Source organism: Bidens hawaiensis, unplaced genomic scaffold (assembly GCF_021521415.1).
Source record: "Bidens hawaiensis isolate Kalapana, Puna unplaced genomic scaffold, B.hawaiensis_p1.1 tig00003760_1, whole genome shotgun sequence".
Lineage (NCBI taxonomy): Eukaryota > Viridiplantae > Streptophyta > Magnoliopsida > Asterales > Asteraceae > Bidens > Bidens hawaiensis.
The window spans coordinates 1,898,282-1,970,370 of NW_027491216.1; the positions used below are offsets into that span (position 1 = coordinate 1,898,282).

At 41.0% G+C, this 72,089-nt stretch overlaps 1 protein-coding gene and 1 non-coding gene across 2 annotated transcripts; one reads left to right on the forward strand and one right to left on the reverse strand.

Moving 5' to 3' along the window:
- Window positions 1-21,552: 21,552 nt before the first annotated feature.
- On the reverse strand, window positions 21,553-21,659 carry LOC143624349 (small nucleolar RNA R71). The gene has a single exon (XR_013152091.1). It is a non-coding gene; the product is annotated as a small nucleolar RNA R71 (small nucleolar RNA).
- Window positions 21,660-22,223: 564 nt separating this feature from the next.
- Window positions 22,224-23,246, forward strand: LOC143624312 (uncharacterized). The gene is made up of 2 exons (XM_077095008.1): window positions 22,224-22,514; window positions 22,677-23,246. Exons 1-2 carry the CDS (start codon window positions 22,224-22,226, stop codon window positions 23,244-23,246), a joined length of 861 nt encoding a protein of 286 aa, XP_076951123.1.
- Window positions 23,247-72,089: the final 48,843 nt, after the last annotated feature.

A 72,089-nucleotide genomic window follows, 5' to 3' on the forward strand; every position in this document is an offset into this window, starting at 1 on the left:
TCATCAGTCTGTATCAGCAACCTTGACATTTTGACCCCTTTCTTGTGAAGAGCACTCATCATTTCAGCTTTTACCTCCTCTTCTGCTCTCTTCATATCTTCTTGTCATTTTCTCTGGGTTTCCATATATAACCTTTGCTCTCTGTTGTATATTTCTATTAGTTGGTCATGAGACATGTTTTCAAACTGTTCTTGTAACGCCCGTAAAATTTCGTTGAAAAAAGAAACTGATGCTTATGTCTTGTATGATTCTATTACCGGGACTCGTTTTGAATCTTCGGGGGCCTCCTAGATGAGCCCATAAGTTGAATTACTTAAGTTTCATTCAAGTGTCGCAACTTTCAACTTGGAAGGGCCAGAATGTAACATTTTATATTATAATCAAAATCAAAACCCAAGCCCCCTCTATGATGTCCGATCGGCACAAGGAGCAGCAACTACAGCTTCGATTTTATTTTTTTGCAGCCATTTCCAAGCGTGAAACTTCAATTAAAGGTCGGTCCTACACCCATGCTAGTCTTTTAAACCTTAAACCACCTTTATGTCGCGCGTATTGATCGATAAATGGCTTGTTTTAGGCTAACCGGGTGCTTGTCCAATTGGGCAATTTCGGGGCTGTTTCGGCTAAGGTTTTTGCACCACAAACTTCCTAGGTATGTCACTTACAACATACTAAAATTTCATGGCCAATGGAGGTTTTTAGGTCGGTCAATCGATTTTAGTTCGAAAACTAGGGTTTATCGGGTGTAGGATTGGCAATTGTTGAGTTTGATGCGTTAATCGATCGGATGACCGACCAAATCAGTTTGTAAAGCCCTAGGGGGGTTTAAGGGCTCTGGGAAAATTAAAATTTTGATACTCGGGGCTGTTTTGGTTGGTGATTGGTCAATCGAGTCGGCGGTGCACGAATTTTCGTTTAAATGTTAAATTGAAAGTTGTAAAAAGGAACCGTCAATCCTATCAACTCGGGTGACATAATTATGATGTAAGAAAAGGTTAAGATGGGAATTTGGTCCATTTGTGGCTGATTCGTTTGACAATTGGTTTTAAGATTTATTACGCGCGTATTCGACTCGATTTGATTACCGGCGGGTGAGTTGTGCATCATGGTTAGCCTCCGCTATAATCGTAGGGTGAATTTGGTTAGTTGAAAGGTTTTAGGGACTGAGGTAAAGTAATTGGGTTTGGGTTGGGCCTCGGCCCAAGTTGTTGGGCCTTGGGCCAAAGTGTTGGGCTTGAACGGCCCATTAGGCAAGAGTGTTCTTACGGTCTAGTTTAGTAACGCGTTGTGTATAATTTACAAGCCCTTGCTTATGATTGAGTACTTAGGGAGTCCTTAGCTCGTTGCTGGTGTTTGGTTGACCTCAGGTGAGTTCATGATGCTCTTTTTACTCTTTTACGTTTTGGGCCAGCATACACATCGAAATCCAATTTTTACGATTTTACCCGTTACAACTATTTGAATGGTACTACATGGTCTTACTCGTGATTGTGCATTTGGAAAGTTATATTTGAATTATTTTATATGCTTTAGGATATTTTAGACTCGTTTATGGTCTTGTATCCTTTGAAGTTACATACATTATTAATGGTCTAGACTCGAGGATGTTAATAGACTTGGTAGTAAGTGAATATGAGTAGACCTATTTACTTAGTTCCTGTATGGGATGATATATATATGTATATATATATATGTATATATATATGTATATATATGTATATATATATAGATATGTATGTATGTATGGGCATGTGTCACCTTATAGCCTACGGTTGTGTGATGATATTTAGTTCCTCGTGACTAAGAATGATGTGAGTAGACTTATTGATTTGTGTGTCATGGTGATTCACGGCCGGGTCAAATATATTACTCGGGTTGCGCCCGTGGTGGAGAGGCCCGTGTGACGTGATCATCATTTTGGCGGGTCAAATATATTACTCGGGTTTTATGAAAACTTGAACTCACTCAGCTCAAGCTGACTTTGTGTGTATGTTAGATTAACTTTCAGGTTAAGAAGTGGATGCTACCGCTTGGACGTGCTGGATGCTACTCAGGAGGTCAAAGGCATTTCTGGTCAAGGATTTCAAATAAAACGAATACTTTATTTACAATAGATTTTGGACACCTGTACCCGTGTTTTGGGATTTTTAATACTTAAATTTTTCCGCTGTTATTTACTCTGAACTGGTTTTAAATACAAAGAATTGTTGGGTTTTAAATTTTTGTGAAATTATGGATGTGATTACCAACTGTAGGATTCCCGGGATTCGGGGTCTTATAGTTCTTCAATCATTCCTTTTTCCATTACAATTTTCTTCAAGGTTTGTACCCTTTTGGGGTCTTCGAACCATTTCTTCACTTCTTCTTCTTTCCATTTAGCCTCATCTCGTTCCTTCTGTAACTCATCTTTAACTCCTGTTCTCTCTCAAATTTTTCTCGACTTGCCTGATCTTTGTGAGAGACCTATATGTGTTGAATTCTTCTTTTCAACTCTTCAGGAGAAAGGTTTATCAAATAATTATAACTGTATCCATACAGTTGAAGAAACTTGATATCTTTGTGTTTAGCCTTTAAAATTTCATAATCTGCTTCATCACTGGCTTTCTTTTCTATTCTCGTTTTACTGCTAGCAGACTCCTTTAACTCTTTTTCTTCCCTCTTCCTCTTCTTTGACTCCTTTTCCACGTATTCAGATATGTCATCCAGAAGAGCCCTTTTATAGAGTCTGTCTATTTCGTCAAATGTTTGCAAATTAAGAAATGCATGCTTGTGACCGGCTTTGAGCAGAGTTTCTCTTTTAGATTTCCTTGTCTTCCACCCTTCAGCTTCTTTTGTCATTTGTTCTTTTGACAGTCTTTGAAGGTGCCTTAAGTCATATACCAAACTGATCAGATAATCTTTGTCTTCATTTTCCATTTCAACCTCCTTTGACTTCTCATCATCTTCATTCTCAACTTCTAAATCAACTGTTTCTTCAAGATTCTGAAGAGCCTCAATCATTGGTTCTTCATGTCTTTCAAATTGAGTTCTCTTTCTTTCTTCTAGTTTGTCTTTCCTTATATGTATATCATTTTCTTTACTGATTTTTGTCTCTTGGACTTTGGTGTTTCAACTTCAGATGTAACTTTTCTTTTCAATTCAGTTTGAACATTGGTGGGAGGGCTAGACTAATGCATTTCAACTTCTGGTCCTTCCAGTATAACTTCCTCATCAACCGACTCTGTGGTTATAGACCCTTCTGATTCATGGTTATCTTTATCACCAACTTCTTCTATGATTGGTTCAGATGTGTCTGCAAGCAAGAATAGGCTTTTCTCCCTATGTTCTTGTCTTTGCTCCTCTTGAGCCCTCCTGGCTGCAGCCACAATTGCTGAACTGTATTTTCAGGATGTAGAAGAATATCATAATACGTTCTGAGCAATGCCAATTGTGCAATGAATTTGACATATACGTTCCATGGCATCTTTGGTCCCTCATCCTTCTTAGGTTCTTCCCTTAATCCCAGACCAGTCTCTTGTTCATTATGTATTTCCATTTCAATGTTGATGGGTTCAGTTTCAGACATTTCACGTTCAATTATTTCAGGCTCTTCCTGTTCAACTGTCACAGGTTCTTCAGTTTCGTCATGTTCTTGTTCATCAATATTCATATTTTCTCTTAAGGCATCAAGTGTAGCCTTTATTGCATCATCTGCCTCTTTCAGCCTTCTCTCATCTGCCTCTTCTGTCTCTTTCAAGTTTATAAGTGCTTCAAGCACATCCTGAGGTATTTCCTCCTCTTCCTTTTGATCCAAATACTCTAACTCTTCATTTATCAATCTCATAGCAGTCTTCACATATTCAACTTCTGCTATGTCTGGATCAATTACATTTTCTCTGTGCAATATGTCATCAGATTGAACATTGTTTTGGGGAAGGGGATGTAGATCATCATCAGTAAATGCAATCCCCTTTCCCTTTTCTTTTCTTTTCAAATTTTCTTCTTCAGTTTCTTCTTCTTCTTTATCCTCCCCCTCAACATCCGAATCTCCATCATCATATGCTTGATTTAGCATGTTTTAGGCATTTAATGGTCCAACCTCCACCACTTCCTCTTCAGAACTCTGATATATCTCTCCAATCACATTTAAGCTCTCTACACCTTCAGTTTTCTCCCCTTGTTTTGGTGCATCTGAGGTCTTCTCAACCTCATACTGCCCCTCTAGGGTTCGAATCTTCAATAGAGCCTCATTCAGTGCAGCTTCCAATGCCGAGTTTCTTGTAGTCAATATGGAATTTTGTTCTTTCATTGTGATATTCTCCAATTCAAGCCTTGCATTCTCACAGACAATATCATATAGATTTGGGCTTGATGGTGGGTTTTCTTGATTTGGCTTTGAGGCGGGTTCAAAGTCAGCAGTTTCAGAAGACAGGACCTTATATGGTTCAGAGGATGGGGTTGGTTGAGTTGGTGGGGTAGTTTCAGTAATAGTTTGATCTTGAATGGGTTGGGATGGTTGAGGTGGTGAGGAATGAAGTGGATCTTGTAGTGGAGATGTAGGTGATGTGGGGACAGGAATGTTATCAGTTGGTTCAGTGTTAGATAAAGTAGGTTCAGTGGTGGCTGGGGAAGAAGCAATATCATTAGTAGCATCATCTAGCTCCACAGAATCTGTGTTATCATGGTAAACTTCAGGTGGTGGTGATCTGGTGGAGTTATCTTCTGGATGGTTGCAGCAACATCCGAAACAACACCTGCTATAAATGTATCATCATCCATTTGTTCTGTAGCTGGAGTGATCGGACTCACAACTGGTTCATTTATCTCCTCATGGACCTCCACCTCTGCATTATCTGCCTCATATGCAACTTGTTCAATTAAAGGCACATTTTCCTCAGTTACCTCCTGTGCATCATCATTATTATCAATCATCACGCCATTTCCACCTTCCGGACCATTGTTCCCATCATCACTATGAGAATCATCATCTGCACCATCATTATCTTCATCGTCACTATTCCCCGGGGTACCAGGCACATAATAGCACCTAGAGCTGGGACGAGCAACCATGGGAGCACAGCCCATTCATCATTATCAACAAATTTACTTTGAGCATCTTTCATGCGTTTGCAAATATTCGGATCTTGCAACCTCAAAATCTGTCCTGTCCTTTGAATTTCTAGTAGAGCTCTGTTTATTAAGATCTGTAGAAAGCGTGGACACATAAGAAATCTTTGATTGACTTGCTACTCTGCATTTGATGCCAACCCTTGAAAGATAAGCCTGGAAATGTTGAAGGGGTGCTGATACAGTATGGCTACTGTGAGAGTCCCAAGCTCTCTACTCAACAAAGTCCATATCCCTCTCCTAGGAGATAGGGACTAAATCACATGATGAATCAGGAACATGTAGATCAATGGAAAACTCCCTTTCTGAAATTGCCCCTCTTTTACACCTCCTTGATAACCCATAGTCTCTTGAAAGACTCGCAGCAATCTTGGGACCGAATACAATTGCTGAGCTTCAAAGTTATCATTGAGGTCCAATGCAGCTCGAATGGAAGCTTCTGTAATTTCAATGTCATTGTTTAAAACAAATGCCTCGATCCTCTTCCCTTTCACATCACTAACATAGGTTGCTGACTGCCAAAATTCTGTAAGATGGTTCCTGTAGATTGTGGGGTTCTCTGTCAGTGCCATTCGTAAGTTGGAGTTTCTTAGAAAATTTATCATGACTTCCAACTCCATGTTTTCATCGTAGAGCTCTAACTGAGCGCACATATTGTGCCGCTTTTCAAATTTTAGGGCCATCAGTTCTGTTCCGTAGTAATATGCGTATTGAAGTCGAAACAGAGCTAATGGCTGTAATCAGAGTAAAATCAAGCAAGTATTAGAGCAATCGAGCAAGAGGAAGATAGCATGAGCAAGAGGGTTTAGGTTTAAAAGAGGAAGAAATATGTGAAAAAGTTTCTAAGTCCCCCTTTTATACCTAACGTTTGGGTGGTACAATACCTTGGTTTGTCGTCTAGTGCACGACAGTTGTCATTTAATCCAAATTTAATGTACCTCCCTTGCTCGAGCATACAGCCAAGGTAACAGTTGGCCCCTCTGTTCATGAGTACATAGTACCACCTTCGCTCGATGTACTTGGAATATTTTGTCCTTGATCACTAGTGTACTCGAGACAGGTTGCTCGACTAGACTTGTGCCCAATGCCTTAGCCAAATTTCTAATGATCATCATAGAACCTGCTCGAGTATTAAGTCATACACGAGGTGTAGTGTGCTCGACTATACTTATCAAAATTTAGTCAATACAAATTTCTGAGACACACCAGTAATCGAACCTTACTCAACTATACATCATGCTCGAAATACTTTTAAGTGTTAGAGCCTTTGCTCGACTAACTTAGACTACAAAAGCTTGATTGTGCTCGATGTACCCTAATGCTCGAAAGCCTTAGCATATTAAATCATTCCTATGCATGTACTCGAACTCAAAACCTAAGTTTCTAGTCCACAAATTTGCTCGAACTACTTAACAAAGTGATCTAGTGGCTTAAACTCGAACTCTCATGTCGACACACCTAGCGCCCTTCTATGCTCAAATCCCCTGCACCCGAATACGTATTTGATAAACAAGAATGTAATCATGCTCGAAACACATACATTACCATTCACTTCATATCAGGTTCTCGTAAGTAAGATATATGCTCGAAAAACTTAACAGCAAGTTTTAATCAGTATTCTTGAAGGTAAGATGCATGCTCGAAACACTTAACAGCAAATTTTAATCAGTATACTTGAAGGTAAGATGCATGCTCGAAACACTTAATGATTCGTACAAATCACATAAGATACTTGACACAACGTTATCATGCTTAGTAAGCAAAGTTCTTCTGCTCGAATTAAAATTAATCATTTCAATTTGATGAGCGGACCTAAACAGTCAGTTTAAGGTGAAATAGGAGATCAAAATCCAGTCCAAAAGAAAATTCAATTTAGAATATTTGGAAAGATCTCAACATGGGATCAGACTATTTAAAACACGATCACACCACTTCATGGTCAGTGTTATTATGACTTAAGTCAGGTTGACAGCAGGAGTACTTAGCATAATTGTCATTGCTTTCTGTGATACATTTAGGATTCAATTAGAGCATAAGTTAGGAATGGTTATTATTGTATTTTCAGATTTCTCCTAATCTCTTCTCAAAGCGTATTTAGCTTTCTCCAAATCACCCCAAATTGACTTCGACCCCCTGATGCCCTGGTCAAAATTGATTTTTGTATAATAGAGCAATTACTTATTTATATTTTGTCTTTGATAACAGACTGTAAGGTTGAACGTTGGACTTACATGCCATCTGGACTTACATGTCTTACATTCAGGGTGTTTAGGACTTATTTGAATGCCCCACCTCTGTAGTTCCCTTAGTGCCCCTTAAGTCATGAAATCAGATAACTTATTTATTTATATTATACTTTTGATCATTTTATACTTTTCAATCACTTTCTTTTTCTTTTCTTTTGAGAAGTTTGCCATATAGCAATAATTTATTTCTGCTCAAATACTTAATAAATATTTTGATAGACCAGAAACACCAACAGGCTCGTGTATGATTGGATAATAACCTTTCTGCCTATCATTCGGAGAGATATGCTAGAGAGCATACCTTGTTTTCCAATGTTTCACCACATCATACTTAGCAAAGTTAAGTGTATATCACATATGACAACTACAGACTATGGAAAGCTACCATACTTTGCCAATGACTGTACTCAAAGCCCTTTGAAATTATAATTCATGGGTTAGTTGTCGTAAAACAGTTTTCTATCATTTCCCAATTTAGATTGGATTCGATTTCCACCAAACCAGTTTCTAGCTTCTTCGGAGCTGGGAACTTGGATAATATTATCTTGTCTCTTATGAAATATCACCGAAAACGGTGTTGCTTAGTCAAAAACTTTTACCATTTTTAAAACCATTTCCTTTTGAATGTTCAATTTAGAAATATTGATTTTCAAAAACAGTGTTGTCATTTAAGCATGTTTACCAAGCACACATTATCACAGTATCACAATATATTCATTCAGACAGTGAAATCACTCAGAGAATCACATGAGTCTGTCGAGCATGCTTAGAAGATCATCGAGCATACTCGAAAGTCACTCGAGAAAACTTAAGATTTATCATTTCAAGTATTGTGCTCAAAAGATTTAGCTGAGTGCTCGAGCAGTAAATTTGTGCTTGAATTACTTAGAAAGTTTTCCAAAACACATGTCCATGCTCGACCATAAGTAACACATCATTTGTGCCCGAGTTACTTGAGAAACCTCAAGTATGATTTGTTTGTGCTCAAAGAGCATTAAACACACCATGCAACACAGAGTTATGCTCGAAATACTTGGATGAGTTTTCAAGGCCAAAGTCTGTGCTCGAGCAGCTGAGCTATGACATCTGTGCTCGAATGACTTAGAATAGTCTTTCAAGAGCCTTTACTTGTGCTCGAGGAGCAACAAGCACACTATCAAGCACAGATTCATGCTCGAGGTACTTAGAATCACAGAAATACATCATGCAAGCACAGATCAAAGTACCAAAAACTGTAAACAACAACAGCAACATATTTCAACAAGATTTTCACATAATTCAGTCACATACATGATTCATGCAATTAGAATAATCATTCAAGAATAGCAATTTATCATGCATAACATTCAAGGTGAGTAACACAGATAATCAATAAGCACCTCACTTAAGAACACATCCTAAATCAGACTTTATCAGCATTTATCATTCCTAGGCACTTTAACAGAAAATGAAACCTGGTTTTATCTAAAGGTTTGGTGAATAAATCAGCCAAATTGTCAGATGTATCTACCCTTTTCATTTCTATTAAACCTTTTTCCTAACAGTCCCTAATGAAATGATGTCTAATTTCAATGTGCTTAGTCTTAGAATGTTGGACTAGATTCTTAACAATAAACATAGCAGCAGTATTATCAATTAAAATAGGTGTAAGTAAGAAATTCAGACCATAATCCAGTAGTTGATTTTTAATCTACAGAACCTATACATAGTAGGCAGAAGCAGCAATGTATTCAGCTTCAGCAGTAGAGATTGACACTGTAGTCTGCTTCTTGCATTGCCTCGACACCAGCTTGTTCCCTAGAAACTGGCATCCTCCAGAGGTTGATTTTCTACTCATGTTGCAACCATCATAGTCACTATCTGTGTAGGCCATCAAATCAAAGGAAGGGTTCTTTGGATACCAAATCCCCAAATCTGGTTTTCCCTTTAGATATCTGAAGATCCTCTTAACTGCTAGCATATGTGAAACTTTGGGGTTAGCTTGAAATCTTGCACAGACACACACATCAAACATAATATCTGGCCTAGATGCTGTGAGATACGTCAATGATCCTATCTTGGCCCTATATTCATGCTGGTCCGTTGGCTCCCCCTTTTCATCAGGTACCATTTTCTCATGTGTGTCCATTGGTGTGGACACTTTCTTGAAGTCTTGGCACTAGAATTTGTTAAGAATCTCTTGTACATATCTTGATTGATATATGGAAATTCCGTCTGCTTTCTGTTGCACCTGAAGTCCAAGAAAGAAATTCATTTCCCCCATTGAAATCATTTTGTACTTGGACTTCATCACTTGCTCAAACTCTTTGCACATTTGTTCATTTGTAGAGCCAAAGATAATGTCATCCACATACACTTGCAGCAGCAGCAGATCTTTGTTTCTCCTTTCATAGAATAGAGTCTTGTCAATTGCTCCTCTGCAGAAACCATTTTTCAACAAATGATTAGAAAGCTCATCATACCAAGCTCTTGGTGCTTGATGTAGTCCATACAATGCTTTGCTAAGCTTGTAAACTTTGTTGGGATGCATTGGATCTTTAAATCCAGGAGGCTGAGTGACATAGACTTCTTAATCAATTTTTCCATTTAAAAATGCAGATTTTACATCAAGTTGATAGACTTTAATGTTCATTGATGCTGCATATGCAAGAAAGATTCTGATAGCCTCTAGCCGTGCAACTGGAACAAAAACTTCTTCAAAGTCTACTCCTTCTTCCTATAAGCATCCTAGGGCCACCAATCTTGCTTTGTTCTTGATTACAATTCCTCTTTCATCCTTCTTGTTTCTGAAAACCCATTTTGTACCTATAGCATACTTGCCTCTGGGCTTGTCAACCAAGTCTCATACATGTAAGTCTCTGAATTGGGCTAATTCTTCCTTCATAGCTTCTACCCAACTGTTGTCTTTCAAAGCTTGGTTAATATTCTTCGGTTCAACTTGGGATAAGAAGCAGGCATACAAGCAGATGTTTGCCTTTTCAGAAGAACTTCTTGTCACTCTTTCATAAAAGTCTCCTATTATGTTTTCTGCAGGGTGATTTCTTTCAACAGAGGTGGCTTGCACAACTTGTTGTATAGACACTTCTGTCTCTAGATTGGTCATGTTCAACTCAGCAGATTCATCTTCAATTCTCACTTGAGATTCTTCATTAGCTTGAACTTGATTGATATCTGATGATGATGCTTCAGTTGACCCAAATTGTAGAGAGTCAAACAAAGACTAGAACCTATCTTCAAATAGATTTATTCCTTCAGTCTGCACAGGTTGTTGTCCTTGATTGGGTTCACTCTCTACTTCAATTGGTCCTTCATTGGACACTTCCACTGCATCATCTTGTCCATTCATATCAACTTCAGCAGAATGATTGTTGTTTCTTTCAAAGTTAAATCCATGAGATTCAAGAGCAACAGATGACCATAGCTTGTCCAGATCAACTTGTCCTTGTTTTCCTTTGTCTTCAAAGCTGGTTCTGTACATGCTATCATCCATATCTTCATTGTAGATTTTAAAAGATTTGATCATCTTTTTGATGTGGTCCAAATTATATATAAATACTATAGATATTTCCTACACTTTGAGTACTTTTGAGCTAAGTTGGTATTGAATATTACTCCTATTTAGCTTATATTTGGGTTTCAAGATTTCATGACACAATGAGCTAAACTGGAGTATATATACACCGGATTCGAGTGGATTTATTATTATTATTTTCCATATTGATCTTTTTCAAATAAAATGAATAATTTAATAATATCACATATTTTAAATAGTGATTGAAAGAACATACATAATCTTTGCATTATCTCATGAAGCAAAAGAATCAAATATCACAGATGCTCGTTTATTTGCCAGCAATGACATCATCTACTATAGAAAATAATAGACTATTAATTATGTCATCCACTAATCTTAATATTGCATAAGCACGAGCCCAAAAGGAAATGAAAGAAACCCATGATACAAAATAAAAAGAAGGCTTTGCATGTGGGATTTTTATCATTGGGCCGCTAGCATTGAAATCAAAAACGAAGTCAGAAAGGAAGCTGTAAGGCCCCGAACCCCGGGAACCCCACAGTTGGTATTCATTCAAAGCACTCCTAAAAATAATTAAACTTAAAAACAATTCTTTTCATTAAAATAAGCATCACAGAGTATAATTTGGCGGAAAACGTAAATAAGTAAATGAATTCCCAAAACCCGGGAATTTTGCCAAAAATTAACATAATTATCTTTAAAAAAAACTTTTAAAAATAAATGTTTAATAATAAAATCTTCAATTCCCGTATACCCTTCACCGTCCAAGTAGCTTCGTGCACGTCCAAGCGATAAGGCATCCTCTTCCTAACCTGAAACTCACGCTAACATGCACACAAAGTCAGCTTAAGCTGAGTGAGTTCAAGTTTTAAATAAGTAACAAAAGTCTTAATAATCATTTCAATGGTTTTAAAACGGTAAACAGAAATACATCGGTTAGGTCACCACATTCAATAAATAGTCATCCTTATGTATGAGCATCTCTATACATGCATTCCTATATATATCAATATATATATATATAACATTCAATAATAACATTCAAGGCCGAGAAAACGTACAACCCAAACACGTAACATTTGGCGCATGCAAACACAAAGTAGGCATACGCAACATTCAGTAGTCGAGACGACTACAACATTCGCCAAATATTGGCCATTCTAATATATATATATATACATACATACATTCTTTAACATTCCAAGGCCTACCAATACTAGCCAGCCTATGTAAAATCGTTTAAAACATTTCATCAAGCAAAATCGCTTAGGTGTGCATGCTAGCCCAAAACTTAAAAAGATTTCAACGGGGCATCAAGAACTCACATGAAATCGATCAAACACCTGCAACGAGCTAGGAAACCCCTAAGTGCACACTCACAAGTAAGGGCCTGTAAATAGTACACAACGCGTTACTAAACTAGACCGTAAGAACAGTCTTGCCTAATGGGCCGTTCAAGCCCAACACTTTGGCCCAAGGCCCAACACCTTGGCCCAAGGCCCAACAACTTGGCCCAAGGCCCAACCCATACCCAATTACTTTACCTCAGCCCCAAAAATCTTTCAACTAACCAAATCCACCGGTTAAGCCTAAAACGAACTTATTGATTAATAACGAGTAAAACGTGTAGATTTTAGCAAGCGAAGATGCATTTAATTACATAGGATAACCTTTGAAATAAATTATTAAATTTTTACCAGACTTTAATAAATGTCTTAGGTTTATAAAAATATTTTTATTATATTTTTCTATTAGACACAAAAATTGTAAAAATTCCTCTAACACAGCAAGGTACGTTCAGCTATTTCAGTGCGCAACAAAATGGTTTTATTTTTATAAAATTCATTACGAAACCAAATTAAACGATTCCAATTGGGTTTGGTTCCTAACTCAAAATAATAACTTCCTGAAGTGGAACCAACCAATTTGGACCTGTCGAAAAAAGGTTATGACGTCGGTAAAATAGACCAGAATCCGTCATCCTGCATTAGCTTTGACACTCGATTTTATAAATTCATAAAAACCATTCAAATCTCGTCCAAAAATTACGTATTATACCTTTCTGGAAACTAGACTCAAAGTAGAACATCATGGAATCAAAATTCAAACAAAAACAATGGATTAACATCGCGTTACAGACCCTACAATAAACGTATACGAATCTGTCAGCAAACTGTTATCATCAAAACTCAACCTTAATGACCAATAAGCGCGTTAATATGATCAATTAAGGTTTAAAAGACATGGGGAATCATAAAACCGACCTGGAATTGCAGTTTTCACGGCTGAAACTTGGCTGGGCAGAAGAAAAACGAGAAGGGGGGTCTTAGCTGCGATCGGCTGCTGTGGTTAGGGTTAGGGTTAACCTTTTGTTTAGTGATATAAAAGAAAAGTTACATCCAAGTCCCTCCAATTTGAAACATAAGGCATAATGGATGGAAAAGTTAAGTCTTTTAATGTACCGGGATGAAGTAAAGGCTTCCGAGAAACGTCGGTTAAATCCCGAAAATAGAACATACTTTACAAGCTTTAACTCTTCGAACTGGAAATAACGGGCGTTACAAGTCCACACCCCCTACAATGGGATTCGTCCCCCGAATCCCGACGCGACAGGAACAACTACGGGTAGAGTTTCATCATCTCGTCCTCGGACTCCCAAGTTGCGTCGGAACCCCCACGGTGCCTCCACGGTACCTTCACCTGTCTAACCACCTTATTCTTCAAACACCTTTCCTGACGGTCGAGAATAGCAATCGGTTGTTCAACGTAGTTCAGCTTACTATCGAGTTCAATATCATCGAGAGGCACATGGGCTTCTTCATCTGCTAAGCATTTCCTCAGATGGGACACGTGAAAAGTAGGATGATTCCCCGCGAGCTCCTCGGGCGATTCCAGCCTATATGCTACCTCACAAACTCGGCCAAAATACAGACGGGCCAATAAACCTCGGATTGAGCTTCCCCCTCTTACGAAAACGAATAATGCCCTTCCAGGGAGAAACTTTTAACATAACCCGATCCCCAGCCTCAAACACAATAGGCCTTCGCCTTTTATCTGTATAAGACTTCTGACGATCCTGCGCGGCCTTCATAAAAGCCTTAATCTTATCGAGCTTCTCAGTCGTAGCCTCAACCACCTCCAAACTACCCAACTGTTTCTGACCAATGGAACCCGGCAGACTGGAGTCCTACACCTCCTACCATACAGCATCTCAAATGGTGGCATCCCAATCGAGGCGTGATAACTGTTGTTATACGAGAACTATACCAACGGTAAGTGACGATCCCAACTACCACCAAAATCGATTACACAGGCCCACAACATATCCTCAAGAGTCTGAATGGTCCTCTCGGATTGACCATCCGTCTGCGGGTGATAGGCCGTACTGATAAGGAGTTTGGTACCCATCTCCTCATGAAATATTTTTTTTTTCAAAACCTGGAGGTAAAACGTGTATCCCTATCCAAAGCAATAGATACTGGCACCCCGTGCCTAGAAGCGATCTCACGAATAAATACATCGGCCAGCTGCTCAAAATTAAAAGTCTCTCGAATAGGCAAAAAGTGAGCGCTCTTGGTCAGTCTATCCACGATTACCCAAATGTCATAATTACCCCTAGGAGTACGAGGCAGTTTAGTCACGAAATCCATAGTAAAATGCTCCCATTTCCACTCAGGTATTTCCAACGGCTGATGTTTACCAAACGGCTTCTGATGCTCGGCCTTAACTTGTAGACACTCAAACACTTACTCACGTACTGAGCCACCTCAAATTTCATCGCAGGCCACCAGTAATTTTTCTTCAAGTCTTGGTACATCTTGGTCGCGCCCGGGTGAATAAAATAGCGCGACTTGTGTGCCTCATCCAAATTTTATCTCTGAATCCCCCACACTTCGGTACCCATAAACGACCATCCTTATACTTCACCCCGTCACCGACGTCCTCCAACAATTTCTCCTGACCCCAAACACGCTCTGACATAATCCATTCCACCTGCAAAGTCTCATTCTGAACGCTGGCTATTTGCTTTAAAATATCGGGTTTAAGGATAAGTTGGTAAGATTTTACACGAATCGGCTTCGGTCTCTCCTTCCGGCTCAACGCGTTAGCCACCACGTTAGCCTTACCTGGATGGTATATAATCTCCAAATCAACTCCAACCATCGACGCTGGCGCATATTCAGTTCCTTTTGTTCGAAGAAATACCTTAAACTCTTATGATCGGTATAGATAACGCAAGGAGCACCGTACAAATAATGCCGCCACAAGTTAAGCGCAAACACAACGGCCGCAAGCTCCAAAACGTGAGTAGGATAATTCGCCTCGTGAGGTTTCAACTGCCGTGAGGCATAAGCGATGACTCGACCTCGCTACATCAAAACACACCCAAGCCCCTGATAAGAGGCATCAGAATACACTACCAAATCATCGGTGCCATCAGGTAAAGCTAAAATCGGGGCGTGCGTCAACCGGTTCTTTAACTCGAGAAAAGCCTCCTCCTGCTCAGTACCCCAAACGAACTTAACACTCTTCGTAGTCAACCTGGTCAGCGAAGAAGCAATTTTTGAAAAGTCGGGAATAAAGCGGCGGTAATACCCCACCAAACCCAGGAAGCTACGGATTTCAGATGGAGACTTTGGAAACTCCCATTCATTCACGGCTTCCACCTTTGCAGGGTCAACCAGAATACCACTCGGGTTAATAACATGACCCAAGAATTGAACCTCACGCAACCAGAAGGAACACTTAGAAAATTTCACATACAGTTTGTTCTTCCGCAGAGCCTCCAACAGTTCCACGAGATGACCGGCGTGATCAGATTCACTTTTAGAGTACACAAGAATGTCGTCGATGAACACAATAACCAAACGATCGAGCATCGGCCTACACACCCGGTTCATAAGATCCATGAACGCAGCCGGTGCGTTGGTCAAACCGAAAGACATCACAAGAAATTCATAATGCCCATAACGAGTGCGGAAGGCAATCTTAGGAATATCTTCCTCCCGAATCTTCAACTGATGATACCCAGACCTAAGGTCGATCTTCGAGAACCAACTAGCACCTTGGAGCTGATCAAATAAGTCGTCGATCCTTGGGAGAGGGTACCGATTTTTAACAGTGAGCTTGTTCAATTCACGATAGTCAATACACATCCGCATGCTACCGTCCTTCTTTTAATGAACAGGACCGGGGTACCCCAAGGTGAGATGCTTGGTCGAATAAAGCCCTTATCGAGCAAGTCTTCCAACTGAGCCATAAGTTCCTTCATTTCATTAGGCGCTAGGCAGTAGGGAGCTCGGGCAATGGGTTTGGCGCCTGGTACAAGGTCTATCTGGAACTCGACCTCGCGATCCGGCGACACATCTGACAAATCATCTGGAAATACATCCGGGAAATCCCGAACAATAGGAACATCACTGACGGTAGCCCCCTCGGTATTCACATTCATAGCATACGCCGGATACGCCCCGCACCCCCGTTGCATCAACTTTCCCGCCTTAAGCATGGATATAATATGTGGCGTCGCAACATTCCGATCACCAAAGACCGTAATTTGAGTCCCATCCGGGGCCCTAAGACGAACGAGTTTCTGACCACAAATGATCTGAGCATCAATATTCGCGAGCCAGTCCATCCCGAGCACCACATCGAAACAACCAAGCGGCATCAAATACAATCGCACCGGAAATCTATACCCAGACAACTCGATGGAACAACCCTGAATAGCCCTAGACACGGACACGGATTTTCCTACGGCGACCTCAACCTCAACACATAGACTACGCGCTCGGATGATTTATTCAACGAGGAACAGAAAGCAGAAGACACAAAACTTCTACTAGCGCCTGAATCAAATAAGATTGACGCCGGTAATTCATCAAGTAGAAAGGTATCTAAGATAACATCACGCTCCTACTTAGCTAAACAGTTGCACATACATTCTTGAAGGAGCGAGGAATTTAAGTGGTTAAGTACCAAGGAACCCCGAGTGACAGTATGCTACGCCTCAGCTAAACAATTACGTGCAAAGCGTTCGAGAGGATGGGAAACGAACAGGAGAATTTAGAGAATAAGATAAACTTTAACGCTAACGACTCGAGAGTTGGCCAAATCCTATCCCTACAAAGACGGAACCCTAACATAGTCAGACACAAGTAGTATTTAAAACATGGAAGGTAAGGGTAAACTGCTAATAACGTTGATCAAGTGTTATTAGTCATTTACTTCACCGGCCCGTTCTAAGCACCCCTGCTCCTAACCACATCAGCATTCTATCTAACACTTTACAATTAATCACATACTGGAAACTTTCAAATTCAAAGGAATGACTAAATAATTTAAAGTTACCTCATGGCGTGCAGCTACTCGCGGTGGTCATACTAATCTCTTTTCTTACAATTCGAGTCCAAGTATTCGGGGATGCACGGATCACTCGAACCATGGCTCTGATACCAACTTGTAAGGCCCCGAACCCCGGGAACCCCACAGTTGGTATTCATTCAAAGCACTCGTAAAAATAATTAAACTTAAAAACAATTCTTTTCATTAAAATAAGCATCACAGAGTATAATTTGGCAGAAAGCGTAAATAAGTAAATGAGTTCCCAAAACCCGGGAATTTTGCCCAAAATCAACATAATTATCTTTAAAAAAAAACTTTTAAAAATAAATGTTTAATAATAAAATCTTCAATTCCCGTATGCCCTTCACCGTCTAAGTAACTTCGTGCACGTCCAAGCGATAAGGCATCCTCTTCCTAATCTGAAACTCACGCTAACATGCATACAAAGTCAACTTAAGTTGAGTGAGTTAGTGTTTTAAATAAGTAACAAAAGTCTTAATAATCATCCCAACGGTTTTTAAACGGTAAACGGAAATACATCTGTTAGGTCACCACATTCAATAAATAGTCATCCTTACGTATGAGCATCTCTATACGTGCATTCCTATATATATATCAATATATATATATATATAACATTCAATAATAACATTCAGGGCCGAGAAAACGTACAACCCAAACACGTAACATTCAGCGCATGCAAACACAAAGTAGGAATACGCAACATTTAGTAGTCGAGACGACTACAACATTCGCCAAATATTGGCCATTCTAATATATATATATATATATATATACATACATACATTCTTTAACATTCCAAGGCCTACCAATACTAGCCAGCCTATGTAAATTGTTTAAAACATTTCATCAAGCAAAATCGCTTAGGTGTGCATGCTAGCCCAAAACTTAAAAAGATTTCAACGGGGCATCAAGAACTCACATGAAATCGATCGAACACCTGCAACGAGATAGGAAACCCCTAAGTGCACACTCACAAGTAAGGGCCTTTAAATAGTACACAACGCGTTACTAAACTAGACCGTAAGAACAGTCTTGCCTAATGGGCCGTTCAAGCCCAACACTTTGGCCCAAGGCCCAACACTTTGGCCCAAGGCCCAACAACTTGGCCCAAGGCCCAACCCATACCCAATTACTTTACCTCAGCCCCAAAAATCTTTCAACTAACCAAATCCACCGGTTAAGCCTAAAACGAACTTATCGATTAATAACGAGTAAAACGTGTAGATTTTAGCATGCAAAGATGCATTTAATTACATAGGATAACCTTTGAAATAAATTATTAAATTATTACCAGACTTTAATAAATGTCTTAGGTTTATAAAAATAATTTTATTATATTTTTCTATTAGACACAAAAATTGTAAAAATTCCTCCAACACAGCAAGGTACGTTCAGCTATTTCAGTGCGCAACAAAATGGTTTTATTTTTATAAAATTCATTACGAAATCAAATTAAACGATTCCAATTGGGTTTCGTTCCTAACTCAAAATACTAACTTCCATAAGTGGAACCAACCAATTTGGACCTGTAGAAAAAAGGTTATGACGTCGGTAAGACAGACCAGAATCCGTCATCCTGCATCAGCTTTGACACTCGATTTTATAAATTCATAAAAACCATTCAAATCTCTTCCAAAAATTACGTATTATACCTTTCTGGAAACTAGACTCAAACTAGAACATCATGGAATCAAAATTAAAACAAAAACAATGGATTAACATCGCGTTACAGACCCTACAATAAACGTATACGAATCTGTCAGCAAACTGTTATCATCAAAACTCAACCTTAATGACCAATAAGCGCGTTAATATGATCAATTAAGGTGTAAAAGACAAGGGGAATCATAAAACCGACCTGGAATTGGAGTTTTCACGGCTGAAACTTGGCTGGGCAGAAGAAAAACGAGAAGGGGGGGGGTCTTAGCTGCGATTGGCTGTTGTGGTTAGGGTTAGGGTTAACCTTTTGTTTTATGATATAAAAGTTACATCCAAGTCCCTCCAATTTGAAACATAAGACATAATGGACGGAAAAGTTAAGTCTTTTATCGTACCGGGATGACGTAAAGGCTTCCGAGAAACGTCGGTTAAATCCCTAAAATAGAACATACTTTACAAGCTTTAAATCTTGGTACCGGAATTAACGGGCGTTACAAAGGTGGTGGAAAAAAAAGTTTTCTTGCATAAAAAGGATTGTCGTTTAGAAAGAACCCTACGTTTGGAGAGGGGGCACCGCAAGAAGCAAAGGAAGCAGACAACTTATTTGTGGTAGCTGCAGATAGCATTGCACGAACATTATTTTGTAGAAGGCTTTGGTGCACAAGGAACAGAAGGAGGACCCAGGTTGGAAGCGACAGCCGCAAAGGGAGGCTGAAAAGTGAGACGCAAGAAGGTTTATTAGATATCGAAATCATTTATTTTTCATTCTTCCAATTTCTTGACATGAACTCAAATAATTTTAACTTTGTTTATTATTATTAATGAGTAGCTAAATCATCAGAACTACCTAGGTTTGGTTGATTGACGATGTGTTGGCGATTGTTTCGGGTTGACTAACGAACATAAAGTTTATTTTCTATTGTCAAGTTCATATTATTATGATTTTATTCTATGATTATTATTGAGTTTGTCAATATTATATTAATTAAACCCCGTGTGATTTAATCTTTACATGAATCAGTTTCGTATTTTGTTTAGGATTGCATGCTAGACTGATTACTTGGTGTTTTTGGTTGTTTGTGGTAGACGTCACCATAGGGTTTGATTGGTTAGAGTTGTTCATCTTAGTAGTTCAACTCCTTTTAGTCAGACCAAGACATTAGGAGTCGGTTTATCTCTTTTTCTAGTCGATTTACTTAGCCGTTGCGAGACCACGTTCGGTTTTCTAGCCGTTGATTGGGTTAATTTGTAAGCTGAATTATTTAATTTTTTAATATAGAATTACCCCTTATTCCCTAGGTTTGTTAGGATTATGAGCCTTAGAGGAATTGGTGATTTTGATACGGACCAAGTAATAAATCATTAGGGTACTTAGAAAGTCAACCGTGCTTTATTCTTTTTTTTTCTAGACGTTTTTAGGGGTCTTTAGTAAAACTGACCATGGAGACCTATTTTTCCTTATTATTTTCTAGTTGGATCGTCCTTAGAACCCGGTTTCATGCGTTCGTTGTCACCCGAGCGTCGTCGATAGTCGTTAAGATTCCTTACCTAGGTGGTTCCCCTTCATCATATTTGAGAGCTCCGTTAGTGTCGTTAGTTTCGTTAAGTTTTCCCGTTAGCTTCGTTAAGTTAAGTAAGTTAGTTAATTAAATTAGTTTAAATTAATTAAAATAAAATAAAAAAATAATAATAATTAATTAATTAAATATTGTTTTTAGGGCCGGACTTATTTAGGGTTTAGTATCCGAACCACCTCTACTGTCCTTGAGTTCGATACCCGGACTTCCTTTCTCTTTGCTACACTCAACCGGTGCACTTGCCGACTCTGTGAACTAGGTTAGGTTGTTTGGTTTTTAAAGCTTAGTTGCTAATCGTTTTTATTATTTATATATATTTTTTCGCACATCAAGTTTTTGGCGCCGTTGCCGAGGACACGGTTAGAGGCGATTAGAGAACGACCCGAGTTGGGGACTTGCCTATTTGCTACTTTGTTTATTTGTTTTTAATTTTTTGTTAAAACTAGTTTAGTTAGTTTAGTGCCTTATTGCTTATTTTTCACTTAGTATAAATTTAATTTTCTTTTATTTGTAGTTAGTTAATGCGACGTATTGGCTCTCTAGGACCACCAGAGTTTCCAGGATTTAAAGAACCTGAAAGAGAGTTTTGTGAGAGGCGCCACGCTAAATCATCAGTAAGTGCTCCTTCATCTCCTACTTCACTTTCTGCACCTATTGCCGTTAGAGATATGGCAGACCAGCCTGTTAGGAGAGTAGTTGCCGACTACGGTAAACCATCCACCGCCATCCATAATAGCATCACTATAACGCCTGTCGACGGAATGCAAATGGGAACTGGGCAATACCCACCCACGTCGTCCAGCTGATCCGAAGCTCAAACCAGTTTCACGGGCTATCACACGAGGACCCGTCCAATCACATTGAGATGTTTGTTCAGACTTGCAATACTTTCAACATCGGAAATCTTAGCCTTGAGTCCATTTATCTCCATTTGTTCCCATTCTCTCTCACTGATAAAGCCTTCAAATGGCTTAAATCTCTGCCGACCGTCTCCATCACTACTTGGGCTTGTTTGCAAGAGAAATTCATGAATAAATTCTTTCTCCCTTCAAAATCTGCTCGTATCCGCGACGAAATATGTTCTTTCCGTATGAGGGGTGATGAATCTTTTTACGAGGCTTGGGAGAGATTTAAGGACCTGATTCTTAGTTGTCCTCATCATGGTCTGGAGACATGGATGCTCGTGGAGAAGTTCTATAATGGGGCGACGCGGCACACTCGAGAGATGCTCAATCAGACGGCCAATGGAAATCTGCTGAAGAACAAACTCCTTGCCGAGTGCTTTGATCTGTTCGAGGACCTTTCCGCGAGCTATGAGGAGCGAGAGACTAGGGCCCCAGCCACTACTACCAAGGGATTGTACGAAGTAGATTTGAACACTTCACTCCAAGCTCAAGTTGACTCGTTGAAGAAAATGGTGAATGATCTTACGGTGAAAGTGTTGCAAAGTGTGATATGTGTAGAGGTGGCCACGATACCATCGATTGTCAAGTGCACATTAATGAGAATCAATAGGCGGTTGACTTCGTCAACAACGCCTTTCGATTTCAAAACCCCGCCTTCGGCGGGAGCACTGGCTAGAGAAATCAGAATAATTTTCGTGGAGGCCAACCCGGTGGTTATTAGTAGCAGCAGCAGCGTCGAGAGAACCTTCTTGCACCGAGAGGTTCAAGCCAGGGGAATGCCGAGCATGATGTTAATGGTGAGAAAAAATCCTCGTTGGAAGAGATGATGGCGAAGATCCTGAGGCGAGATGAACGTAGCCGATCGACAAACGAGGCGAAATTCGCAGAACATGATGCTATGTTGAAGAACCAAGCCGCGACTTTAGCTAATCTTGAGAGGCACGTTGGAGAGATTGTGAGTCAGTTGTCTGAAAGAGCACCAGGAAAACTACCGAGCAACACAGAGACAAATCCACGAGGATTCGCCAAAGCAGTGACGATTAGGAGTGGTGTAAGGGCACGTGACGAGCCCGTTATTCAGGAGGTGACTACTGGAGGAGTTGTCGAGGAGCCTGTGGTTGATGGAGAGGAGCAGGTGGATGAGGAGATTCAGATGGAGTCTCCACCAGCCAAGGTGCATCAGAGGCGCAGCCCAGCAAGTACAGCACTGGCCGAGAAGCAATCCAAACCACCACTAAGAGTTTTTAAGCCCAAATTGCCATATCCCGGGAGACTTCAGATGGACAGAGACGAGGAGCAGAACGCCAAATTTTTAGAACTCCTTAAGCAACTTTATCTAAACTTTCCATTCCTTGAGGCATTGACTCAGATGCCTAAATATGCCAAGTTCCTCAAGGAAATTTTCACTAATAAGCAAAAGTTAGCTGAAGTTTCTTTCGTTCCTCTTAGTGTTGGATGCTCTGCTATTCTGCAGAGCAAGTTGCCTAAAAAGATGGCCTATCCTGGGAGTTTCATGATTCCTTGCATCTTAGGCGATGATACGGTTAGTCATGCATTGGCCGACCTTGGGGCCAGCATTAACCTTATGCCATATTTTGTTTTCAGTAGATTAGGTTTGACTGAGCAGAGGCCCACGAGGATAAGCATTCAACTAGCGGATCGATCCGTAAAATATCCTCGTGGGATTGTTGAGAATATGCTCGTTCGTATAGGCAAGTTCATCTTCCCGGTGGACTTCTTCATTCTTGATATGAACGAAGGCGATACCGTTGCGCTCATTCTAGGCAGACCTTTTCTTGCTACCGCGCAAGCGTTGATCGATGTTCGCGATGGTAAATTGATTCTTTGAGTTGGGGATGAGAACGTCACCTTTGACGTACGACAGTCACTCAAACACCCCAAATCGTCTAATGACTCCCTATACTTCATTGATAGGATCATGACTCATGTGGGGGAGTTCTTTATTGACATTTGTGGTGGCTCCGCTTTGGACACACAGATTCTTGATAGGGATATTCCAAGGGTTGAGATGGTCGCCATGACCGAACAACTATCTGATGCTGAGGCCGAGTCGTCCTCCCTTGATTCTGACATATCGACTGAGATCGTGCGAGATGATCCGAAGGATCGACCTTCCGTGAAGAGTCCTCCTTCTTCCTTGGAACATAAAGATCTACCCACTCACTTGGAGTATGCGTTTTTGGATAATGAGAGGAAGTTGCCAGTGATTATTGCTTCAGCACTGACGGAGGACGAGAAAATGAAGCTATTGAAGGTGCTCAGGACGCACAAGGAGGCCATTGCTTGGAAGATTATCGACATCAAAGGTATAAACCCCTCATTCTGCACTCATAAAATCCTCATGGAGGATGATTTCAAAACCGTCGTTCAGCCTTAGAGAAGGCTAAATCCGAAGATGCAAGAGGTTGTGAAGAAAGAGATTATCAAACTCCTTGAAGCAAGGATCATCTTTCCCATTTCTGATAGGCCCTGGGTTAGTCCAGTTCAAGTGGTTCCAAAGAAAGGTGGCATGACTGTCGTCAACAATGAGAGGAACGAGCTCATTCCCACTCGAACTGTGACTGGTTGGAGAGTCTGTATCGACTATCGCAGACTGAATGATGCCACCAGGAAAGATCACTTTCCTTTACCCTTCATTGACCAGATGTTGGAGCGTTTAGAAGGTCAGCAGTACTACTGCTTCCTTGATGGTTTCTCCGGGTATTTTCAGATCCCGATAGCTCCAGATGACCAGGAGAAAACCACATTCACTTGTCCTTATGGCAAGTTTGCCTATAAACGTATGCCCTTCAGACTTTGCAACGCTCCAGCCACATTTCAGAGATGCATGGTGGCTATCTTTCACGACATGATTGAGGACTCCATGGAGATTTTCATGGACGACTTTTCGGTGTTTAGGAGTTCCTTTGATCATTGTCTTTCTAATCTTGAAAAGATGATGTCTCGTTGCGTTGATACCAACCTAGTCCTTAACTGGGAGAAGTGTCATTTCATGGTGCGCGAGGGTATTGTCTTGGGGCATCGAATCTCGAGTTCGTGGATTGAGGTAGATCGATCCAAAATTGAAACAATCTCTAAACTCCCCCCCCCCCCCCCCCGCCTACTTCCGTGAAATCTATTCGAAGCTTTTTGGGTCACGCTGGATTCTACCGTCGTTTCATCAAAGATTTTTCAAAAATCGCGAGACCCATGACTAAGTTTCTTGAGAAGGATGCTCCATTTTTCTTTTCTGAGCAGTGTATCGAAGCGTTTGATCTTTTAAAAGACAAATTTTTTAACGCCCCGATCATGGTTGCTCCCGACTGGTCGTTACCATTCGAGTTGATGTGTGACGCGAGCGATTATGCAGTCGGTTTCGTTCTTGGACAGAGGAAGGAGAGACACTTCCATCCGATCTACTATGCGAGCCGGACCTTAAACGACGCTCAGGAGAACTACACCACCACCGAGAAAGAACTTCTAGTTGTGGTGTTTGCGTTCGATAAGTTTAGGTCCTATCCTGTTCTATCCAACACTGTTGTTAACACGGATAATGCCGCTATTCGATATCTCTTCAGCAAGTAGGATGCTAAGCCTCGTCTTATCCATTGGATTCTGCTACTGCAAGAGTTTGATATAGAGATCCGTGATAAAAAGGGGGTCGAGAATGTGGCGGCCGATCATTTGTCACGCCTGGAGAGAGCCGAAGTTGAAGATGAAGGTATTGAGCTCGATGATCGTTTTCCTACTGAGTGTTTGATGTTTGTTAAGGCACAAGATGCCAGTTACCCTTGGTTCGCCAATATCGCGAACTTTCTTGTTGACGGGTCTATCCCGAAAAAGATATCTCACTAGCAAAAGAAGAAATTCTTTGCTGACGTTAAGTTCTACATCTGGGATGATCCAAATTTGTTTCGTATCTGTGCCGATCAGCTTGTTAGGAGATGGGTGGATGCTAAGGAGTGATGGCAGATTTTGAGCCATTGTCACGAGGGACCGAGAAGAGGGCATCATGGTGTGAGCCTCACCGCGAAGAAGGTATTTGATGCTGGATTTTATTGGCCGTCAATGTTTAAAGACGCGCATACATTCGTTAGAGGTTGTGATCGTTGTCAGCGTATCAGTAATATCTCATCTAGTAATGAGATGCCCCAGAATTTTATTCAGGTTTGCGAGGTCTTCGACATCTGGGGTATTGATTTAATGGGCCCGTTCCCGTCATATCGCGAGAACAAATACATACTCATGGCTGTTGATTATGTCTCAAAGTGGGTCGAGGCCAAAGCCTTACCCACGAATGACGCCAGGGTTGTAGTGAGATTTCTTAAGGCTCTTTTCTCTCGGTTTGGTGTTCCGAAAGCCTTGATCAGTTATCGAGGTACTCACTTCTGCAACGCGCAGATGGAGAAGGAGTTGCAACGCTATCGGGTCACCCATCGGCTTGCGACAGCCTACCACCCACAAACTAGTGGGCAGGTGGAAGTGAGTTACCGGGGCATTAAACGCATTCTTAAGAAGACGGTTGGGCTAAACCGAAAGGATTGGTCCGATAAGCTAGATGACGCTCTTTGGGCCTTCTGTACAGCGTATAAAACTCCTACCGGTTCTACACCATTTCGGATGATTTATGGGAAGGTCTGTCATCTACCCGTCGAGTTAAAGCATCGTGCCTCACGGGCACTTCAGACAGTTAACCTCGATATTTCGACTGCCGAAGATCATCGTTTTCATTAGCTGCATGAGTTAGAGGAGCTTCGTGATCATGCATATGCGCATTCATATAATTATAAGCAGAGGACTAAGGAGTTGCATGATCGAAAGCTGTGAGGTAATAAACAGTTCACCGTACTTTTTTTTAATTCTCGGTTGAAGTTATTCCCGGGAAAGCTTAAATCCCGATGGTATGGACCGTACACGGTCAAGGAAATCTTCCCGTATGGAGCAGTTGAGATTGAAGATAAAAAAAGGACCTTCAAGGTTAATGGTCATCGTCTCAAACATTAAATCGGCTAGAAGGCGGAAGAAAGGGAAGGCATGGTCTTGCGCCTCACAGCATTTGACGCATAAGCGTGATGGAGGGGTCAGGCTGAGGACCCGCTAAACTAAGCGCTCTCGGGAGGCAGCCTGAGTTGTAGAGTTTTCTAGTTATTTTTGTTTATTTTATTTCCTGTTCAAGATATCTCTCTATTAACGACCACTCGTACTCAATCTCCATTCGAGTCGGTCGATTTTAGAAGTATTCTATATAAAAAAAATTCAAAAAAAAAAAGAAAAAAAAACTTACATAAAAAAAATCATAAAATACAAAAATACAAAAAAAATGTTTATTTCTTATATTTTCTTTTTGTTTTGTACGCTGCTATATGCGAGCGAGTGTGGTTTAGTACAGATGGTATGTATTCGCATGATAGCTCTGATGGCGTTATGGAACCTGCTCCTGAGGATCACAAGATTAGAAGACACAGCTATTGTAGGTTCCCTGGACGGATCACACGAGATATCTCGGTCTACTCAGGTGCGGAATCCCTGCGTAGATCGTTACGAGTGTAGAAAGCAAATCAAACAAACACGATACGATAAACGAACACGTTATATTGATAACCAAACACGTGATACGATATCACTATTACAGACTCACGTTACCGAACAAACTCGTTAACCAAAACTACTAACAACTATCAACTGAACCACCACTAACCAAGCCGTAAGCTTGTATATAAATACACGACAACTTCGCCTGATATGTTCAGGCGAAGTTGTCCATAACTTCGCTTGTTCAACAAGTTCGCCTAGGCGAACTTGTTAACAACTTCGCTTAAACAAAAACATTAATAACATTACAGACTCGATTACAGACACTAGACTATGAACTACTAACATTCATGCACCAACAGACTCCCCCTTGGCAGTAGCTTCATATCTTGATCTTTAAGCTCTTGTCTTGTAATCTTGTATCTTCACGCATGCACTCCTTCTCTCACACAAACTGACATGACTCTTTGATACTTCCTCGCTTCATCCTTCCAAGCAGGAATATAAAAGATTTTTTTCTCATTAAGCACCTTCAGATCAGCTTGCGATAAGTTTACCAAATGCATCGGATCGTAAACTCTAAGGAGCTCTTGTTCATCCTCGTCTTCCATCACCGCCTCTGCTGTCTCACAATCCACGTACCACCACTTTAGGTCTTTAAGCACATCCTTGGGCATTAGCTTCATCGGTACTTCTTTCAGGCACCGGATCGGTTTATACTTCATTACCATCCAAGGTTTTCCATCAGTTCTTAGACCTCTATCCTTGTCCTCAACAAGTTTTCCCTTTTGTGGCTTCAACAGCTCAAACTTCTTCTCTTTTATACTCTCTCTCCAAACAATTTTCTCAATGACTCTAGCCATATTATCGTCACTTCGATTGATTAACCCCAATCTGGCTAAGTCTTTCACTTCACATTCCGGCAGTGTATTCAACGACCTTAACATTCTTTTAAAATACTGAACGCCGTCATACCGTTTGAGCACAAAGAGCTTCAACTGCTCATCATAGATCCAGCAAATAATCCCTTTCTTCGCTTCAGCATAGCCTTTCATATTATAATTCTTCTTGAACATGGTTGGAACAGCAGGCTTTTTAGTCTTAATAAACCAATGAGCATATCCTTCTTTCCACCTAGGTTGCTCCTCCCACTCTGTCTCATCATTCTCCATCTCAGTACCAATATCGGCTTTCTCAACATCTGGGATCTCGTGTTCAACATTTTCTTCTACTATCTCACCCTCTTCAATCTCATCTTCAATCACAATTTGTGCGCCAATCTTCTCAATCTCCTCAATCGGCAGCACATCATCATCAAACATATCTTCATCTTCTAGCATATCATCATTCAATTCTTTCAACGCATCTATCACATCATCATCATCATCAACCATCACCACCTCATCACCACCAACTGCACCCGCAGACTCCCCCTGAGCTGTGGAAGTCCCAAGAGCTTGAGTAGTTCTTGGCAACTCACCACCTGCACCTTTCGGTGCATTGGGATCATCGTCTCTGTCATTTCTCTTCTTCGTCCTTAACTCGTCGCCTCTACAGCCTGTCTCCCCCTGAGATGCCAAGAACTCCTTCATAGCATCTATAATTCGCCCATGTTCAACCAGGAGGGACGACTGTAGTTGATTCTCTGCTACAAGGCGTTGAATAGCCTGGGTCTGGATAAAGTTTATCCTCGATTGCTCTGCCACGACCCGCTCAAGTGCAGCTATTCTCTCCGAGTCTGAGAGGGTTGCATCGAAATCAAACCTCATGTTAGATGTGTCTTGAGTATACTGAGGAGGGATCTCGAATGTAACCGGGACATCAGAAGCAGTTGTGGACGTAACCGCAGGTGGTATCGTGACCGACAACCCTGCAGTTGCGACGATCGTCGACTCTACAAACCGTGCCACCACCTCTGAAGGAGTAAGCGTTGGAGGTGGTAACGACACAATCTCCGGAGTCGTCGTCTGTAGTGTGATGGATGGGATGCCGACAGCTGATGTAGCCACCACAGGAACATCTACGGCGCTTGTAACCTGTACAGAAGTAGGAACAATCGAGATAGCCGACAGTGCGGATGGAGCGAACCGTACAACTCTTGAAGTCTCTCTAGCTCCCATACCTGCACCTGTCCTCTCCCGTCTTGAACGTCTAATCAACTTGTGAATGTCCTCTTCCTCTTCTTCTGACTCACAATCATCAACTGTCCTCTTCCTCTTCCCTAACGTCCTCTCTCGTCTCACCATCATCCTTCTCGCCTCATCCATAACCTCGTCAAGATCTGAGTCAGCCACCGTCGTAGCTGCTCTAGTAACAATCACTTCCCGAACCTGTGCAGCAGAAACCTGCACCTCTTCTTGTGGATCAAAACGATCCATGTCGAATAATCCTTGGCCGCCAAATGCAGCATCAAGGTCTACATCCTCCTCAGCCGACACCACAGGCACAGTAGGTACATCTCGAGTTGCTCCTGCCTGTTGTGGTTGAGGGTCTCTGAACTCATCCCCCCAAGCTGGCACATACCCCGGGTTTATTAAGAACCCAAAGAGTGGAGTATGCCTTGGACGACGTTCAGGCTTGCTCCTCGCACTCGAAGTACGGCATTGAGCAAAGATACGTTTGCTCACACTCTCCACGTATCTTATTGGGCGTCGTTGAGGCAAATTCGGAGCCACATGGTTCAAGATCATCTGTATGAATCTTGGATACATTATGAACCGCTCACGAGCCATCGCCCTCCTCTGTCTGTCGATCTCGTAAAAGACAATCTGACTGAAGCTATAACGTTTGTTATAGGTCAGAGCAGTCATTGCGGACTGCATGGTCGCACCCATACCGTCAGTGCCCGCCTTCCTCCCAGACATGCATACTATCATAACGTGCATGAGGAAGCGCCACTGATCGAGCAGGAACCCCTTCCGTCTCTGGGTATCGCCCAATGGACCAGAATAGCCCATTCTTAGAAATGCTCCATCACGAAACGGAGCCACAAACTCCGTCATGTCGTTCCAAGTCTCCTCTCCAAAACGTAACGCCACCCGAATTTGTTCAGATGAGAACTGAACTTCTTGATTATTGATTGTTGCTCTCATAACCGGGGGCTCAACACGACAATCGTACTCCACCGTCTGCCAGAAGTCCTCGATATTGGGTAAGGATATCGGCAGTGTCGTCGTGATTGCGTCGAATATCCTCGAGCGTAGGAGGAATGTGATTATCTCGCGATAATCCTCCACACCACTCGCTTCCGGGTCTAAGGTGATGAACATGTTGTGACCCGGGAAGAATTGCCTCTGATTATCTCCTCGGTCATCTACTCCAGCACCTCCAGCACCGGCAACAGAAGCCATCTCTGCAACAAACGAACCAAGTTAGATAAACATTAAGACATAACACAAGTTCGCTTGTTACCATGAGTGAAGTTGTGATAAAGACTGTATAGGCGAAGTTAAAGTTGGGGCGAAGTTGGGAACAACTTCGCTTCATCTTTAAGTTCGTCTAATAATTGTTAAGTTAAAAGGATCCAGGCGAAGTTAATGATAACTTCGCCTCACCACAACATCGCCTCTGGCGAATTTAAGCTTCATGGCGAAGTTGAACATCAGGCGAAGTTATCCGAAGTTCGCCTGAATATGAATCGGCGACAGTGAGTTTGATTCAAACTCGAAAATCTGGTGTTTCGGCCAATTTTGACGATTTAGGAGACTAAAACACATGGTATTAAGGCAGTTCGGACGATCAGTTTGTTCATGAACACGTAAAACAAGTTTTGAAATCGGGTATAGGTTTCGAACGTCCGAGGTCGTTAACCGGGTGTCGAAACAACCTAGGATTAACAACATCGAACATCGAGTATAAGATATAGAATCCAAACACACCTTGAATACTAACTGAAATCGAAAAAAAGATAAGTGGATGTAAATCGGATAAGTTCGCTGTGAAGTTCGAGGATAAGTTCGCTGTGATAATTCAAATAAAGAACTGTGACCTTTGAAAATCCTTATATAGGGGCGAAGTTATACAGGCGAAGTTACGGTTAACTTCGCCTAGGCGAAGTTATTCACAAGTTCGCCTGTTTAACAACATCGCATATATTTACAAAATCAACCCATATAATTTGAACATTTTGCAATTAACTTTTAAAACTTCCCTTTAAGAATTAAATAACACGATCAAGTCCAAGTAACCAGTTATAAAATCATAAAACTAACTAAGTACAAGAAACTTTTAAAATTAAAGTATAAGGGATCAAATTTCAGTCTCGATAGGGATCACTACGTTTTAGAAAAGATCCGAACAGGAATCATACTAACTACGTGACTGTCACTTAGATCCGTGTTTAGCTGTATTATGACATATAGAGACAGGTTGTAAGCAGGTAAATAACTTAAGATGGTTTTCATCGTTTCTGTGATACGAGTTAGGTTCAATTAAGCCTCAAAATTTAAGTGGGCAACAACTCAGAGATTATGATGCCTCCTATCTATTCTCAAAGCGTATTTGGCTTTCCCCAAGTCACCCCGAATTGACTTCGACCCTTAGTGTCTGATTAAGTTTGTAATTACTCTTCATCTCCTTCCCGTTCTCTTTCTTACTCCATGATTAAGAAGTCTTGATATGTTGAACTCTAAAATGTTTCAAAAACTCATAAGTTTTTTTTTTTTTTTTTTTTTATGATAAACATTTACATAGACTTCAGAGTAGTGAATAATTGCAAGTCCCGAATCTGGATTACTGCAGTTTCTTGAAACGCTATCTTCACGGGAATCAGAACACTTACGGGCTCGTGTATGACTGGGTAATCGCTTTTCTGCCTAACATTTGGAAAGATATATATGAAGACATGCAAAACTCGTAAGGAGTTTCCACGTAAAATCAAGTAGTTTAAGTTTGTATCACATCTACTTTTACGCACCATAAAAAGTTACCATGACATACAATGACTGTCCTAAAGCCTTTTAAGCCTAATAACTTCACTAGTTAAGCACACAGAATCAGTATATCTATCATTTTCCAAGGTTGGATCAATTTTCTATTAAACATAGCAAACGAACTTCTTACGAAGTAACAGACTTGAAAAATAATTTCATTTCCCTTAAAAAAACTTTTGACTTCAATCGCCCCGATCAAGTCAAGTCGTCAGGTTAACGGCTATCCCGAAGATCCAATGGATCAGCTGGACCGACCACATACTAGTATGTGTCCTTCTAACTAATTAATATGATCGACTAATTTTAAGCGAAAGAATGAAAACTCATCATAAACCGCCCCGGTCACTTTCAGTCATCTGGTGAATGGCTATCCTCATATTCTACAAGTAGAATTGAGGACCAAACATATCCTAATACATGTCCTTCAAACTGTGGTAACCGACATACTTTTAAGCGATAGTGACGTTTTTTAATTTTTTTTTTTTTTTAAATAATATAACTTGAAAAGCATGGTTACTCGGGATTGATCATCCCATTCAACTCAATAAGGTTTTGAAATCTTGTTTTGTCAAACGCTTTAGTATAAAGATCAGCGAAATTATCAAGCGTATCCACCTTTTCAAGCAAAATCAGTTTCTTCTCAGCACAATCCCGTATAAAATGATGACGTATGTCAATATGTTTAGTTTTACTATGTTTCACGGGATTGTTAGTTACTGAGATAGCAGCTGTGTTATCAATGCAAATAGGAGTAAGCGAGAAACTCAGACCATAGTCGCGCAATTGTTGTTGAATCCATAGAACCTGGGAGCAGCAGTTGGATGCTGCCATGTATTCTGCTTCACAGGTTGAAATTGCGACTGAAGTCTGCTTCTTGCATTGCCACGACACCAATCTGCCACCAAGAAACTGACATCCTCCAGTTGTTGACTTCCGACTCTGATTGCACCCTCCATAATCAGAATCTGTGTAAGCGACTAGCTCCAAGTCTCCTCCTCTCGGGTACCACAACCCCAGCTTCGGTTTGCCCTTGAGATACCGCAAGATCCTCTTCACACCCTTCATGTGAGATTCCTTTGGGTTTGCCTGAAAACGAGCACAAAGACAAACAGCAAACATTATATCAGGCCTAGAAGCAGTTAAGTACATTAAAGAACCTATAATAGCCCGATACTGAGTTGGGTCCACATCTGCATCACCGTCTGACTCAGCACCCAATTTGTGATTGACGCAGATTGGAGTGTCGAATGGAGTGTTGTCCTCCATCTTGAAGCGTTTGAGCACATCTTGGACATACTTGGTCTGATGAATGAACATCCCATCCTTCTTCTGATCAACCTGCAATCCTAAAAAGAAAGTTAGTTCACCAATAGCACTCATTTCAAACCTTTTCTTCATGACGGCCTCAAACTACTGACACATGGAGACTTTAGATGGAGCAAAGATAATGTCATCCACGTAGACTTGCACCAGCAGGAAGTCGCTTCCTTCTCTCTTAACGAACAACGTGCTATCAATCTTCCCTCTTTCAAAACCATTTTCAAGCAAGTAATCTGATAAAGTTGAATACCAGGCACGAGGTGCCTGATGTAGTCCATACAATGCCTTGCTCAACTTGTACACGTGATCAGGAAAGTCTGGGTCAGGAAAACCCGGAGGTTGCTCAACATACACTACCTCATCAACTTTCCCATTCAGAAACGCACTCTTCACATCCAACTGAAATACCTTCATCTTCTTATAAGCAGCTAACGCCAAAAACAATCTAATGGCTTCCAACCTTGCGACAGGAGCGAACACTTCATTATAATCAATCCCCTCTTGTTGATTAAAACCTTTAACGACTAGCCTCGCCTTGTTTCTTATGATAATCCCTTTCTCATCTCTCTTGCACTTAAACACCCATTTTGTGCCTATCGCATGCACATTTTTCAGTTTTTCAACCAAATCCCATACTTCCATTTTCTTGAACTGAGCCAACTCTTCTTGCATGGCTTCGACCCACGAGCTGTCCTTTAAAGCCATTTGATAATTCTTCGGCTCAATCTGGCTGATAAAGCAGGTGTACAAGCATTCGTTGATTATCCCTGTCTCCTTGATGCTTGTGTAAACACAGGTGTGCTCATTCAAGCTACGTCTTGTTTGTACACCGGAGGACACATCACCAATCACATTCTCCAAAGGGTGATCTTTATGAATTCTCGTGGTCGGAACAGAACCGACATGCAAATTGTCTTCCAAGTTAGAAGAGAGCTCGTCAATGATTGTTTCATGCTGAGAGTGAAATGGATTGAAATATTCTTCTTCAGTCGAGGCAGTAGGGGTATCGACAGCATTTGATGAGGAAGGTTGACATTTATCGATCAGCTGTCTTTGCAATAGGTTTTCTTCCTCATCAAGGATCATCTTCGTAGCAACTCTCTCTTCTTCTTCAGCAATATCCAAATACGGTATGTTAAAAGACTTAAAAAGTTTAACATAGTCGAAAAACTCAGCAGGTCCGTTGCTTGGTTTTGGCGGTTGGTAACTTGTGATATCGGTGTTACACACCGCCTCAACCTTGCTGGTCGATGTATTGAAGACACGTCTGTTGGGAGTCCCAACAACATAACCGACTAAGATTCCTTCATCGGCTACTTCACCAAATTTAGAATTTATCTTCTAAATCGAACAAGGGGACCCGAATGGTTCAAGACCACTCAAGTTGGGCTTTCTCCCATGCATAAGCTCATAACACGTTTTACCAAGTCTTTTAACAGTTAAGACTCTATTCAGAACATAACAAGCTGTAGCAACAGCTTCAGCCCAAAACACCACAGGAAGCTTCGAATCAGCCAGCATAGTTCTGGCTCCTTCAATTAATGTTCTATTCTTCCTTTCAGCCACTCCATTCTGTTGCGGTGTATACGGAGCACTGTATTGGTGTTCAATCCCTCTCTGAAGGCAGAAGATCTCCATCTCAAAATTCTTGAACTCCGTGCCATTGTCACTCCTGATGAACTTAACCCTTTTATCCATAACGTTCTCAACTATGGTAATCAAATTCTTCACCATCTGAGCCGTTTCGTCTTTTGATTTCAGGAAATACACCCACGAATATCGTGAGTAGTCATCAGTGATCACCAAGCAATAAGAAGTTCCTCCTAGACTTTTTGCATTCACGGGACCGAAGAGATCCATGTGAAGCAACTCCAGAGTACTGGCAATTGAATTGACTTTCTTGGTGAGATGGGATTTCTTGTGCTGCTTTCCCTTCTTGCACGCTATACATTTATCTTCAAAATTGAAATTCTTCAAGGGAACGCCCAGCACAAGCCCATTCCTGACAATGTGGTTCATCTTCCGAAGATGAATGTGCCCCATTCTCCTATGCCACAATTCGGACTCTGATTCACTCGCTTTCGTCATAAGGCATGATTCTGCCGTGGCCATTTCAGTTGATCTCATATCCATAATGTATGTATTTCTTTCACGTGGAGCCTTCATCAAAATCCACTCCTCTGGTATCTGAAATCCAGGTTTCAATACAATCGCCTCATTCTTCGTAAAGTGAACGGTGTACTCCTTATCACAAATCTGCGACACACTCAGCAGATTGTGCTTCAACTCTTCTACAAAGTTAACCTTCTCCAAAGTCATCTTTCCGTTTGACACCGTTCCCATTCCAGTAATCTTGCCTCCACTTTCACCGGCAAAGCTCACTCTCCCTCCTTGAACAGGTTTCAAATCGTGTAACAAGTATTTGTTACCCGTCATGTGCCGGGAACAGCCGCTATCTACAACCCAAAGATTGTTGGCAGCCCTGTTCAACTGTTCCTGCACAATAAAGCAAAAGATTAGAATTTAGGGACCCAAGACCAATTGGTCTTGGATCTATACATCCCAAACTTTGGCTTTCCAAAGTTAGTATCTCTGTAATTCCTGTAAGTCCCATTAGGATATCTCATTGAAGATCGATTGTGAGGCCTTCCAAACCTTTGAGAATTGAAAGAATTATAGCTTGTGGTTTGGTTATTAGCAGCGTAAAACTGAGATTTGTTTCTATGAAAACCTGAATTATTCACATTTTTGAATTTTAAGTGGTTTTCATTTTTAGCAGCATGATAATAACTATTAGGCTTATTCTCAGTTTTAGTAGGCCTTACACCTCTGAATCGCTGCTTCAGATGGCAATTTGCAACAAGATGTCCTAATTGATTATATCTAAAACAACACCTATGCTCAACTTTTTTATCAACCGGTGTTTTAGATGTCGAGGCTATATTACCGCCCGTTCGTCTCACATATGGTGGGACGTACGGGTTTAGTGGAGTACTCCTTTTATTTGTTTTATCTTTTTCTCCACTCTTGGGTAACACAACCTCCTCTTTTGCCTTACCAGACTCGGATGACTTATCCGAATCTGACGAGACTGGACTTTGATCAGAAATTTCAACACTTGAAACAGGCGAACTTGTTTCGCCTCTACTAACATTTGGTTCTTTAACAGTTACTTTAATTGGCACTGTCTGAGCAACCTCAAAATCAACAGATTTTTGAACACTAGGGTTAAAAGTGTAATTGTGATTGTACGGTGGTGGAACCTCATGATAACCAATTCCTCCTCTCTTAGCAGAGGAACCTTGATCACTAACAAGGTGATCAAGAATAGCAGAAGAATTTCTGAACTTCTCCAGTTTTCGATTCAGTTCCACCACTTTCACCTGGTGGTCAGCAATCTGTTTTTCTCTCTCAGCAATTAGTTTGGTCTTTTCTTCCAAAACTTCATAACTTAAATCAATCACTTCAATTTTTTCAGCAAGTTTTGTTTTTAAACTTTTAACATCTTTTTCACAAGCTTTTATTTTAATTTTATAATTATTTTCTCTTGATTTAATAAAGTGATGATCTTCTTTTAAGGTTTTAAATTCAGCATCCAACCTAACATACTGATCAGTTATGGTTGCTAGTTGCTCAGACAAGTTCTCACATTTTGAACAAGTTGGTTTAGTACATACCTCGGAGAGCTGATCTTTAACATCTGCCATGAAAGCTTTCTCTTCTCCGGTAACCTTCTCACTTTCTTCAGTTTCTACCTTTGCCAAATTTGTCTGCTCAAAAGTTTCTTTAGAAAGCAGGTTCCAGTTGTATTCTCCATCTGCTCTAGACATCATGGCACTATAACCTTTTCTACTCTCACTTTGCTGTGGAGACCTACCCTGACTTCGTTCCACACGCTCATTCCTGCATTCTTTTGCAAAGTGACCGTTTTGTTGACAATTGTAGCATCTCACCTTTGCCTTGTCAAACCCCGGCTTTCCACCGACAAACTTCCTACCGGTCTTATTCATAAACCTTTTCACCCTCCTCACAATCATGGCCATCTGCCATTGTAGATCCATTTCTTCCATATCGTCAGCATCAATCTGATCGTAATCTTCATCCAACATAGCTGGATCAACAATCTTCCCTTGAATATAGTTCTCATAGGAAGCAATAAAAGAAGCATAGAGACCAAACTGCTCTTCAGCAGACTTGACACTCATAGGCATCTTGGAGTAGTTGTTGCTGGGAACACTTGAAGAGCAACTACTCTTGCTTACCTGGGATTGAGAACCACTCGATCCAGCTGCTACATAGCAAACATCACCATTTGTGTTGACTGACACATGACCCTCATGTGATGAGTTTGCGCCCGACTCTCCCTTCGAGTAGTAGGCAGCCGATTCAGTCTTCGATCCTGAGCTAGTGTTGACTTTAGCTCCATACATACCTGGATCTTGAACCTGATCCATAGGTGTCTCTTTTCTGACCATGTTAAGCTCAAAGGTTCTGAGCTTGTTGACTGCCGTTTCAAGATCATATGTGGGAAAGTCCTTGTCTTCCCTCATCAGCACAGTGTACATCTCCCATTTTGGTGGGAGAGCATCTAGAAGCTTCTCAACTATTTCTTCTTCTCGGTAGGAAATGGAATAGTTGCTCAATTCAGTCATCAGATGGTAGTATCGAGTGATAATATCATCTAAAGATTCATTCTTCAAATACTTGAAGACTGAAAACTGGGTTTTGAACAATTTTATTTTTGAAACCCGGATTCCTACATTCCTTTCAAATCTGCTCTCAAGAGCTTCCCAAAGCTCTCTTGCTGATGTGTACTTTCTAAACGTATGAAGGATCTCTTGTGGAAGAGCCATAGTAATAGCAGCATGAGCCTTGCTCTCAGCCTCATACATCTTTTTCTCTTCTTCTTCCATTTTACTATACTTCTTGATTTGGTCACGACCTTCATACACCATAATTGGTGGAATATAACCATCCTGGATGCATACCCACATCTTCGCATCCTGGTATTTTACGTACTGTATGAACCGATCCTTCCATGCAATGAAATCGGTTCCCTTCAGCAATCTTGGGGCCTTAGTAGCTGACCCTGCTTCAACTTCCATCTTTACTAACTCAGAGATGTTGATCGACGACATCTTTCCCGAAAAGTAAGAAACCTGAAAAGTTAAAATTTTTTTTTTTTTAAGTACTGTAGGCGAAGTTACGGATAACTTCGCTTGAAGTAGGCGAAGTTGTAGAGAACTTCGCTGAAGAACTTCGCTGACAACACTGCTGTATAACTTCGCAGATTAACTTCGCTGATTCTGAACTTCGCTTGAGGTAAGCGAACTTAAGAGGTAGGCGAAGTTGTAGAGAACTTCGCTTGAGTTAGGCGAACTTGAGAAGGTAGGCGAAGTTGTGGATAACTTCGCTTAACCTTATATCTTCTCCGAAACCCTACGCACAGTGACGGCAACTTCGCCTGATGAACACGAAGTTTCTGCAGATCTGTAAATCGGATTTTAACGAGGTTTTTGACGGTGTAAAGGCTTGAACACGATGGTAGGAGGTAAGAATGATCAATAACACAGAAAACACGTCCCGCGAATAGTCGAAACGGGACGATTTCTACACCCGCGTGAATATCCCGAACCACACAATCGAGCAAATGCTCTGATACCAATTGTAGGTTCCCTGGACAGATCACACGAGATATCTCGGTCTACTCAGGTGCGGAATCCCTGCGTAGATCGTTACGAGTGTAGAAAGCAAATCAAACAAACACGATACGATAAACGAACACGTTATATTGATAACCGAACACGTGATACGATATCACTATTACAGACTCACGTTACCGAACAAACTCGTTAACCAAAACTACTAACAACTATCAACTAAACCACCACTAACCAAGCCGTAAGCTTGTATATAAATACACGACAACTTCGCCTGATATGTTCAGGCGAAGTTGTCCATAACTTCGCTTGTTCAACAAGTTCGCCTAGGCGAACTTGTTAACAACTTCGCTTAAACAAAAACATTAATAACATTACAGACTCGATTACAGACACTAGACTATGAACTACTGACATTCATGCACCAACAGCTATTTACCAGGGAAGTATTAGTTCTTTTCTTTCGTATTTTTAATTTCTAGAATAGTTTTATTTTTATTTCTTTTTCTTGTTCTCATCAAGGACGATGTTTTCGTTTAAGTGCGGGGATGGGAGTTTATTTTACTTAGTTGTAGGACCAAAAAAAAGGTTTTGGAATGTCCCGTGTTTTTGAAATTCTGCGTTAAACAGGAAATGATATTATTACCGAATGTTTTGACAATCTCTTGGTATTTTCTAAAAAAAACAAAATATATATATATATAATAAATAAGAACAGTGTCCATAGGCCCGCACGTAAGGTACTGTAGCTGAATGGTTTAGACTCAGTGTTCGATGTGTTGGTAGGCTCAGCCTTTAAGAATGAAAGGGTGGTTTGGTTATTGACTTAATTGAACCCTTTAAAATGCTTGATTTTTAGTGGGAAACATGTTAGACTATAGAAAATGGGATGAAAGGTCGGGTCATACTCAAGCCTTATGTTTAGTTTGATCGTAAAAATTAAAAATTATATAGAAATCTGAATAGAATAATCATACGATGCTTGGGTAAGTTTAACATTAAGGTATGCCAAATTAGACTATGATATAAACATAAATTTCATACTTATATTTTAGTGGTTAACGCTTCATAGGTATATGGTTTTATGACCTTAAATCCTGTATTGATGGGATGCTCCGGGGGACGGACACCATGGGTCTTTATGAGATATATCATCTGGGTATTCACATCTCCTAAGTGGATTTATGAATATTAAAAGAGCTCAAAGAGCAAACCCGCAGTTTATCTGCCAAACATAAGTCAATAAACATAATCACCTCGTACTTCAAAGTACAAATACACTACTGACTTGATCATCCACACTGTTAGTCATATGGGGTTCCCTTGCTCGCGCCCTATTACCATTAAGAAACGGGCCACAAGGGACACGTCATATGTAAGCCCTACAGATGAATTTGTGCATACTCACCCTTGGAGATGGACTTTGGGGTATTGCTTGATAACGGGGGTTTGTTATGTAGTGGGGAACACTTACTAGTTAGTTACTTAATACATACCTTAATCATATCTAATGACTGCTAGGCAGACCTTAATGCTTAAGCTTAGGTGGATAAACAATATCCTTGATCGTCTTTAGCTATTCTTATAAATGGTGCAACATGTTTTGATCAACTAGATATAAGGTTTAAGTCAAATTGGGGTGGCTCGGGTTCGGTAAAACCGTATGAAATTGTTCTTAATTGTGGGTCCCACCTAGTCATACAAACTAATATATTAGTCACACCTTATCTATCTCGGTAATTAATAGGGGCATAGGTTTAAATGGATCGCAATTCCGACAATCGGCCTGATCTGGCTTATTAGGTGAAATCTGATAAGTGGACAAAAATGTCTGGCTTCAAGATTATTTGTTTTGCTGCTGCTGCTACTACTACTACTATTACTAATAATAATAATAATAATAATAATAATAATAATAATAATAATAATAATAATAATAATAATAATAAATAAATAAATAAATAAATAATCCAAGAGTTGTCGTTTTAGCTTGGTTATGATTCTATGTAGATTTCATTTTCAATGACGAAAAATGTTTAAGTGTGGGAATATTTGATGTGGTCCAAATTATATATAAATACTATAGATATTTCCTACACTTGTGAGTACTTTTGAGCTAAGTTGGTATTGAATATTTTCCTATTTAGCTTATATTTGGGTTTTAAGATTTCATGACACAACGAGATAAACCAGAGTATATATACACCAGATTCGGGTGGATTTATTATTATTATTTTCCATATTGATCTTTTTCAATTAAAATGAATAATTTAATAATATCACATATATTAAATAGTGACTGAAAGAACATACATAATCTTTGCATTATCTCATGAAGCAAAAGAATCATATATCATAGACGCTCGTTTATTTGCCAGCAATGACATCATCTACTATAGAAAATAATGGACTATTAATTATGTCATCCACTAATCTTAATATTACATAGGCACGAGCCGAAAAGGAAAAGAAAGAAACCCATGATACAAAATAAAAAGAAGGCTTTGCATGTGGGATTTTTATCATTGGGCCGCTAGCATTGAAATCAAAAACCAAGTCAGAAAGGAAGGCGGTGAAAAAAAAAGTTTTCTTGCATAAAAAGGATTGTCGTTTAGAAAGAACCCTACGTTTGGAGAGGGGGTGCCGCAAGAAGGAAAGGAAGCAGACAACTTATTTGTGGTAGCCGCAGAGAGCATTGCACGAACATTATTTTTTAGAAGGCTTTGGTGCACAAGGAACAGAAGGAGAACCCAGGTTGGAAGAGACAGCCGCAAAGGGAGGCTAAAAAGTGAGACGCAATGTCACACCCGGCCCTGAGCGGCGGAAACAGCCGGGCGCGCACGAGTGGGGATTGATAATTAAGCACGGGCCATTGCAAAACATTCAAAGATTTTTATTGCGCATGAGAAGTTTAGTACAAACACATTACATTGTTCAAAGATTACAAAAAGAAACATCCAAGTATAAAACTGAAGATTTCCTCGCCATATCCCCTTGCGCGGCGGGTAACCGTGCGCATCGAGGGGATAAAACCAAAATCTTCCAAAAAGCTTGTTTTAGATGTTCAGCGTGTGGTGCTCTAAGTGTGACTCCATGCGCTACCTAGTTATCTCCTGAAAGACACGTAAAAACATTTGAATCAGTATAAACTGAGTGAGTTCACAAGTTTTAGTAACTTGATAAAATCATTCTAAAACATTTCTGGCAACATCATTAACATCTGCTTGGTAAAATCGTATTAACACATAATTCTGACAATATTCTGATAAAAATCGTTCCGCGGGTTACGCGTGAACAAATTCTGGATACGGTGCTCTTCTATGTAAGCGGCGCAGCCACTACGAGCTAAAATAACGTAAAACCGTCCCGCGAGTTACGCGCAGACGTTTCTGGAAAACTATGCTCGTCTATGCAAAGAGGCATTGCCCCTACGAGCTAAGGATACTGTCCCGCGGGTTACGCGCGAACAATTCTGAGAAACTGTGCTCGTCCATGCAAAGAGGCATTGCCCCTACGAGCTAAGGATACCGTCCCGCGGGTTACGCGCAGACGTTGTGCCGGAAAACAAGGCGCTCGTCCATGCAAAGAGGCGCGACCCCTACGAGCGGGCTCAACCCCATAGTACTGCCCCATGCCAGGCACTCGTCCATGCAAAGAGGTGCGACCCCTACGAGTGGGCGGATCAAACCAGCAGTCCCTACCCTTAGAGTTCCAATGGTAAAGTGATCACTTACTCGAGTTCTAGCGCACATACATTGAAAACCTTAGATAACCGTTTGCATTGCTCATCATGAAACATAACTTAAACACATAATCGCTTGCATAGCTTGTAAGTATACCATGATAAAACATTATTTAAGTACGTGTCCCTCGCCCCGAAAGCAGTTTAAAAACAGTGAAAACAGTGAAAATAGGGGCTGTGAGACTCACCTGAGGTTCTTGTTAGGGGATTAATCGAGATTCGGGTTTTCTTGGTGTTGGCCTCGGAATCGAAGGTCTAGAATACGATTAAATAACAAGAAATCTATATTAAGATCAAGATATAAGGGTTGGAAAGTAGATCTCAAGGTTATAATCTCGGCTTACCTAGTAACAGGATCGGAATTGAAAATCAAATAGATGCTTGGGAGATGATTCAGAGCAGATTTGCAGTTTTAAGAGAGAAGTTTGAAGTGTGTTGAGTGATAATTTTAGGTTACATATTTATAGGCAAACTCAATGGAACACAATCCCTTGATTTAGGGGATTGTAATCTTTTCATATCTAGGTGTGATGATGATAAAGTATGGAAAGTATTATTATTTATTCAAAAGTGGAGGAGTAGGTAAAAGATTCTGATTTTCGCAGGACATGCAGGTCTGTGGTTGGTGAGAGTAGGGTGGCTGATAGTTGACTGTTCATGCCACAGTGTGCTTTTGCCAGTGCACAGTAAAAAGTAGAAATTTTCTGAAACACGTTACTGTTTTCTTTTGGGCGGGAATAATCCCCTTTATTCTGAAGAATACTGTGTTTTGTGCGTGTAACCTTGCGCGTACAGCCTTATGCGTGTAGGATTCTGCGTGTAGAATGTTTCTTTGCTGCGGGTAGGTGCGTAACCTTCTCGCAGTTAGGGACATTTGAGTTTCATTTGTAGATTCTCCAGGTGGTCTTGGTATTTCAACATAGTGATCAGTCATGTTGAAGTCAATTCCATCTTGGAGCTTCAGACAAACTAGCTCTCAACGTTCCCGCCATGCGGGTAGGTTAGTTCCCTTCCGCACGCGCATAAACGATGTAGGATGCACCCGCCTTAGCATCATGCGGGATGGTCAACCCATAGACAACATAACATTTAAGTTACATGAAAACATAAAGCCAAATTATTCACGCATGGCGCATATAACATATGCTCACGCTGGTTCTTAACATGGTGCGCTCGCGCAGGTTGCACATAACAAATGCACGCGCTGACTAACATGGCGCGCTCGCGCAGGGCGCACATAACAAATGCACGCGCTGACTAACATGGCGCGCTCGCGCAGGGCGCATATAACATAATTACCTAATATTTAGGTAATTTACTTGGTTTAAGGGATTGGGATTTTACCGGGTGTCACATTCTCCCCTCGTTAAACGAATTTCGTCCCGAAATTTAGGAGACGTTGCTGGCAGAAGCCATGTTCTGAAAGAGGTGTGGGTATTTCATGCGCATCTGGTCTTCTCTTTCCCAAGTGAATTCAGGCCCACGCCTCGAGTTCCATTGAACCTTTACTAACTTGATTTTGCTTCTGCGTAACTTTTGTTCTTTCCAATCGGTTACTGCTATGGGTTCTTCTACGAAGTGCAGCTGTTTGTCAATATGAATTTCTTCCAACGGTAAAATCAACGTTTCGTCAGATAAACACTTCTTGAGGTTGGATACATGAAACGTATCATGAACTCCACTGAGTTCGGCGGGTAGACGGAGTTTATAAGCAACTGGACCGATCCTCTCCAGGATCTCAAATGGTCCAATGTAGCGCGGATTTAGCTTTCCTCGCTTACCGAAACGGGGGACTCCCTTCCATGGAGAGACTTTCAAAAGTACTTTATCCCCTATTTGAAACTCCAACGGTTTCCTTCTCATATCAGCATAACTTTTCTGTCTGTCGCGTGCTGCCTTAAGGCGATCCCTTATCTGAAAAATCTTGTCTGTTGTTTCTTGGATCACTTCTGGACCAGTCATTTGCTTGTCGCCCACTTCAGCCCAACACAGTGGGGATCTACACTTGCGCCCATATAACGCTTCAAACGGTGCTGCCTTGAGGCTTGTGTGATAACTGTTATTGTAAGAAAATTCAACCAACGGAAGGTGGGTATCCCAACTACCTCCAAAATCGATCGCGCACGCGCGCAGCATATCTTCCAATGTCTGGATCGTTCGTTCGCTTTGTCCATCCGTTTGGGGGTGATAAGCCGTACTCATGTCCAATCGAGTACCTAACCCCTCTTGTAATTGTCACACCCCGATCGTGATGGCGGAAAAATCGAGGTGCGGCGACTAAGTCGTGATTGTTGAGCACAATAGTATAAAAGTCTAAATGCATAAACATAACCAAAATGTCAAATATTACATCAACCAGGTAACATGAAACAAATTGTTTTAATACAAAATATCAAGTTTCCAACAACTCCTAGTCTAGCCTTCATCTTTCTAAGGCCTCTAAACTTGCTAGGGATTTCTTGCTGCATTATTTCCTGAAAACATGTAACAAACTGTCAACTACATAAAGTAGATGAGTGAATTCATAGGTTTAAAGAAAAGAGTTTTATACACAAACATACTAGTATAGGTTGTAGGGGTTTATATATAGGGTGTACCTGCGGCTAACCCACCACTCCTACAACTTATACTACTATGTTTGGGTATAATTCCCAGTTTTTAAAATGGTTTGTAAGAAAAGATCTCTTGGTTTTCCCACAGAGGTTTTTGTAGTAAGTCAAACATGAAATGTTCTCCTGGGCTCTCAACGGGCTTATCAATCTCCCATTAGAGTCGTATGTGATAAGATTACTCAAAGATTTGCGGTCTCCCAACGGTACATGTAGCACATAACAGTTAAGCATAAACAAGGACATATAGATTTGAGCATGCTAAGTTTACTAGATAAACCAACACCAAAATCCCATTGTTTACTAGTATCCAAGATGATGGTGAACAAATGATGATGATGATGAATGATGATGAAACCCAATGATCACACAAGACTTGATTGAACTCACGCAAGACTTAAACCAAGACTACCTCGTTCTTGCCATCCAGGACTCAGCTAGGCTCTACCGAGAGTAGGATAGACACCCCAAAGAATCCTGGGTTCCCTTGGTCCCTACCGAGAATAGTATAGGTCCTCAAGAGTTATGGATTTCACCGAGACTAGTATGAAATCCCATGAGTTACGAGTGCCACCGAGAATAGAATGCCACTCATGGTCGTGAGTTCTACCGAGAGTAGAATAGACTCTCGCGTCCAATTCAACTCATGATGTTTTGATCTCTAGATTTCCATGCTGACACAATGACTATGATGATATGAATTTGATTCCCGTTCCCATGATGTCAATGTTCACAGAATTTCCCATACTCATTGATTTCCAATGTTCTTAGATCTCCATGAGTTAATGGGTTTTCCCCATGTTCATAGATTTCCAAAGTTTATAGATTACCAAGAAGCTCATGGATTTCCGCACGTGTGTAGAAATCCAAATGTTTATAGTTTAAAGAATGTTTGCATAAATGATTTTATCCAAACGTGTAAAGTTACCATGTTTCCACCCCATAGTTTTGAAAAGCTTAAATAGGGGCTATGAACTCACCTTGATCTTGGGTTAGGATGGTGCTACAATAGATCTCCTTAGCCTAGAGTTGGACATATATATAAGGTTAACAACGTGCTATAAGTCTAAGAAAACAAGCTTACGTGACCTCGAGCAAAAACTGGGTTTTAAAGACGAAAACAGCTTGGTTCTGGCTTGATTCGATCGAATAGGAACACGTTCGATCGAATAGGAACTTGTTCGATCGAATAGACACACATTCGATCGAATAGACACACATTCGATCGAATCTGAGGCACACTCGATCGAACTAGAAACACATTTGGTCGAACCAGTTGGGAAAACTCGTTCGGTCGAACATGGAACTTATTCGATCGAATAGACACTCGTTCGATCGAATACGAAACTCGTTCGGTCGAATGAGTTGGAGACCATTCGGTTGCTTTCCTATTCGGTCGACCGGACTGGTTCGATCGACTGGTTCGATCGAATGGGCTGATTCGATCGACTGATTCGATCGAATGAGTCTGATTCGACTCCTTCAAGCTGGGCGACGGAGAAACCTACGGGTTTTTCAGATTTTCCGGATTTTTGACCCAAAATCGAAGTTTTTGACATGGAAATGCTCGGGATTGAAGGGACTATCGATTCCCAGTGATTTTAAACACAAAAGCCTGCATTTTGACACCAAAACAAGACGGTTTTTGACCCGTAAACTCAAGAAACGAAAATGGGTGTTTTTGCTCGATTTGAGGCCGAAAATGGTTATGAAAATGGATGATTTTCAAGAAGATCTTACCAAGGACAACAACAAACAGATTTGTGGACTCGGATTTGAAGTTTGAAGACTTTCTCTCTCTAGTTTCTCTCTCTAGAATGAGAGTGTTTGGGTGGGAAGTGTTGGTGGAAATGAAAGAGATGGTGTAAGAATACTTGATTTTCCGCTTAAATACTCGGGTGACTCGGGTTCGGGTTTAGGCTACCGACGGGTCAAGACTAGTCGAGTTCATAAGTGTTTAAACAAACTAAAACTTTTTCAGCAAAACTTTTATAAAACCATTTTCCGAATAATTATTTGAAATCTTTTTAAATAAGAATATTTAATTTTTCGAAAGCATAAAAATTAATATTTTTCAGGCGTAAATGTCGTTTTATAAAATAAACATTTTAGATGATAAAAGCAGATTTTTCCAATGATATGGGTTCCGAACTTATCGTCCAGAATCCCAAAGTCTATAGTTTCCGATGATTTCACGATCCTAGTTTACCAATCGAATTTCAGGGCGTTACATCCTCCCCAATTTAGAGGAATTTCGTCCCGAAATTTAGAATTTAGTATAGTTGATGCAATGATGTTTTAGATTAAATGATCCCATGATGACCACTATGCGCCACTACCCCTAATATTCGTCTTGGATACCACCCAAATCAAGTTGAAGGGGTTTATATATAGGGTGTACCAGCGGCTAACCCACCACTCCCTCAACTCCACTTGGGTGTTTCTTTCGACTCCTATTAGTTCAATGACACACAGGACGACACACTATTTTCCACTACAAGGCATCACCTTCAAGCTTTACATCAGACATATTCATTTCGGATTGAAGGGGTTTATATATAGGGTGTACCAGCGGCTAACCCACCACTCCTTCAATCTCCAATGAATAATTCCCTCAATAACTCTTGAATTTAACGCCTCACAGCTGCCACGCTAACTATGAGTCCCTAATTCCAAGTCTCGCTTCAGACATAATCAACTTGTGCCGAAGGGGTTTATATATAGGGTGTACCAGCGGCTAACCCACCACTCCTTCAACATTCATTGATTAATTCCCTACACGAAGCTTGAGTTCACGACTCATAGTTACACAATAGCATATTGTTTATACACGTATACACCTGTGAACTTGATGTTATTATATTCCGGACTATAATTACGAGTTCACCTTGTATCAATGTATAAACTCCATTGTGTGCGGCTAGAAAAATCGACACGACACCACACACACACACACAACCATGCTTCATGAATGTTAGAATGATGACAAATTTTGGCTCAATGATACATAGTTTACCCCAATGTTTACATGATTAAGTATGCACAACTTGTGTTTTCCAGCACGAGTCATGGGTAGCCAAACTTGGTGTTATGCAAATAAGAGAATATTTATAAGCAAATAGGAACAACATGATACTTCATTGATTGATATTGGTCCCTGATTACATGATTACGATTACATAGACTCCAAGATTTCTAGAATTACAAAGATGATGACTATGCGAACAGATGAGGGTATTCCTCCTTCATCTTATCCTCTCGTTCCCATGTGAACTCGGGTCCACGATGGTTGTTCCAACGTACCTTGACTATAGGTATCCGGCTTCGCTTAGTCTTTTTGACTTCTCGATCTAGGATCTCGACAGGTTCCTCAACAAAGTATAGTTTGTCGTCGATGTGAACCGTGTCGATCGGGATTTGAGCGGTCTCGTCAACGAGGCACTTTTTGAGTTGCGACACATGAAAAACGTTGTGAACACGGCTGAGTTCTGGAGGCAATTCCAAGCGATAGGCTACAGGTCCGACCTTTTCGATGATCTTGAAAGGTCCTACGTACCTTGGAGCAAACTTTCCCTTTTTCCCGAAGCGAACAATGCCCTTCCAGGGGGAAACTTTGAGCATTACGTGATCGCCTATTTGGAACTCCAGAGGTTTGCGGCGTTTGTCAGCGTAATACTTGTGTCGACAGCGGGCGTCCTTAAGTCTTTGCTGAATGATGGCGATACTGTCAGTGGTTTCCTGTATCAGTTCCGGGCCGAGGATTTGAGAATCTCCGGTCTCGGACCAACACAGTGGGGAACGACATTTCCTGCCATAGAGTGCCTCGAATGGCGCGCATTTGATGGTAGCATGATAGCTGTTATTGTATGAGAACTCTGCAAGAGGAAGGTGAGTCTCCCAGCTACTACCGAATTCAAGGATACAGGCTCTGAGCATATCCTCCAGGGTTTGTATGGTCCTTTCGCTCTGTCCGTCCGTTTCAGGATGATAGGCAGAGCTAAGTTTCACACTTGTCCCAAAGGCTTTCTGAAATGACTTCCAGAACCTTGACGCAAAAGAGGGGTCACGGTCAGACGTGATGCCCTTAGGCACACCGTGACGGGTTACGATCTCACGAATGTAAATCCGCGCCAGCTTCTCCGTAGTGTAGTCCTCGCGGACAGGGAGAAAGTGGGCAGACTTGGTCAAGTAATCCACGATAACCCAAATCGTGTCATAACCGCTGGGTGTCCGCGGGAGTTTGGTAATGAAGTCCATAGCGACTTCGTCCCACTTCCACTGTGGTATGATCGGTTTTTGTAACAGGCCAGATGGTCTCTGATGTTCAGTCTTGATCCGCGAGCATGTTAGACACTTACCGACGTATAAAGCTATGTCTTTCTTCATACCCGGCCACCAGAAATGAGACTTGAGATTCTGATACATTTTATCACTGCCCGGGTGAATAGAGTATCTGGATTTGTGCGCTTCGTTCAGGATAAGTTCTCGAAGTGGTTCAGAGTTTGGAATCCACATGCGATTTAAGTAGTAAAGTATACCATCAGACTTGGTTTCAAACTTCCGTTCGGCACCGCAAGATAGCATATTTTTGAGATCACCACCAGCAATCGCTTGCTTTTGAGCTTCAAGAACCAAGGAGGGAAGATTGGACTGAATACGGATCGCATGCAACTGGGTCCTTTCCTTGCGACTTAACGCGTCAGCCACTACGTTAGCCTTTCCAGGGTGGTAGCGGATTTCGCAGTCATAGTCACTTAGGAGTTCAACCCATCGACGTTGTCGCATATTTAGCTCCCTTTGGTTGAGGATGTGTTGTAGGCTCTTGTGGTCGGTGAAGATGACACATTTCGTACCGTATAGGTAGTGTCTCCATATTTTTAAGGCAAAGACCACAGCACCCAATTCCAAGTCGTGAGTGACATAATTCCTCTCATGACTCTTGAGTTGACGCGAGGCGTAAGCGACGACCTTACCGCGTTGCATTAAGACGCAGCCTAGACCTTGGCTCGAGGCGTCGCAATAAACAACAAAATCATCGTTACCCTCAGGAAGCGACAGGATTGGTGCATGGCAGAGTTTATGTTTCAATGTTTGGAAAGCCTCTTCTTGCTCTTGGTTCCAAATGAATGGTTCCCCTTTTTGAGTTAACATTGTGAGGGGCAACGCGATCTTTGAAAAGTTCGAGATGAATCGACGGTAGTACCCAGCCAAACCAAGAAATGAACGAATTTCGGTTGGCGTTGTAGGCGCTCCCCATTTTTTTATGGCTTCAATCTTGGCAGGGTCGACATGAATGCCTTCCTTGTTAATGATGTGACCTAAGAATTGAACTTCCCTTAGCCAGAATTCGCATTTGGAGAATTTGGCGTAGAGTTGCTCTTTCCTCAGCAGATCCAAGGTAAGCCTGAGATGAAGCTCATGGTCGGCTTTAGAGCGGGAATAAACGAGAATATCGTCAATGAAGACGATAACAAACTGGTCCAGGTATGGACGACAAATGCGATTCATGAGATCCATGAACACTGCAGGGGCATTCGTCAAACCAAAAGGCATGACTAGGAACTCGTAGTGCCCATATCGAGTTCTGAAAGCGGTTTTCGCGATGTCGTCCTCCATGACACGCACTTGGTGATAACCTGAGCGTAGGTCGATCTTGGAAAAGTAGGTGGCTCCTTGCAGCTGGTCGAAAAGATCGTCAATCCTCGGTAATGGATACCGATTCTTGACTGTGAGTTTGTTAAGCTCACGATAGTCTATGCACATCCGAAAAGATCCGTCCTTCTTCTTGACGAAGAGGACTGGAGCTCCCCATGGAGACGAACTAGGGCGAATAAAACCCTTGTCCAGTAGTTCCTGCAGCTGGCTCGATAATTCCTGCATTTCAGACGGAGCCAAACGATACGGAGATTTTGCCACGGGGGTTGCACCGGGAACTAACTCGATGTGGAATTTGACTTGTCGGCTAGGAGGAAGTCCGGGTAAGTCTTTAGGAAAAACGTCTGGAAATTCACGCACGACGGGGACATCAGAGAGCTTCTTCCCCAAAGATTTCTTGATGGAGACATGAGCTAGGAAGGCGAGACACTTCTTTCGAAGGCATCGCCGAGCTTTAAAGCAGGAGATTAATTTCAGACATCTGCCTGATCTTTCTCCTTGAATAATTATGGACTCGCCAGAAGAACAAGGAACGCGAATGAGCTTCTCAGCACACACCACTTCCGCGTGGTTGATGGACAACCAATCCATCCCAACAATTACATCGAAACTTCCTAAATGCATAGGGATGAGGTCAATGTTAAGAGACGTCCGATCAAACGTAAGCGTGCAATTGCGAACGATTTTGTTCACTTGGGTAGACTCTCCGTTTGCCATTTCGACAGAGAAAGCGGGGTCTAAGACAGAGGTTCCTAGATTAAGCAATGGGACCAACTCGCTAGAAATAAAACTCCTATCTGCACCCGTGTCAAATAGAATAGAAACCCAGAGATTGTTAAGGATGAACGTACCAGTAATGACGTCAGGATTTTGGCGAGCTTCAGCAGCGCCAATAGTAAAGGCTCGGCCTCGGGCCGGAGGAAGATTTGCAAGACGAGGACACCTGCTCCTGAAATGGTCCATGGCTCCACACTCGAAACAGCTTCGAGAGTTGCTGGGTTGGGAACTGCTGCTCTGTATCGCCAGTTGATTACCTTGAAATCTGCAGCGTTCCGCTAGGTGCCCCAAACGTCCACAGTTCGTGCATTTCCAGCACGGGGTTCCGGCAGGATGATGAAATTGGCAAGTGCCGCACTTGGGGTGAACCCCAGTGTACTCCCTCTTTGGCCTTCCTGAAGGGGTGGGAGCAGGAGCGACAGAGCTGATTGGGGTTGCGGGAGTAACCATCGCGTAACTGCTAGCCTTACGCTTTTTGATGCGGTTGATCTTTTTGGATGAGCCTTCAGCGGCCTTGCCCGTACCTTTGGCTAGGACCCCAGTCTTAACCTGGTCCTGGGTCAGTCGGGCAGCTAGTTCAATGGCCGCTTGTAGGGTTGATGGGTCAGCCCCGATAACGATTCCACGGACAGTGTCAGGTAGGCCATTGATGTAAAGCTCAATAGCCCGGGAGGGAGGGGTGACCAAGTGTGGTACGAGAAGGGAGAGCTCGTGAAAACGCTCCGTGTACCCTTGGTGATCGGCGCCCTTCATTTTGTGTACCCAAAACTCAGCTTCAAGTTTCTGCACCTCACTGCGAGGTACGAACTCGCGGGTAGCCAATGCTACAAATTCCGACCAGGTCATGGCCAAGGCAGCCTCACGCCCACGGGTTCTTATCTCGTTGTTCCACCAGGTCAGCGCGCGTTTAGACAACATGCTTGCCGCGTGCGTGACTTTCAGTGTCTCAGGGCACGAGCTAATAACAAAGGCTGCCTCCATCTTTTCGATCCACTGGAGGAGACCAACGGCGCCTTCTGTGCCGCTGAAGCTGGTGGGTTTGGTAACCATGAAATCCTTGTATGGCTTATTAGCTGGTTCATTTGCGTTCTGAGCTGGAATTTGGTTGGCCCCAGAGGTTCCTTCTTGCCTCAGCCCTTGGCTGATGGTTGTTACCATGCCTGGTAACACAGCCGCGATCTGCTGGGCTATAAGGTTGGCTAATTCAGCGGAGTCCATGGAAGCGGGTGCACGTCTGGGAGGCATTCTTCGCAAAACGAAAAAAACGAGCGTTAAATAGAATCAATGACACGCCAAAGATTATGAATAGAGGACATAGATTATACCAAGAACACATAATGACATGACTCAAGAGATTAACAGTTAATATGCAACACATAAGCACGTAGCACGTATATAAGTGTAGACATGTGATTGTGATGCATGAGCTATCTAGAGTCAAGGATCCTAGGTTATAGTCTAGGTCGGTTCCCTAATTCCCTATAACCATTGGCTCTGATACCAATCTGTCACACCCCGATCGTGATGGCGGAAAAATCGAGGTGCGGCGACTAAGTCGTGATTGTTGAGCACAATAGTATAAAAGTCTAAATGCATAAACATAACCAAAATGTCAAATATTACATCAACCAGGTAACATGAAACAAATTGTTTTAATACAAAATATCAAGTTTCCAACAACTCCTAGTCTAGCCTTCATCTTTCTAAGGCCTCTAAACTTGCTAGGGATTTCTTGCTGCATTATTTCCTGAAAACATGTAACAAACTGTCAACTACATAAAGTAGATGAGTGAATTCATAGGTTTAAAGAAAAGAGTTTTATACACAAACATACTAGTATAGGTTGTAGGGGTTTATATATAGGGTGTACCTGCGGCTAACCCACCACTCCTACAACTTATACTACTATGTTTGGGTATAATTCCCAGTTTTTAAAATGGTTTGTAAGAAAAGATCTCTTGGTTTTCCCACAGAGGTTTTTGTAGTAAGTCAAACATGAAATGTTCTCCTGGGCTCTCAACGGGCTTATCAATCTCCCATTAGAGTCGTATGTGATAAGATTACTCAAAGATTTGCGGTCTCCCAACGGTACATGTAGCACATAACAGTTAAGCATAAACAAGGACATATAGATTTGAGCATGCTAAGTTTACTAGATAAACCAACACCAAAATCCCATTGTTTACTAGTATCCAAGATGATGGTGAACAAATGATGATGATGATGAATGATGATGAAACCCAATGATCACACAAGACTTGATTGAACTCACGCAAGACTTAAACCAAGACTACCTCGTTCTTGCCATCCAGGACTCAGCTAGGCTCTACCGAGAGTAGGATAGACACCCCAAAGAATCCTGGGTTCCCTTGGTCCCTACCGAGAATAGTATAGGTCCTCAAGAGTTATGGATTTCACCGAGACTAGTATGAAATCCCATGAGTTACGAGTGCCACCGAGAATAGAATGCCACTCATGGTCGTGAGTTCTACCGAGAGTAGAATAGACTCTCGCGTCCAATTCAACTCATGATGTTTTGATCTCTAGATTTCCATGCTGACACAATGACTATGATGATATGAATTTGATTCCCGTTCCCATGATGTCAATGTTCACAGAATTTCCCATACTCATTGATTTCCAATGTTCTTAGATCTCCATGAGTTAATGGGTTTTCCCCATGTTCATAGATTTCCAAAGTTTATAGATTACCAAGAAGCTCATGGATTTCCGCACGTGTGTAGAAATCCAAATGTTTATAGTTTAAAGAATGTTTGCATAAATGATTTTATCCAAACGTGTAAAGTTACCATGTTTCCACCCCATAGTTTTGAAAAGCTTAAATAGGGGCTATGAACTCACCTTGATCTTGGGTTAGGATGGTGCTACAATAGATCTCCTTAGCCTAGAGTTGGACATATATATAAGGTTAACAACGTGCTATAAGTCTAAGAAAACAAGCTTACGTGACCTCGAGCAAAAACTGGGTTTTAAAGACGAAAACAGCTTGGTTCTGGCTTGATTCGATCGAATAGGAACACGTTCGATCGAATAGGAACTTGTTCGATCGAATAGACACACATTCGATCGAATAGACACACATTCGATCGAATCTGAGGCACACTCGATCGAACTAGAAACACATTTGGTCGAACCAGTTGGGAAAACTCGTTCGGTCGAACATGGAACTTATTCGATCGAATAGACACTCGTTCGATCGAATACGAAACTCGTTCGGTCGAATGAGTTGGAGACCATTCGGTTGCTTTCCTATTCGGTCGACCGGACTGGTTCGATCGACTGGTTCGATCGAATGGGCTGATTCGATCGACTGATTCGATCGAATGAGTCTGATTCGACTCCTTCAAGCTGGGCGACGGAGAAACCTACGGGTTTTTCAGATTTTCCGGATTTTTGACCCAAAATCGAAGTTTTTGACATGGAAATGCTCGGGATTGAAGGGACTATCGATTCCCAGTGATTTTAAACACAAAAGCCTGCATTTTGACACCAAAACAAGACGGTTTTTGACCCGTAAACTCAAGAAACGAAAATGGGTGTTTTTGCTCGATTTGAGGCCGAAAATGGTTATGAAAATGGATGATTTTCAAGAAGATCTTACCAAGGACAACAACAAACAGATTTGTGGACTCGGATTTGAAGTTTGAAGACTTTCTCTCTCTAGTTTCTCTCTCTAGAATGAGAGTGTTTGGGTGGGAAGTGTTGGTGGAAATGAAAGAGATGGTGTAAGAATACTTGATTTTCCGCTTAAATACTCGGGTGACTCGGGTTCGGGTTTAGGCTACCGACGGGTCAAGACTAGTCGAGTTCATAAGTGTTTAAACAAACTAAAACTTTTTCAGCAAAACTTTTATAAAACCATTTTCCGAATAATTATTTGAAATCTTTTTAAATAAGAATATTTAATTTTTCGAAAGCATAAAAATTAATATTTTTCAGGCGTAAATGTCGTTTTATAAAATAAACATTTTAGATGATAAAAGCAGATTTTTCCAATGATATGGGTTCCGAACTTATCGTCCAGAATCCCAAAGTCTATAGTTTCCGATGATTTCACGATCCTAGTTTACCAATCGAATTTCAGGGCGTTACAGTAATGATCTCCAAAACCTTGAGGTGAACCGACTATCTCTATCAGAAATGATGGACACTGGGACTCCATGTTTTGAAACTACTTCTCGAATATATAGTCGGGCTAACTTTTCCATTTTATCAGTTTCTTTAATCGGCAGGAAGTGCGCTGACTTAGTTAGCCGATCTACAATAACCCATATCGTGTCGTAACCCCCAGGTGTCCTTGGTAGTTTGGTGATGAAATCCATGGAGATTTGTTCCCACTTCCACATGGGAATTTCTGGCTGTTGAAGTAACCCCGACGGCTTCTGGTATTCAGCCTTTACCTTTGAACACGTCAGGCACTTACTGACATGTGTCGCGATGGCGCCTTTAAGATTGGGCCACCAATACAACATTTTAACATCTTGGTACATCTTGTCTGCGCCAGGATGTACGGAATACCGCGTCTTGTGAGCTTCGTTTAATACCTGCTCGCGCAGTCCTCCCTTGAGAGGGACCCATATGCGGTTGGCAAAATATCGAGTGTTCCCTTTAAGTTCCAAATTCTTAATCATACCCCCAAGGGATTCAGTTTTAACAAACTCTGGTTTCAAGGCTTCTTGCTGAGCGTCTCGGATGCGCGTAGAGAGCTCTGCGTGAATTGTTAGCTTTAGGGCCTTGACCCGTAGTGTTTTTATTCGCTCCTTTCTGCTTAGCGCGTCTGCTACCACATTCGCTTTCCCCGGATGATACTTGATCTCGCAATCATAATCATTCAACAATTCAACCCATCTTCGTTGCCTCATGTTTAAATCCTTCTGATTGAATATATGTTGGAGGCTCTTATGATCCGTAAAGATTACACATTTCGTACCGTAGAGGTAATGGCGCCAAATCTTTAGCGCGAAGACAACCGCTCCAAGTTCTAAATCATGCGTTGTGTAGTTCTTTTCATTGGTCTTGAGTTGGCGCGAGGCATACGCTATAACTTTGTCTCGCTGCATAAGGACACATCCGAGTCCCTGGTGTGAAGCGTCGCAGTAAACGACGATGTCATCCGTCCCCTCTGGTAAAGATAAAATTGGCGCACTACATAACTTCTGTTTCAACATTTGAAATGCCGCTTCCTGATTCTCGCCCCAAATAAACGCCTTGTCTTTCTGAGTTAGCGCGGTCAGATGTAGAGCTAACTTGGAGAAGTTCTCAATGAAGCGTCGATAGTAGCCAGCTAGTCCAAGGAATTGCCTCACCTCAGTTGGGGTTTTTGGCGCTTCCCAGTTTTCGATGGCTTTAACCTTAGAAGGATCGACGTGTATTCCTTTCTCGTTTACAACGTGACCGAGAAAGTGAACCTCTCTAAGCCAAAACTCACATTTAGAAAACTTTGCATACAACCTTTCTTTCCTTAACAATTCCAAAATCAACCTCAAGTGTTGCTCATGCTCGGCCCTGGTTCGAGAGTAAATTAGAATATCATCTATAAACACAATCACAAACTTGTCCAAGTATGGTTTGCACACACGGTTCATCAGATCCATGAATATAGCCGGCGCATTAGTTAGCCCGAAAGGCATCACTAAGAACTCATAATGGCCATATCTGGTTCGGAAGGCTGTCTTTGGCGCGTCTTCCTCATGGACCCTAAGTTGGTGGTATCCTGACCGTAGATCTATCTTCGAATAATAACTGGATCCCTGCAACTGGTCAAATAAGTCGTCAATCCTCGGTAAGGGGTACCGATTTTTGACTGTCAGCTTATTCTGCTCCCTGTAGTCAATACACATCCGGAACGAACCATCCTTCTTCTTAACAAACAGTACTGGAGCTCCCCAAGGTGAAAAGCTTGGGCGTATGAAACCCTTATCCAAAAGTTCCTGTAACTGATTGGATAGCTCTTGCATCTCAGATGGAGCTAATCGATAAGGCGCTCGGGCTACTGGCGCAGCTCCTGGGACCAAATCAATTCGAAACTCGATTTGTCGCGGTGGCGGCAATCCGGGCAGATCTTTAGGAAAAACTTCTGGAAATTCGCGCACTACAAGTAAGTCTTCAATTCTTCGCTCATCTCCCTTCTCTATTACATGCGCCAGGAAGGCGTAGTACCCTTTCCTTAGGCACTTGCGCGCCTTTAGGCACGAAATCAGTTTCGTCGCAACTCCCTTTCTTTCCCCTTGAATCATCAAAGTTTCTCCGTTCAACAGTGGAATCCGAACCTGCTTCTCATGACAAACAATCTCCGCGAGATTCTCGACCAACCAATCCATACCTACCACAATATCGAAACTTCCCAAATCTATTGGCAACAAGTTTATATTGAACTCATGACCTCCCATGACTAATACACATTGCTCAGTCCTTTCATTCGCGCATAACTGCCTACCATTGGCTAGTTCTATAGTATAAGGTTTGTCTAGCCTACTGGTCGCTAAGCCCAGGGAGTTTTTAAACTCATGGGATATAAAACTTAGGTCAGCGCCAGTATCAAATAAGACAGATGCATAATGACCGTTAAGCAAAAACGTACCGGTTACCACATTCGGCTCTTCCTTTGCTTCACCCGCGCCGATCACAAAAGCTCTCCCGCGAGCTTGGTTTCCTTTCTATGGGCAATCCCGACTGAAGTGTCCAGGCTTCCCGCATGCGTAGCAGCTGTCGCTCGATCCAGCTTCTCTGATGCGACAATTCATCGCCTTGTGTCCTGGTCTGCCACATTTGGCGCATTCGATTTTTGCGCATTCACCTTCGTGGTGATACTTGCATTTGCTGCACCATGGGCAAGGCCCGCTGTATCCTTTCCTTGATGGTTCCGCGGCTTGAATCGCGTAAACCCTTGTGCTTTCCTGCTTCTTGGGCGGTGGCTGCTTGAAGTCTGACCCTCGGTGGGAGTTCCATTTCCTCTTGGAGTCAGAGGTTCGCTGCTCGTTCAAGCGAGCGGTCAACATACCCGCACGAACCGTATCCCTTGTAAGGGTGATGGCTCGCGCAACCGCCTCGTCAAAGGTCGGAGGTGCGGCGGCGTTGAGCGGGACTCTAACGACAGGAGGTAACCCAAAGATGTACCTCTCGATTTTCTTTTCTTCTGTGTTTGCCATGTCTGGCACCAGCTGGCAAAGCTCGTTGAAACGATTGGTGTAGGCATCGATATCCGTTCCTATCATGGTGTGGTTCCAGAATTCTTGTTGCAAGCTCTGAATTTCTGCGCGAGAGCAGAACTTTCTCATCATCATTTCTTTCAATTCTTCCCAGGTCTTGTGAAGAGCAACTTCTCGCCCCAAAGTCTTTACTTGGAGCTTCCACCAAGACGAAGCTGCTTCTTGGAACATGCAGGTCGCGTAAAGGACCTTCTGGTTTTCACTACATCCGCTGATGGAGAGAACGGTCTCCATCTTGTCAATCCAATTGTAGAGCCCAATGGCTCCTTCGGTGCCTTTGAACGGCCAAGGCCTACAGGCCATGAATGTTTTATAGGAGCATCCTTTGTTCAAGGCTCCTGATTCGGGTTCTGGGGTCTCGTTCTCTTGGCGACCCTGACTAGATTCGGCCTTGCTGGCCTCATGCGTTGCAATCGCCTGCGCGATTATTTCTGCGAGCTCCTCGGGTGTCATGGTAATTCCCTTGGCTCTGGTTGGAGGCATTCTTTTCATAAAAAGAAAATATAACAAACTTAGCGCATGTACTCAGAGCACATAATGTTCTTATCTCTAGACACTGTGACCCGTGTTCCTAAGTGCGTGTGTGATTTTTCTTTTGAAAATATTCTTTTGAAAATATTCTTTGAAAAATATTTCATGCGATTCCCCAAAGGTTATAGTCTAGGTTAAAAAAACTTCTTTTCCTAGTTCGCTATAACCAGTGCTCTGATACCAATCTGTCACACTCGGCCCTGAGCGGCGGAAACAGCCGGGCGCGCACGAGTGGGGATTGATAATTAAGCACGGGCCATTGCAAAACATTCAAAGATTTTTATTGCGCATGAGAAGTTTATTACAAACACATTACATTGTTCAAAAAAAAAAATTACATAAAAGAAACATCCAAGTATAAAACTGAAGATTTCCTCGCCATATCCCCTTGCGCGGCGGGTAACCGTGCGCATCGAGGGGATAAAACCAAAATCTTCCAAAAAGCTTGTTTTAGATGTTCAGCGTGTGGTGCTCTAAGTGTGACTCCATGCGCTACCTAGTTATCTCCTGAAAGACACGTAAAAACATTTGAATCAGTATAAACTGAGTGAGTTCACAAGTTTTAGTAACTTGATAAAATCATTCTAAAACATTTCTGGCAACATCATTAACATCTGCTTGGTAAAATCGTATTAACACATAATTCTGACAATATTCTGATAAAAATCGTTCCGCGGGTTACGCGTGAACAAATTCTGGATACGGTGCTCTTCTATGTAAGCGGCGCAGCCACTACGAGCTAAAATAACGTAAAACCGTCCCGCGAGTTACGCGCAGACGTTTCTGGAAAACTATGCTCGTCTATGCAAAGAGGCATTGCCCCTACGAGCTAAGGATACTGTCCCGCGGGTTACGCGCGAACAATTCTGAGAAACTGTGCTCGTCCATGCAAAGAGGCATTGCCCCTACGAGCTAAGGATACCGTCCCGCGGGTTACGCGCAGACGTTGTGCCGGAAAACAAGGCGCTCGTCCATGCAAAGAGGCGCGACCCCTACGAGCGGGCTCAACCCCATAGTACTGCCCCATGCCAGGCACTCGTCCATGCAAAGAGGTGCGACCCCTACGAGTGGGCGGATCAAACCAGCAGTCCCTACCCTTAGAGTTCCAATGGTAAAGTGATCACTTACTCGAGTTCTAGCGCACATACATTGAAAACCTTAGATAACCGTTTGCATTGCTCATCATGAAACATAACTTAAACACATAATCGCTTGCATAGCTTGTAAGTATACCATGATAAAACATTATTTAAGTACGTGTCCCTCGCCCCGAAAGCAGTTTAAAAACAGTGAAAACAGTGAAAATAGGGGCTGTGAGACTCACCTGAGGTTCTTGTTAGGGGATTAATCGAGATTCGGGTTTTCTTGGTGTTGGCCTCGGAATCGAAGGTCTAGAATACGATTAAATAACAAGAAATCTATATTAAGATCAAGATATAAGGGTTGGAAAGTAGATCTCAAGGTTATAATCTCGGCTTACCTAGTAACAGGATCGGAATTGAAAATCAAATAGATGCTTGGGAGATGATTCAGAGCAGATTTGCAGTTTTAAGAGAGAAGTTTGAAGTGTGTTGAGTGATAATTTTAGGTTACATATTTATAGGCAAACTCAATGGAACACAATCCCTTGATTTAGGGGATTGTAATCTTTTCATATCTAGGTGTGATGATGATAAAGTATGGAAAGTATTATTATTTATTCAAAAGTGGAGGAGTAGGTAAAAGATTCTGATTTTCGCAGGACATGCAGGTCTGTGGTTGGTGAGAGTAGGGTGGCTGATAGTTGACTGTTCATGCCACAGTGTGCTTTTGCCAGTGCACAGTAAAAAGTAGAAATTTTCTGAAACACGTTACTGTTTTCTTTTGGGCGGGAATAATCCCCTTTATTCTGAAGAATACTGTGTTTTGTGCGTGTAACCTTGCGCGTACAGCCTTATGCGTGTAGGATTCTGCGTGTAGAATGTTTCTTTGCTGCGGGTAGGTGCGTAACCTTCTCGCAGTTAGGGACATTTGAGTTTCATTTGTAGATTCTCCAGGTGGTCTTGGTATTTCAACATAGTGATCAGTCATGTTGAAGTCAATTCCATCTTGGAGCTTCAGACAAACTAGCTCTCAACGTTCCCGCCATGCGGGTAGGTTAGTTCCCTTCCGCACGCGCATAAACGATGTAGGATGCACCCGCCTTAGCATCATGCGGGATGGTCAACCCATAGACAACATAACGTTTAAGTTACATGAAAACATAAAGCCAAATTATTCACGCATGGCGCATATAACATATGCTCACGCTGGTTCTTAACATGGTGCGCTCGCGCAGGTTGCACATAACAAATGCACGCGCTGACTAACATGGCGCGCTCGCGCAGGGCGCACATAACAAATGCACGCGCTGACTAACATGGCGCGCTCGCGCAGGGCGCATATAACATAATTACCTAATATTTAGGTAATTTACTTGGTTTAAGGGATTGGGATTTTACCGGGTGTCACACGCAAGAAGGTTTATTAGATATCGAACTCATTTATTTTTCATTCTTCCAATTTCTTGACATGAACTCAAATAATTTTAACTTTGTTTATTATTATTAATGAGTAGCAAAATCATGAGAACTACCTAGGTTTGGTTGATTGACGATGTGTTGGCGATTGTTTCGGGTTGACTAACGAACATAAAATTTATTTTCTATTGTCAAGTTCATATTATTATGATTTTATTCTATGATTATTATTGAGTTTTTCAATACTATATTAATTAAACCCCGTGTGATTTTATCTTTACATGAATCAGTTTCGTGTTTTGTTTAGGATTGCATGCTAGACTGATTACTTGGTGTTTTTGGTTGTTTGTGGTAGACGTCACCATAGGGTTTGATTGGTTAGAGTTGTTCATCTCAGTAGTTCATCTCCTTTTAGTCGGACCAAGACATTAGCAGTCGGTTTATCTCTTTGGTCTAGTCGATTTAGTTAGCCGTTGCGAGACCACGTTCGGTTTTCTAGCCGTTGATTAGGTTAATTTGTAAGCTGAATTATTTAATCTTTAATATAGAATTAACCCTTATTCCCTAGGTTTGTTAGGATTATGAGCCTTACAGGAATTTGTGATTTTGATACGGACCAATTAATAAATCATTAGGATACGTAGAAAGTCAACCTTGCTTTATTCTTTTTTTTTCTAGACGTTTTTAGAGGTCTTTAGTAAAAATGACCGTGGGAACCTATTTTCCCTTATTATTGTCTAGTTGGATCATCCTTAGAACCCGATTTCATGTGTTCGTTGTCACCCGAGCGTCGTCAATAGTCTTTAAGATTCCTTAGCTAGGTGGTTCCCCTTCATCATATTTGAGAGCTCCGTTAGTGTCGTTAGTGTCGTTAATTTTTCCCGTTAGCTCCGTTAAGTTAAGTAAGTTAGTTAAATTAGTTTAAATTAATTAAAACAAAATAAAAAAATAATAATAATTAATTAATTAAATATTGTTTTTAGGGCAGGACTTAGTTAGGGTTTAGTATCCGAGCCACCTCTAGTGTCCTCGAGTTCGATCCCGGACTTCCTTTCTCTTTGCTACACGCGACCGGTACACTTGCCGATTGTGTGAACTAGATTGTGTGACTTACTTTGGCATGTTACATTCTCTAGCAAAATGTCCTAGTTGTTGACAATTATAGCATATAGCCTTTGATTTGTCAAATCCGATTCTTTCGTTTGGTCCATTGAAACTTGTTCTACCAGTACTGTTATACAACCTTTTGCTTCTTACTGCTAGCTTGGCTGCTTGCCACTTTATGTCCATGTCCTCTAAATCATCAGCATCAATTGGTTCTAAATCTTCTTGCACAATGCTTGTGTTTTTCAGATTCTTGGCCACAAAGGCATGATATGGCTCGGTAAACATGGAGAACGAGGCTTGGTAGTCTGCTCCTTGATTTGGATTGTGATGTATGAATGTTTGTTGCCCATTTGCTATAGAGGGGGTGTCATCTTCGATAAGCTGAACATTGAATCTTGATTGACCACTGCAAGCTGAACTTGTGTCTAATGGTTCCTTAATAATAGGCTGCTGGCTCTTGATTGAGAGATTGCCCATAGGTGCTACAAGAGCATTGTTCACTTGAAAACTTGGCTTGTCCTCTCGAATCATATGATTTTCAATCATCTCATGTTCTGCAGCCTTGAGAAAGGCAATCACATCATCTAACTTAAAATTGGGAAAACTAGCTTTTTCTTTGATAAACTTGCTGGCAGTGTACCATTCACCGGACAAAGATGATAGAAGTTTTTTGTTCAGCTCAAATTCAGAGATATGTAAATCAGTCGTTCTTATGTCGTTAACAATTGTCATAAACCTCTGCAAAACTGATTCCAGTCTTTCCTCGTCCTTAAACTTGAACCTGTCTAGTTGCTGCTTCAGTCTATCTTTCTTGATGTCCCTTAATTCAGTATTCTCTTCAAACATTTCAAAAAATGCATCATACATACCCTTTGCAGTCTTATGATGATTAACAGTTGTCAAAATCTCCCAAGAAAGCCCTAACTTCAGCATAGACAAAGCTTTATCATCCCGTTTCTTCATTTTTAACTCAACGGTTGTAGTGTTATTTACAGCTGTTGAAGGAACATAGTTTCCTTCAGTGATGGAAGTCCAAAGCTCTGGGTCGTTGTAGTTCACCGCTGTTTCGAATAGCACCTTCCATTTGATGAAGTTTTCTTGTCCTACCAGTCTTGGAATCTCGTTGGTGGAGACTTTTTGGTCTTCCATTTCAACAGATCTGGAATTTGCAGTAGTGAAAACAGAGTAAAGCTTCAAGCCTTTTCACAACCTTCTGTCCCGTGGCCTTCAGCGAGCTTACTCAAGCTCTGATACCACTTGTCAGGACCGGGATTCGGGTGAAACCTTATAAAAGGTTGACAAGAACACACCGACTCGATTACCCAAAAGGCCTGTTGAATATCCCGGCGAAATCAGGATATCCAACGAGTGGGAACGAAGGAGTGAAAATGGCAAACACAAAACAACAATAGATAATCAATAAAAGCTCATTCAAAGACAAAGATTCACTGTATTAAATATATCATTAATGAAACAGTGAAAGGAATGTCTAGGGTTTCGTGTGACGGCGGCGGCGGATGTACGAGGAAAACAAAATAGAATATTCTTTGGAATGTTTTTCGTATTCAGTGTGTGCTAGCCTGGAATTCCATCTGGAAATCTGTGCCCTAAATAGAAACCTATGACCCCTATTTATAGACCCTGACATTCCTTCTAGAAGTTCCTAATCATTACATAATGAAATATAAAATAACGCAAGTGTTGAGTCCTCGAGCAGGGTAACAATCTTGCTCGAGCAAACTCACTATGCTAGGTTTGCTCGATGAGTATCCTCGAGCATACTTTACTTAGAATGTCTTAGGTGAAGATATTCCCTTCCAGCAGACTTCATTCTTCTTTACTGGTCCATGCTTTGCTCGAACTAGTCCATCGAGCAAGCTCATTCTTCTTGATGTCTTTAGCTTTTCTTATTCAGCAATCTTTATCATGCTCGGATGTAAATCTTGCTCGGGAACTGAACTGTGCTCGAAGTCCTTGCTTTGATCACGTGACATCTTCTTATTGCATCCATGCTTGTCCCCGTGTGCTCGATCATCTTGTGCTCGTAACACTTGGTTAAAACTTGTATGATCAAGCTGTTTGCTCGATTGGCAATTCATGATTGATAGAAGAATACTCTTGCTCGTTGAAGTGTAGCTTGCTCGAAGCCTTAACACTTAGAAGAATCAACCATTTAAGGTTCTGAAGACCTTGCTCGAAGTAGTAAAACCATGCTCGATCGTCTATGCTTGCTCGAAGTCCATACTTAGCTGTTTTCTAAGGAGGTTGAGAAGATTCCAATCTTCCTTATCATAAATCCGACCTAACATAGTCTGTGAAGATGTTAGAACAATGTAATATATTTTAAAATAGTTAGTAATGTTTCTTTATGGACAATGTATTTGATACCAGTTGTATCTGTTACATTTCCGTTTTACACTTCCGCAGATCGCTCTGCGGGGTGTGAAAAAAGTTGGTATCAGAGCCATTGGTTATAAAGGATTAGGTTATCCCTTAGGATACCTATAATAAAACCGTAGGCTCGATTTTATCTGGGAAACTTAATAATGAATAACGATAAATACTGATGGATGCTGGGATAAACTCGTAGTGTAAGTGAGTTATTATGGTCCAGAATGTAATAGCAGACTTGCATGTACGAGGGAATTCGGGGAGAAGTCGCTGGACATACAGATAGGTAAAAATGGAAACATACATGTATAAAGATGATGTAGAGTATATATGCAATGTGCATACGTGCTTACCTGAAACAATGTATACGGATACGTGTACGTACGGTACTACCGATAATATTTAGCCTTACCGTAACGAATATTATATTCGGTTATAATCAATATTAATTCCTATTATGATTAAAATTATATAGTACCAAAAATTTATATTATAATTCATATTATCCTGTTCATAATAAATAAAATATTTAATTTTTGTACTAACTAATAATATCTTTTTCGCTGATCTAAGCTGTTGAAAAACGTTCTCTTCTGATTAAGAATTGCACCGAAAGATGTTGAGATCGGGTAGTGTCACACCCCGACTAGCACAATGCGGAAGCGTAAAACGGGAATGTAACAGACACCTCTGGTATCAACACATTGTTTATAAAGAAACATTACAAACTAATTTACAATATATTACATTTCTTTGTTCTATCAGTTTTTTACAGTCTAGGTGGTACAAACAAAAATAATTCGTTAACTAAACGTTCTTACTACTGACACCCTTGCTTCTATTCACATAGCATCGACCACACACTTCAGGCAAGTAACAGATCACCAAATTACTCCGATTTAGGTACACCTGAAAAGCAGTTTAAAACGGGTCAACTACTAGAGTTGGTGAGTTTCACGAGTTTCAAGAAAACAGTAATGAGTATTCACAAGTCAACACTTATAATCATGAAATAAGTATGTATGTATGTAAATGATGTAATTATGCTATGCTACAGTGAAGCCTTGACTGTATGTGCTGCGTGCATCCATTTCCCACGTTCAATCAACCACTGTGGCTCCCCTTCCGCCCACAACATGCCCCGATAGCTATGTCTAACACTACATAGCCTGTTTGTATAAATATGGTCATATGCAAACGGCGCTTTGTGACACGGCAACCAGGCCGATTCCGTTTTGGTTTGTCAAACCAATAGTACTATTCACAAGCCACCGGCTCGAAGTTAATCACTGTGATCGTGGCTTTCGTATGTTAGCACTTAGATAATTCACATCAGTACATGTTTCAGGTATATATATGTAATCAAACATGCTTTTCACCCCAAAAGTTCGTAAAACAGTTTAAAAGTGGGATCATGAAACTCACGGTTTAGTAGATATTCAGTACTGTATCAACTCGTGGTTTGTTCGGTCCGCTATCAGTAGTTCCTATAATCAATATTATAATAATATTAATATTTTAATATTATTATAATCTCAATACTAAACTGGGCTGTATAACTAATCTGGGTGTAGCTGGAACGCCCAGAAAGTGGCAATAGGCTTAGGCTGTGATGTTGTTCAATGTCTAATACTTAAAACCGAACTTGGCTCAGACTCCCGTTTTCCCAGCTAGGCCAAGTTGCTCGTTTACGCATTTAGAAATCAGTTATGGGAAAATAAGCTTGGGTAAATGTATTGGTTAATAACATGATTAAGTTATAAAGAAAGATCACATACTGGGGTCCCGGATTAGCCACGAGGCCCGTTTCCGTTTATTCAGTTGGATTTGAGAAGAAACGCGCACAATCCACCCGGATTGTCCAGGTTTCTCATAGAAATGTTCATTTTCAGTTAATTAGTCCAAACATATGATTTTTGATCACTCTTGGTGTTTTAATTTTCCCGCAGGTTCACTAGTCGCGAACTTGCCGGTTGTTATAAAAACTGAATTTGTTTAATATTCAGATTAGCATAATTAATTAACTGTTAATCATTAAATTATGAAAATTTAACCACTTATCAATTAAAATTTGTAGATTTTAATAAAAATATTTCTGGAATTTATTTACTGATTTATTAATTTATAAAAATTCATTTTATCAGCTATATTTCGCCTGAAAATCGTCCGTTTACCCCAAACAATTTCCAAAAATCCCACAAAATTTACTGAATACTCAAATCATGTCCCAAAACAACCTGTATCAATTCCAGAATGTAAAAAGCTCGTGCAATATTCTTTTCGGTCCAAATTCGGCTATAAAAATTCACACGAACGCAAATACACAAAACACCATTAAACTTCTCCAAATGATCCTAAAATTCATATGTGATCAAAATACATCAATTCTGAGTTCCCAGAAAAATTTCATAATTTTTGAAGTATTTTAGCTATTTTTCCGAAATAAACGTCCCAATTCGGTAATAAATTCGCCAAATATTCTCGGATGGTCGAAAAATTACCAAATTTGAAAAGGGGCTAATTGAAATGGTCCCTAATGTCCTTGAAAAATTTCAAGTCCTAAAAATATGCACATCACAATCTTAACCTAAATAGCCCGTAAGCGAGTGTTTCGGCATTACCTTAGCGGGTTTGGCTCGTTTCCGACTTTTTAATCAAGTTTTCAGGTTCCTGTGCTTCTAAGAAAGCTAGGTACAAGTCCTATATCACAAACCAAGAAATTTTTCATCAACATAACAGCCCTTAACTTAGGGTTTCGGCTAGTGCATAAAAACGAACTTTTGAACCGTAAAAACATCGTTTCAACCCTTTAATCCGTGTTTATGGCCAAAAAAACTATCAAAACAGGTTCCTTACCGTGTTTATGATCAAAACATGTTTATGGACTATTTTTAGGATTTTTACACGGTTAGGAATGATTTTTAGTAACCAAGACATGTTTTTATGGTATTAAACAAGTTTAAACAAGTACAAAAGCTACTAATTTAAGCCCCTTACCTTAGGGTTTGAAGGTTTTCTGGCTGGAACAGAGCTTATGTCCAGATTTTTCAAGAAATAATGTTGAAAATATCTTGGACCTAGTTTAAATGTGAAAGAATAAAAGGGGGGTGGCTGCTGGCCGATCGGAAGTCCATGGGCCCATTTTCGGCCCATTTTTGGCCCAAGTTTCTGATTTCTCAGGCCCAAATACAAAAATCCCGGTCCAACTTTAGTTCGGGTTCGGTTTTTGGCGCGAAAAACTTATTGGGTGCGTTAAACAGCGCGAAAACGAGTGTTTTTCGGCTAGTTTTGTGTAAAATTATAAAAGCATACTATATGTTTGTAAAAATCAAAAATATTTTCACGGATCACTTAAAACATTTCAAATAAGTGTTTGGTAAGTCTTTTTCGGCTTAACGGATGATACAATGCTTGGTTTGTAACTATCTTTCGCGTTTAAATCTATAGCGGGTAGTTAAACGAGCATGTTTTCGTTTAACTTGTTTGCTATCAAACTAAGACCATATTTCTAATATTTTAGCTTGTATAGATTGTATATTACTTATAAATAGCCCTCCGAGATATCTGGATCATAACCCGACCCGTTCGGTTAATCGTTCGTTTGTTACGCAAAAGGCGTTTATTTGCTTAATCGGTAAATATGTACTGAGGTGTACCTTGTTTTGGCTCAAATTTCATAGGTAGTTTTACGACTGATGAAGAACCGGTGTTGCCTGTAAACAAGACTATGAGAATGCTTAAAAAATTTCAAACTATATATGGAGATGTGATGGAACCACAAAGGGGATTAATATACAAGGCCCGGGAACGAACCGTGGGAGGTGTGACCTACAGATAATAATTTCAAGAGGATATATATGTGTGTGTGTGTGTTTATATATATATATATATATATATATATATATATATATTTATATATATATAATACTCCACATCTTGGATCCAATCCCAGCTTATAAACTTGTTCCGTGGACATTATTCTAAACTATTTCCGGTTATCCTTTCAATTCTGTTGTTCAAGAACAAACACCCTCCCTAGGGGAAACACTTGGTGATGAGCCGATTTATCAAAATTGTAAATACGATAATTACCAAAACTGAGTTTTTAATCATAATTTACCAATCGTTACTACTGATACATATAATGTATTAATAATATTTCAAAAAGAAATATTAATAATAATAATTTCCTTTACATATCACCAGTACAACTAACTCTAATGAATCTCCTTAACTAGCAAACTCTTCGAACCATCTATGTACGAGAACCTCCAACCTCTCCTATATTTTTGCTATTCCAATTGGTTATTATAGGAGAGAACCTCATGCTCACGAATCGATGACTTGCCTGACTGTAATGGGACATACTTACCCCAACCAGTAAACTAGCACTTTTAGTAAACCCAGCATGATTGCGTATACCGAATGACCTGGCGAAGGAATATATTCTATAGTTATATTTAACAACCTCTAAGGTTCTAGTGGAATATACGAGTGCATTCTTATGATAATACGCTAATTAAACTCACAACGGACAGATGGTTACTTAAGGGAGAGGCCGAACAAAAATAAGTGCCCAATGATGGGATTATACCGGAACAATTGTCGAGCAAGTTGTAAACTGAATATAATTGTTATAATGTGTACTTGGATAGATAAGGATAGTACGTTATTGTTGTGTATAGCATATTTTCGATACTCCATGCAAGCATCTATTAGTGTGTGCTATGCTGATATGCAGGACAACTTTGGCCTTCCGCTACAATACTGACCCTTACAGGGCTAAAATTTCTTGTCACTTGGTGGCAACTTTTGATATATATATACAAACATTGGCCTTTGTTAGGCTAACTCTATATACTATTCTTAGTATATAGACTCGAGAACAGATGCATGTGATATATACGTGTTACTTGAAATACATGATTGCTTGTTAATGTGATTCCTTTTGTGATTAGTTGCGTAAGTGAATTTTGTTAATTGTGGTATGACTGGTTATTATTATAGAATGGCGCCGAAGAAAGTAAACACATTGTCAGAGGCAGATTTAGCCGAGATGATTGCTCGGCAATTACAAACAGTACTTCTGATAATAGCAGCATAATTCGCTGCCGGTATTAATTACAACTATGAATATAAACAAAATGCCGAACACTAACGCGGTCGTGAATACTAATCCCCCGACAAACGTTAATATAACTACAAATGCTCCCCTGATAAATACTAACACGGTCATAACTAATACTCCCCCGTTGAATATTAATGCTACTTTCAATAATGATAATCCTCCGCTGAACTTAAACAATGGTCGTAACAATTGTGATCCTTCACGACGGGAATATTCGTTTAAACAATTTATGTCAGACAAACATGTAAATTTTAGTGGTAATAAAAGATCAAATGTGTTAGTAAAATGAATTGAAGCGATAGAGCCTGTTATCAATACCAGTAGTTGCCAATCAGATTGTATCGTTAAATATGCTACTAGTATGCTTCTTGGCCACGCCCTTAGGTGGTAGAAATAGATTGCACGAATTCGGAAACAAGAGGCAATTATCCTCATGACTTGGGCAAAACTTAAAACCTTTATATCAAAATGAAGTTTTTATAAGGGAATGTCAAATAAAGGTATGCCATAAAAGCGGGAAGATTGGATCCTATACCTGGGGCTGTGGAACCCTTATGAACAGTGTAAGTAGACCGTTTTAACCTCACCATTTACAGTTACCCGAACCACAACCAAGTCGCTCATAACCTACAACGAACCATCAGGTTGCTATGAGTATGGCAGTATATAAAAAGCTTAAAAAGAGCTGACCCAGGTCAAACCCAGAACATAACAAGACTTTAATATGGTGAAGGGTACATTCATAAATGCTTCTGTTTGCTGATATAAGTACCTATAGAAGTCTTATTTCATCTAACTTCTTATCCCTGGGAGATATATACCAGTTAGGAAATTAATAGATCCCTATACTATACGACCTTCTAAAGATAAGACTATAACTGTTAACTGTATTGTTCAAAAACTACCCTCTCAATTTGAACGAATAACTGTTCCCTGTCGATGTACTCCCGGTGAAAGTGAGGAGTCATTTTGTTATAGTCCGTATGGACTAGTTAATTGAGTTAAAACTGAGGTTACATATGGACATTGGGTGGAATTGTTAAACAATCATAACAGTGAAAACCGACGAGATACTTTAATACAAGATCCGAAACTTGAACTTCAAGCTTTTATAGCCTCATGACCGAGTATGAATGAGGAAACGTCATTCTAAATGTTCGGTTAGGCCAAGTACTAGAGCAAGGTGTAAAGATGTAAGGGACATTTATGGATGAACTGTGTGAGAAAGATTGTAATCACATGTGTTGTAAAGGTGTACCCTATGTTAAGTTAAGAGGGGATGTCAAAAACCTTCGGGAACACTATAATAGCTTGATATACCCTATGGAGGGGGGAATAAATTACTATGGACCTCTTAACACTCGTTCCTAAACCATCCCGAGAAAGAAATGTAATCTGAATGATAGTTCACTAACTGACCCAATCTGCATGCATCCTTTCAGTCTATAACAATTGCACAACTGAAAAACTTACCTTATGTTAATAAAAAAACGTATCCCGACGTAATGAGCTTATTTTAGTTATTTAAGATCGAGAAAACCACTTCACGTGTTATTCTTGGTGGGTTGTCCATGAAACTAAT

What these genes read in the sequence shown, in the direction of transcription:
- LOC143624312 (XM_077095008.1), top strand. Translation starts at nt 22,224, where the DNA reads ATGGCGAAGATCCTGAGGCGAGATGAACGTAGCCGATCGACAAACGAG. An exon ending in GAGTTGTCGAGGAGCCTGTG is followed by an intron (nt 22,515 to 22,676) that starts GTTGATGGAGAG and finishes GGGAGACTTCAG; the next exon opens with ATGGACAGAGACGAGGAGCA.